This window comes from Python bivittatus, unplaced genomic scaffold (assembly GCF_059951505.1).
Source record: "Python bivittatus isolate LINGU-HERP-01145 unplaced genomic scaffold, Pbiv_v1 ctg000080_np1212, whole genome shotgun sequence".
Taxonomy (NCBI): domain Eukaryota; kingdom Metazoa; phylum Chordata; class Lepidosauria; order Squamata; family Pythonidae; genus Python; species Python bivittatus.
The window spans coordinates 42,354,653-42,426,741 of record NW_028277035.1 but is presented as its reverse complement, the minus strand read 5'-3'; the positions used below and the strand labels follow the sequence as shown (position 1 = coordinate 42,426,741).

Here is a 72,089-nt window from a genome sequence, read left to right as displayed (position 1 = left end):
TTGAACTTGGTCTCCTAGTCCTAGTCTAACATTTTAACCAGTGTACCACCTTAGTCACTATACTGCGCTAGCTTACCAGTCTTACTCATAAAAACAACAAAAGGGTTTTCCACCTTGCATCTTACTGTGGTATGAATGTCCCCTGACAATCTCTTTATTCTGCCATGACACTGTCTTCATCTTTTCCTCAGCCAATGACTGAAACAGCTCAGGTGACCCTTAGCTATACCACTTTAAATGCAATACCCACAAGTACACATATGATAGCATTTTCAGATACCTGAAAAGATGTCATGTAGAAGACGTTCAGGACCTCTTCTCTCATTCTAAATGCAAGATACAGAATAATAGATTTAAGTTACAAGAAGGCAGATTTCAAATGAATATTACAAAAAAAATTTAACAGTAAGAGCAGCTTGAAAATGGAAAGCATTACCCATTGAAGTGATGGGCCAGCTTTCATTGAACTTATTCAAAGTGAAGGGTCAACAGCCTTCTGTTCAGAATGTTTTATCTGGGATTATATGGCATAAACAGCTTCTTCTAGCTCTATCATTCCAATATCCTCAGGTGGTGAATGCCTGAATAAGATGTAAGAAAGCATTATTAATTTTATTTATGTATTGGACTTTTGTGCCTCCCAATAAAGAAGTTCTCTGAGTATTGTTGTTTTCAGCTTTCTTCATTACCTCATAGATATCATTTAGCCAGGATTGTCTGTCAAGAATGGCTTCTTTGTAAATTCATGTCATATGATAATATGGGAATGATAATTACTGCTCTGTAGTCTGGGTTTGATCATGTTAATTTAATCACGTTTTCCTTATTACTGGAATGAGGAGCATAAAACACCCAGAATGATTCTCAGCAGGAGCAGAATATCTGCCTAAGTAAATAAATAAATATTAGCTCTGAAAAGTATTATATTCACTCTTGTCTCATGATCAACTGGAGAATGACTGATATTAAACTGTGAGTTTACATCAATAGAAAAATAAGTCATTTTATATTATGGATTATGATTTCTAACATTACTCACTACTCATCACTACCAATTAACAAAGATTTATGGATTGCAATTTCATTCTTTTACACCTCTGCTCTTCATTCTAAAAGAATCACCTTCCGGTATCTCCTGGTCAGCTACAGGATATTTGGTTTTAGCAAATAAAATCAGGCAAACAGGATGTGGTAAAATACAATCAGATTGTGACTCTTGTCAAAAAGGGAGACTGTTGAATTTACTGACACCCATTCCTTTGACTTCATTCCATTCAAGATACCAAGCACCTCATCTGAGAAGAAATATGGGGTCAATACACACACGGGCAGATAATGTCTGGGAAAGAACAGAAGCTGAACTGATACCAAGAATGAATTATCAAAATGGTTTATGTTGCCTTTATAAGGTTTAGGAAAATGCCCTTCAATACAGAAGATTAAAACCACTGGAGAGTCCTGGGTCAGGAAAGGATGCTTTACCAGTTCCCTCTCTTCTTTCTCTGTCTGTCTATCTGTCTGTCTCTCTCTTCTATCACTATCACTATCATTTTGGTAATTCGGTTTATGTGTCTTTGAGTTTCCTTACTCAATACATTAAAATATTAATTAATAATTAAACAAAGAAATAAACAAACATAGATAAGAATCACAGGTACCTATTAATTCATCATGTGATGAAAATTAAGATTAGAACATAGTTTTTAGGGACTCAGCCATACATCCTACCCTAGCCAATTGATCACTGCTTTTTCCATCTTTAGCACATAGAAGGAAGAATCATATTTAAATATATTTGAACCCCACTGTTTATTCTGCAGATCTATAATAATAGGTGTACCTTTTGACAGAGGAAAAGCAAAATGTGGGGATGGAGGAGCAGGAGAAGCAGACAGCATGGAATGGCTCAAACTAGGATATCCATATTTAAATGATTGTTTATTTGCCTAAGAAGATACAACACCAGGGAAGAGAATGTTCTATCTTGCAACAAAGCAAAGAGAATTATTTAATTTCCACACCTCCAGACATAAATAGATATGGATCCTTTGTTTATTACTTTGTCTTTCAATTTCCATGGACATCATTGGTTAAATTACCATAGAACAATAATGGACTAATTAGCAATAAAGCTAATATTCTAGATTTATATAGACTGGCAGGAAGGGATGGCAAATAGCCGTTTCATTCTTTATTTAAGATCCCTGTTAAAGCAGCCATTTTCAACCAAGGGAAACACCAGATTGGTGGAGTCCCAGAATGCCCCAGCCAGCACAGCCTTACTGAGAATTCTGGGAATTGGTCCATACATCTGGAAGGCAGCCAGGTTGGGAAGCCTAATCTAATGATACCAGATTTTTTAATGCTTTCCCACTCAAAATATGTGGGTGTCAGGTGAGTCCTTTAAACTTCTACCAGGTGATACAGATCTGTTGGTTGGCTGGTTGTTCAGTACAAAGCTATGAACACAAGCAGACAAGGCCAGCAATATTAATAAAATATTGAAGGAACAAAGAGATGGCACTGACCTTTGGAGTCATCAGATCTATCACCCATTATTTAAAATAGCTATTCAGAATAATAATAATAATAATAATAATAATAATAATAATAATAATAATAATAATATAAAAAAACAACATTGCAATACCTGGAGACAGCAGACTAAAAGATAAAGAACTGGAGGAAATCACAAGATACAAAGATCTGCAAATAGAAATAGAATAATTGTGGCAAAAGAAAGCAAAGATAGTACCAATAGTAATAGGGGCCTTGGGTGCAATCCCAAAACATCTGGAGCACCACTTGAAGGCCATCGGCATTGACAAAATCACCATCAGTCAATTGCAAAAGGCAGCTTTACTTGGAACAGCTTACATCCTGCGATGATACCTTAAAACACCATCAAAGAACAACATCTGCCTATCCCAGGTCCTCGGGAAGGACTTGATAAGTGGATAAAAATGCCAGATCCAATCTAAACATCTGGCTGACTGTGTGACCAATAATAATAAATTTATTAAACTTGTATGCTATCCAACTCTGATCCTGGGCAGCTCACAATCATCAAAGAAATTACAATAAAATAAATAAAACATAAAAAATAAAGATAAAAGATGTCAAGCATGATGAAGAGGTCTCCGTCTCCCTCACTGGAGCCCCAGGTGAAGAGCCAGATCTTCACAGTTCTTCTAAACAATGGCAGAATGAGGGCCATCTGGATCTTGGGGGAACCTCGCTCCAGATGGCAGGCACTGCTACAAAGAAGTGCTTCTGGGGTCCTAAGAGAAGACATTGTTTAATTGAAGGAATTTAGAGTACATCAACCCTACAGGATCAAATTGGCCAGGCAGATGTTATGGCACACAGATCCCTCAAGTAACCAGGCCCTATGCCATGTAGGGCTTTATAGGTAACAACCAGCATCTTGAATTGCACCCAGAAAGAAACAGGTAACCAGTGCAGCTCACAAAGCAGAGGCATTCCCATTAACACTCACACTGCACATTCTGGACCAATTGAAGTTCTGGGTGGTCTTCAAGGGCAGCTCCATGTAGAGAAGAAGGATGCCTCAGAGAGATGCCAGATGAAGTCAATGGATCAGGATGAGTGATATGGGAGGAAGGTGGAAATTAGTTGCAGTTAAAGGGATGCCATAATTCTGTTAAGGACTACTAACATGGTGCCTGGTTACCGTCTTAAGGATAATTAAGTCATGCTTGATATAGCAACATTCATTGCTTGCAAACAACAATTAAACAGATTTGAATAGCCATTACCATCTGAAAACCAACTGGGTTAATGTTTTGATAGCTTATAAAAGCTTGGATATAGATGCATGTGGCCCAGATTGGTACAGTGATCAACTGATAATTTTGAAAAATAAGATTTTTTTAGGGCACTCAAATAACAGCGAAGTGTGGTGAGATTAAAGCAAGATTAAATTATTCAAAGGTACCATTGTGACAAACAATAATTGAAGTGATAATTATCAAATGTAGAAAAGCAGTAAACAGAAGTTAAGATCAAGGATTAAATTTCAGCTGGTGGATAGGAGCAGAGAATTATTTTATAGCTAATTTTGTTTTTTGTCAGTGCCATAAATATCAGTAATGATATTATTGATAATAACAACATGACTTTGTTGAGCTTCAGCAGACAAAGTTTTGCATTCTCAGAGCCTAGTCATATGACCATCCAAATAACTCCAAATGCACATGCATGTACACACACACACACACACATCTGCAACTCTGTGTGTGATGTTATCTCCATATATTTTCTATATAATGGAAATTTCATATTATGAAATCCCACACATATTGTAGGATGGAAAATTCACCTTATTCAAGCTTAGCACAAGTAGCATTTTTAAAGTATCAGTGCACAATAGTTACAAGGATGGCTTTGTTGCTGACTTTGTGCACATATCATTACATAAGACCAGTTCACACATGCATGCACATTACATGATCCCTCATCATTTGATTATTCATTACTCTTGGGGCAAGGTAAGAAACATGGATGTCACTACTCATGGTAATCTGGTATGCGAAGTCAATGCTTTTATTGAAGCCATCATAGGGTAGAGGTGATGCTAATGTGCCCTTTTTGATTGATCAGCAGCATGCTAAGTGTTGAAAGCCATTCAGCAACTAGGTGCCTACAAAGTATTTATACAACTGATTCCATGTTTCTAATGAAACTTAGTCAGGCTGACTGCTTCTGGTGCCAAGCACCACTTTTCTTTAACTGCTGATCAGTCATGGCAGATGCTTAATATACAGGAATACTCCCTAGCAAGTATTCTCATCCTTATCATTTGCAAATAGAAGTAGTGGTCTTCGTAAAATAATGAGCAATCATATCTTAAACATCATCAATACAAACATTTGCAACACCTAAAAGTCAAATAGGTTTTGGTGAAATCAGTCCATATATTAATATGTGAGTTGACTGGTTTGCATGATACTTCAAGGTCCAGTTTAGGTCTTCTGTGGAAGTGGTGTAGAAGCCTAGTTTCAATTGTTTGTACATAACAATTGATAGAGGCACATAAAATCCATGCACACTGGGTAGGATTTAACTGGATCATTGTTGTGTTGTTGTTCAGTCACTTCCCACTCTTTGTGACTCAATGGGCATCATTTTGCCAGAATTGTCTGTCTGTAACTGCTTGAGTTCTTGTAAGCTCCTGTTTGTGTCATCAGAGGCAGTATGTAGCCTCCTTGCCTTCTATCAACCTTTTGTTAATTTCTTTCCATTTTTGCCAGCATCAGAGTCTTCTCCAGTGACTCCAGTGTCTCCAAAACATTTAAGCTTTAGTTTCGTGATTAGCCTTTTCACAGAGCAGACTGGTTTTACCTTATTTAATATTTAATTATTTGTTCTTCTTGTGATATTGTCGACAAATTTTGCCAGCAACACAATTCAAAGGCATCTCTTTTTCTTCATTCAGCCTTTCAGATGGTCCAGCCTTCACTGCTATATGTTACAACTAGGAAAGCCATGCCTTGACAACCTAGTACATGCTTCTGTTGTCAGTGTGATAACTCTATATTTCGGTATTTGTCTGGATCATTGTTGCAAGTCAAATATCAAGCTTTTTTGTTCTGCTTACTAGGTTCTATTCTGGGTGCATAAGTAGTTCTACATCCTGTAATCTTTGAAATGCTTCATAAATTATTACATTTTCAGAACTGATTATTGGCAGTTCTTACAAGCAATATATTTTGCTTGTAAACAATGTTTGTTTATTCAGAATGTTAGGATATGATACGCACTGCCTTTCCCCAGGAAAGCAACTTATTTGAAGAGGATGACATTTGTATGCCAAGACAACTGAAATTAAGGGGCATTTTCTGAAATACTTAGAGCTTGTTTTGGGACAGGTGCCCATACATAGTTGCAACTAGATTTAAACTGATAGGAACATTCTTCTTAAGTTTAATTCATTGTTTAATATTTGTGATTAACATGGTTCGATTTTGAAAAGATTAAAAAACAGTAAACCTGATATTGATGGTAGTTGATTAATTAGTTGATCCAAGAAGAAGCCTTGGATATATCCTTTCTAAAAGATAAATTTCCCTCTAATGATAATTTATTGTGTGAAATAACTTCACACCGGAATTACCACATGTTTTACTAGATATTTTTCAGAGTTCTTCTAGATAGTATTTAAGAGTGCCTGGGGTTAGTGTCTGCCCTGAAATAAATCCCAGTGTTGTCTCAGATAACATGACTGGATCTTGGGACAGATAAAAGAAGCCACTTAATACTGCATCTGTTCAGGACATTCCAAAATTTACTTTTTACTTTATATAATACATGGCAAGAAGTTACTATTAGATCACACATTTTTAATAGCTTTTTGTAGAACTGGAAGCATCAATATCTGTTGCTCTATTGTACCTCTAAACTGAGCCAATTTTATTAACAATTCATTACAAGCAAAGACTCAGAAGGCAAATAAGCTGTCTGGTCCCTGAGCTGAGATTCAGGAGAGAAGAGGGTATCTAAAGTGATCAATGGAGCTTTAGCGGCATCATCTTCTGTTTCAGCTTTAGGCCTGACACAGTGTCTCAGGCAAACATGTCTGTAGCTGATAAGATAAGATACCACCTCAGCCCCTGCTTCTCATGATGCAGAAGCATGTTCCAGATTGTGAGTGTGTGAGAAGGAAGCTGTCCGGTGGACACAAGAGGGTTGCAACAGAGGTTCTTGAGTCAGTTTCCCTTGGTATCAGTAATCATAGGCAATGAGAAAAGGGGGCTTGCATATGGGGGACTGCTGTGAGAAATCAGATGGGCTGGGCCTAGTCAACCAATAAGGTTGAGGGTCTCAATCATAGTGACACAGGAAACCAAAACTTTTACCAGAGACATTTACCAGGACATAGAGGATCCCCATCTCTGGGGGAATACCAATCAGGTCTTGAAGAAACTGAAGCAGATATGAGAGAAGGCTCTACAGTGAACATGAGTGCTAAAGAAAGTGAATGAACATGTTGCTAAAGAAAGATTTGGAGGTACACCTAAGCCATTTGTGCTACATCTGGAAGTGGAGCCCCTGCCTCTCAATAGAGCTCTGCACAGGCGCAGACCTGAGAGTGTGAATCACATACCTCAATGAAAAACTGGGGTTTGATTTGCAGATTGATTCAATGGTGTAAAAATGAAATGAACTGGGATTTCTCTGTAGTCCTTACTTCTCATGTTTGTTTGTTTTAAATTAGAGATGCCCTACCTTGACAGTATTCAGATTAAAATTAGATTAACTTTTCTAGTGATCTCCTGCTACAGCAGACCTGCATTCTTCTAAGGAATGACCTGAAGTTATTTTAGGATATAGCTGTAGCATAGAAATGCTATAACTGATGCTAGAAATGGTGGAAATCCCCATGAAAGCCTGTGAGAAAATCCCTCTGTCACCTCTTCCTCCTCCCAACCTGTGAATCATGCTGTGGCCTTCAGCAAATGTTTACCTTTTCTCTTTTGGTTTCCTCATCATTGCTACAGTGATAATATTTACCTGCCTGAGCTGTTGAAAGGATTAATCAGCTCATGTTTATAAATCACCTTGAAGCTGAAAAGTAGTAGCTACTAAGTATTGCTGTTATGAATTATTAAAGATAGGTGGTGTTTAGAGTAAGTATATTAGGAATGCAATTCAGAGCCTTAGTAATATTTAGAAAAAGTCTTTCATTATAATGGATTGTTCCAGTGCAAAGGAATTGATGATAAGGTGGTCTGAAAGCAAGATCACTCTGTTCTACTCTGAGCACTGAAGAGAAGGATTAGAGCCCCATCTGGTCCAAATATAGGGGATCAATTCAGTTGTTGTGGCCTGAGGATGTGGACATGGATGGATGACTTTCTGTCACTTGGCTTCTGGATCCTTGCCCATTATTACTGACAGCAGGGGGAATCAGTTAATAGGATCGGCCCCAGGGATGGTAAATGTCTTTTTCCAAGACTGCTAAGGAAGACCAGTGGGTGGTTTTAAAAGAGGCACTGGGGCATCCCTATGCAATAAAGATTGAGATTTAGAGTCAAAGAGCAGTTCAAGACCACTTGGTTAAAATGTGTTGGACAGTTGTATGCTGTAAAGGTGAGTTCTCCAACAGATGAAGATTCAGGAGACACTTGGGCAAATAACTACCAGGAAACTCTTATGTTATCCATCCAAAGAACTGCTAGTTCACAGAAAGGTATTAGAAAAAAGACAAAGAAAGCTCCAATGTATCCACAATGGGATACATTGATTTTAGACGGGAAGCCAGTCAGTTGCCAACATTCTTGTAACCCTATCTTCCCAATAAATGTTGTTAAAGAGAACTTACATGAATCATGCTTGGAAACTAATTGTGTTTTGGTTTTAGGCAAATGCCAAACAGCCTGAGATATATATTAAAAAAAGAGAGAACAAACCCTTTTAACAAGTATTTCTTGCATGGCAACTTCACATCTTTAATATGTACATAATTATAATAAAGGGATGACTTATGTTTATATGTGTAAAGACAAAAAGCAGTGTATGCAAATCTCTCAGTCACTCTCTCTCAGCCCTAGGAAGGAGGCAAGGGCAAACCACTTCTGAAAAACCGTGCCAAGAAAACTCCAGGGACTTATCCAGGCAGTTGCCAGGAGTCAACGCCGACTTGAAGGCACAAAAAAATAAAGTGAAACAAAACAAAACGAAATGAAATGAAATGAAATGAACTAAGACAAGACAAGACAAGACAAGACAAGACAAGACAAGACAAGACAAGACAAGACAAGACAAGACAAGACAAGACAAGACAAGACAAGACAAGACAAAATTTAAGTAGTTTGTATTGTGAGGAATTATAAAAGTAGCATTGTTTAAAAGGACATTTCTAAGGCATCGGTAATGCAGTCTTGCACAAGCAGGGATTCTCTGTTAAGGAGGACTCTGTGTGCCTAACACAAGAATTTGATTTGGGCTGTAAGTGACACATTGCAAATGGGGGTGCTGGTAGTCAATAGTTGCAGGTGTCATGGGTGTGTGTGTCCACCCACCCGGGCTTGCACAACTGGCTACAATAGTAAGCAATCTATGAGCAGGTTCTCTACACAGCTGGATGCTTGCCACCAAAATCCTGGACATGTGGTTTGTAGAGACAGGATTATCTAGGGAGGATCCAGGTCATAAAAAGAGAAAATAGTTTTCAAGGCTTATGCAATTCAAGGCTATGCTTTAGAGAACTATACAATTCGTATCCATCAAAGATAGCTTGTAACTAATGAGCAAACATCTGAAGAGCAACAAAAGAAGGATGATCCAATAATTAGTGGGAATGAAAGAATCTGGAGACCACAAGCATTCAGCATGAATTAGACACACCCTGAAACTGTTTATGTCTCAATTCCATATTTTTAAAAGAAAGAGGAAATAGGGTTGCCCTACATCACAATGCTACTATTATTAGTTTATCATAGTAATTCAAAAAAGGTTTACATTTACAGAAGAAATTTAGCAATAGCTATGTTATTTCATCCAGCTGTAACTAAGCAGTATGAATATGCAAGTCAGTATAAATCTAGTCCATATCAGTTTTATGTATAAGCATTTAGTATTCTGCTTTATCAACAATTTCAGTGAATCAGTTCTTAAAAATAATATTTCAAAATCCCCAGAATCCTTTTCATATGGAGTTTGGATGTGCCTGCATCTATGTATGCCTTTTTAAAAATCAAATTATGCATTTTTCTTATATGACTTTCCCAAACATATTATACAGCAATCCTCGACTTGTGACCACAATTGGGACTGGAATTTCTATTACTAAGCAATGCGGTTGTAAAGTGAGACTCACATGACCGCATTGCTTAACGATGGCAATCCTGGCACTCCCCATTGTTAAGTGAATTTGTTAGCTGAGGACCCACCCCAATCCATGCTATTCTGGGCTTGGTTCCTTCCAGCCTTGAGCCTCAGTAAGGTAAGGGACTGACTCCAAGTCCCCACGCCTGCCTATCTCTGCCCTTTTGGCCACCCTGCATACTGTCTTGCAGGGCAGCAAGCAGCCCCAGAACTGCGCAGCTCTGGGGCTGCTTGCCATGCTGCGGTTCAGGGGCTTCTTGACCCTCTTTCCCCCTTCTCTCACTTGCATGTACTGCTTATGGCATGCACAGCGCTGTGTGGTCATTAGGATAGAATGGCATAAGTCTGTTTTGGAAATCTGCCTTCGTCAGCAAGGTTCATTGACTGAAGGTACCTTTCTTACCAGAGGTCAGTGCATCTAATGCTCTAATTAGTGCATCAGAAGAACTCTATCATCACTAGGCCTTGCAGGAAATCAGTAGTTAACTGAAATCTTACCAAGTCAAGCAAAGTTAGGAGGCTTGAACCTTCTCACTCTAACCATCAAGTGATTTGTAAGTACTGAGCTCTGTGTGTGTGACACAACCACACACACACACACACACATACACAGAGATCTGTGTGCTACATGTCTGCATATAGGAAGAGTATGTCTGTATCTATATGGTCCCTGACTGATCATTCAGCTACACCTAGCCCTCAGGCCTGAAACCATTAATTCAGCCCAGGACTGAATGACGGTTTTAAAATTTAACAATTTACTCTAGAAATAGGGCAGTACAGACTAAAGATAAATGAATTGTAAAGCTTCCCACAGAGGAAACAGAATGATGTGTTCACCTGTTTGCAGTGGTGGTGGTGGTTGTGGTGGGGGAAGAGTGTTGCTAACCACTACTCTAAATTGCCTCCTCCCACATGTACAATCTTGAACATGGGAGAAGTATAAATAAATGAGTGATTTTAATTTTTCATTCCCTCAAGGGGGAAAGGAGATACAGGTAGTTCTCAACTTATGACCACAATAAGGACCAAAACTTCTGTCGCTAAGCAATGCAGTTGTAAAGCGAGATGTTACGTGACCTGCTTAGTGATGGCAATCCTGGCAATCCCCATTGCCATCATTAGGCAAATTTGTTAGTCGAGGACCCACCCTAATCCAAGCCATTTCAGACTTGGTCCCTCCCAGCCTTGAACCTCAGTAAGATGAGGGATTGCATCCAACTCCCCACACCTGCCTATCTCTGCACTTTGGCCACCCTGCACCCTGCCTTGCGGGGCAGCAAGCAGCCCCAGAACCATGCGGCTCTGGGGCTACTTGCCAAGCTGTGGCTCAGGGGGTTCTTGGCTCTCCTTCCCCCTTTGCTTGCTTGCACTCAGTGCGCCCTTCACTCGCTTGCACACACCAGCACCCTCCTTCCCACTTTGCTCACTCACATGCACACACCATGCCCTCCTTCCCTTGTTTGCATGCACCGTGCCCTCCTTCCCTTCTTTGCTTCCCCCTTCGCTCCTAACTCAAAGACTACCTGTAAACGGCAAATTTACTGCCTTTAGCTGGTTCCTGTCAGATTTTCAAAATGTTGCAGCTGTTTATTTTACTATACAGAACAGGAAAAAAGGAAAAAGCTGCTAGGAGTATTGATCCCATGTCTGTGATGTGTCACAAGGTGTGTCAGAAGAGGCTTGTCAGAGCAGGGGTGGCTTTGAATGATGACAGGGCTTGGTGCTGCAAGGGTGTGTGTTTGACAGGACAAGAAGAGGCGGCAGTAGAAAGTCTATGACTAGTGCAGAACTCCAAAATGTGCAACAGCTAATGTTGTAGGAGAAGAGCCAAGTCTGTGGTGGAAAAAAAAAAATATTCAGAAAAGGTGCTACCTAACAATTAACATTTAGCAAGTGGAGATGGAACCTCTTTCCAGATGGTTCAAAGGGGTAGATAGAAGACATTGCTTTGTTCTATTTCAGAGCTATTGTGAAAATATTCCTCAAAGTAGCAGGCTAATCTGGTTCCCTGCTGATGTTCTTTTTGTCATGTAAAGAAGGCAAAATGATGGAAAAACAAACATCATTTGTTCAAGCAGGCCTAAAAAGTTATTAAGAGAGATTCTTCAGATTCCTAAAACTTACTGGGGCTATGCACAGTTCCAAACGATTTGGAAGAACTGCTTCAGAGCTCCCATGTGTGAGCACAGCACCTCTCTGCTATTCTGCTTCAATGAGTCCATGGCCAGGCCCAAAATGCTTCATCCACTTGGTTTCTGAAGCATGTGAAGCTCCATGAGAGGGCCAGCCCAAAGGAAGGAAGTAATGAGCTATACTACTTAGCCATGATTATCCCTGTTGGCGCTTTGCAAATTGACAGGGATTGTTTCAAATGACACCAAAGGAGTTGAGGACAGGCAGAAGGGAATCCTTCTTTCATTCCAAGATAATTCTCAGCAAGAAAAAGAAAAGGCTAAGTAAGCACATCAGAGAACAGCACCTTTTTTTTTTTTTTTAATTTTTATCTGCGCTCAGTCGTTACCAACTCTGCAGTGACTGCTTGGACGAGTCCTTGCAGTTTTCAAGGCAATTGTTTTCGGAAGTGGTTTGCCAGAGCCTCCTTCCTAGAGCAGAGCCCAGCTGGCGACCGCAGGAGGCGGGGTTTCCGTTGCTTCGCACCCTTTTCGGGCGTGCACGATTTTTCGCACTTACCGGCAACTGCTCCCGACTCCTTTTTGCAAGGCGCCGTCAGCATTTTTCCTCCCACCGGAGTGAGAGTGCCCATTTATCTACTCACGTGAGTTTTCAAACTGTTGGGTTTACAGGAACTGTGGAGGAAACAGGCGCTCACCCTGTTAACATGAAGGTTGGACTCGAACTGCTGAAGCGTCGACCATTTCTGGCCGGCAACTTTCAGCGTCATTAAGCTGCTGCGCCACTGCGTCCCCTCTACAGCACCTAGAAATCCCCAGCTGGAAAAACCACTAGGTGGCAGCAAAGAGACACAGAAAAGAGCCACCTTTTGCTGCCATCTAGAGGTTGTAAGATTCTTGCAGTTCATGACTATGAGTTCATGGGGCACCGTATTTTCAGTATGCTATTAACACATTCAGCAGAACATACCCTTAAAAGTATGGAGGGCTCAGCTAATATGGAATTTAGCTGCTGGCACCTCAGCTGATGCAACCTAATGGATTATGATATTAATTCTGAAGGAATTGTCCACTTAAGAGTGCTTTAAATGGTTCCAGACATAAATAATAGAATATATGCCTCTCCCTAACCTGTTAGCTCACTTCCTCCAAGTGATTTTGATAAGTGACATGACAATGAGAGAGGGGGAAACTTCTTTGTTGTGAGACCAGAATTGTGGAACACCTTCCTGATAGAAGTACAAATGTCAACGACATGACTGTACAATCTTTCCAGCTTCAGCTAAAATAGTTTTGCTCACTCAGGTATTTTAAATTGCATTGGTCATTTCTATTACATTTGCTGCCTCTCAACTGTTTTTGTAATTATATGCTAGTGTTGTATTGTACATTGTAGTTTGCGTGATCCTATTTCTGTAATCTGGCACCTGCCATATTACATCTCAATAAGAACTCCAAATCATGTTTTGCAATTCTGGGAGTAGAGTAGGTATATGTATTCCTATCCCCACTATTTAATACTCTCCCTGTTGTCTCTTTTTTTTGTAACCACAGTTTAATGTTGTTTATTTTCTTAATTAAAGCATAACCATGGTTAATGATAATCAGATTCTTTCCTGTTTCCCAGGTTTGCAAATCCATTTCAAAACCTCTTGGCAAATGTTAAGATAGAAATCCCATTTAGCATGTTACATTTTTATTTTTATATGTGTGTGTGTGTGTATGTATATATGTATGTATGTATGTGTGTGTGTGTGTGTATGTATGTATGTATGTATGTATGTATGTATGTATATATATATATATAAATATATATATATAAAAATAATCCTCACTCACCCTTATGTGTCTTCCTCAATCTCGGGTCTTCTACCAGAGGCCTGGGAGTTTGAAGGTTCTGCGCAGTATCTTAGTTGTTCCTAGCACTGCACTCTTCTGGACAGAGAGCTCTGATGTTGCTCCTGGGATCTGTTGGAGCCACTCTCCCAGCTTAGGAGTTACAGTCCTATGTGTTCCTACCACCACCGGCACCACTTTGGACTTTACTTTCCATATCCTCTCTAGTTCCCCCTTCAGGCCCTGGTTCATCTCTATCTTTTCATGTACCTTCTTCCTGATGTTGCTGTCACTTAGCACCACTACATCTATCACCGCCACTATCTTCCGGTCCTTGTCTACTACCATGATGTCTGGTTGACTGGCCAGTACCTGCCTGTCCATCTGGATCTGGAAGTCCCACAGGATCTTAGCCCTGTTATTTTCCATAACCTTCTGTGGAATCTGGACTTGGGAGGGTCTAGCCCATACACTGTGCAGACGTTCCTGTAAATGCCAGCTACTGGGTTGTGCTGTTCAGTATATGCTGTTCCTGCCTGCGTCTTACAGCCTGTCACCTTGGGTCCTATCTAGTGTGGTAGACCCTTGCTTCTATGGATCTGGTGCTTAGTGCCTGTTCTTGTGCTGCTATGATCAGTGCCTCAGTGCTGTCTTTTAGTCCAGCCCTTTCCAGCCACTGGTAGGATTTTCCAGTGTCAGCCATCTCAGCTATCGGGCAATGGTACATCCCATGCAGCGTCTTGTCTTGCCATGGCACTTCCTCTGCTTGAATTTGCTCCCACGTCTGCTGCTGCCTCAGGCATTCTCTCAGCAGCTCATCTTTGTGCCATCTTACTGATGTACTCCTGGATGCTCTGGGTTTCATCCAGGACAGTGGCTTTGATATTCACCAGACACCCACGCACTGCCCTCTTTCTGGCTGGTGTACAGTCTCTGGGTGTTGGACGTGGGGTGGAAACCTCCATATATTGTGAGGAGTTTCTGAATCTTCACATCAGCAGCCTCCATGTCCTCCTTTGGCCACTATACCAGCAGGGTATCTGATGACTGGCAGGATGTACTGTACATGTTGATGGTGTGGTTCTTGTTCTTCCCATTGGCTGGCTCTTCAGGACCTGTCTTATCCTTTGGTGGTACTTGGATGTTGCTGTTTTCCTTGCCTCCTCATCCTGGTTCCCATGGGACTGTGGGATACCAAGGTATTTGTAGCTGGTTTGTATGTCTGTTTTGCGGCCTGTTGGTAGTTCCACCCCATCAGTCTTAACTGATGTCATCCATGCATATGAGGTGGCTGACAGTAGTTCCACTTTTGAACTTGTATCAATACCCAGTCCTTGTGATTATCTGGCTGTGGAGGTTCAGGCCTATGCCGAACAGTAGTGGGGACAGTGCATCACCTTGATATATGCCACATTTGATGGCCACTTGTGTGAACTGTGTTGAGCTGACTTCCAATGTTGTCTTCCACAGTTCCACTAAGTTCTTGAGGAAGATCCTTAGTGTCTTGTTGACTTGTATAGTGCCAGGCATTTACAGATCCATGTGTGTGGCATTGAGTCATAGGTTTTCCTGTAGTCAATCCAGGCTGTGCTCAGATTGGTCTGTCTAGACCTTGAGTCTTGGGTGATTGCTTTATCTATGAGCAACTGGTGTTTCGAACCTCTGGTGTTGTTCTCAGTGCATTTCTGAACTGTGCTCATGTACTGGCCCATATGGTGCTGTAGCTTGGTGGCTATGATGCTTGATAGGTCTTTCCATGTTGTAGGGAGGCAGGTTCTTGGCTGGTAGTTGGCCGGTACTGTTCCCCTGTGGGCATCTTTCATGGTCCTTCCTTTCACTGTCCTTCCTTGTGTTAGCTAGTCTGGGTGAGAGCCTGCTGCTAGCAGCTGGTTCATCTATGCTGCTAGGCATTCATGCACTGCTGTTAGTTTCTTTAGCCAGTAGGTGTTGATTATGTCTGGCTCAGGTGCTGTCCAGCTCTTCATATTCTTGACCTGGTGTTGGATGACTGCTACTGGGATGGTGACTGATTCCTGTTCTGGGAGATTGTGGTCTGCTCTCAGGTCCTGTAGCCACTTTGTACTGGTGGCATGTGTCTTCTCTTTCTCCCATATGTTCTTCCAGTACTGCTCAGTTTCTGCTGTTGGTGGCTCTCCTGTTATTGTTTTGTTGCACTGCAGTTGGGAGTACCCCTGGATGGTTCTTCGGAGAACAGGGCATTTATCGTCTTGGCCTCTGCTTCTCTAGTGTATCTCCTTAGCCTGATGCCCAGTGCTCTGAGTCTTTGTTTAGCAGTCTCTAGGGCTTCAGATGGAGTCAGGCCCATGTATTTTTTAAGTAGTTGAGTCTTATCCTTAATCTCCACACACTTCTGTCGTTCCATCATCTGACTAACTTCTCTTTGAGTTGCCTTGATCTTAGCCTCCAACCTCATTTTCCGGGGGGGGGGGGGGTATGTACTGCTGTTCTTCTTGATCGTGTAGCCAAGTGTCGCCAGGATTATAGTGGCTATAGTGTATACCAGTTCATTGGTTTGCATTATAGTGGTAGTAGGGATTGTTGTGAGGGCTCCATTGGCATCTTCTAACATACTATCTGATAGTACGTCTCCATTGAGTCTTGGTAATTGGTCTTGAGGGCTAACCACAGCTAGTTTATCTATAATCTTATGTCTCATATCAGCTGCTGTGCTCTATCTCAGGTTGTGAGAGCAGCTTCCTCTTTGCTATGTTGAAGCATTGGGTAACTAGCTGTTTCTCAGTTAGCATGGATGTAGGTCTTCTGTCCATCCATAGTTTCCTCATATGTTTCATATATCCCCTCTCATTAGAACTACTATTGTAGTAGCATTCCATCAATTGCAGGTTCTCTTGTCTCGTCCATGTATGATTTGTTCCAGTAGCCCACTTATCATCAGATTGTCCTGGTCCCCCAACATCTGGCATGGACCTTGTTGATCCAGGCAATGTCCATGACTCTCTTAGTTCGTGTCACTTTCATATCTGTGATAGGCAGGTGAAGTGTTAGGGGGTCTTTGCCTAAGGACCCCTACTGGTAAGGTAGGTTATCTGTTGGGATTTGAACCCTGATCTCCCGCATCAGAGGGTGGCACTCTAACCATTACACTATCCAGCCACTCCAGTATGTATGTGTGTGTGTATGTATGTATACATATAATACTAATACTACTGATATAATACTAAACCCAAAACCATAGTTAAGAATATGGAGAAATTATTCCAGAATCAGACAGCCTCAGTAGTTATGTGTTTCTGAGATTGGATCAACATTAATAAACCATATTTATTAATACTATTATACATACCTTGTTTATTAATATGGTTGTACATTAACAAACCTGTTTATTTATTTATCAAATGTATTAGGCCTATCCAGTGAAAGTCTGGGCAACGAACAAAAACCCGAAAACCTCAACAGTGATAAAACACGAACTTCTTCCTTCCTCTGTGACTTCTCTACTGGACCAAGGTTCTAGGAAGATGCTGCTATAAAAGTTGGATTGAGAGTAATAATGTGCTATGACTTCCTTTTTACTCTAGGAGCACTGGGGAATTGCTTTTGTGCAATCAGCTAACAGTCTAAAACAAAAGTAGGAATAATTGGAGATGCCAGTATATCACAAGATTCCATATAGTGCCCTTTTGCTAAATTAAAATCATTATTTATTTCTTTATTTCAATTTATATGGCTGCCCATCTCAACCTTCTGGCTCTGGGTAGCAAACAGCAGTTAAAAACTTAAAATAACAATAACATCACAATAAATACATTTATTTTATTTATTTTGTTTAATTATTGGATTTCTATCCTGAACTTTCCCCTGAAAAAAGGGTAGCTTAAGACAACGAACAGAAAAAAAAAACCCCAGCCTAAATGCAAGTGCAAATTAGTAACTAATACATTTCTAGTGGCCCAGTCAATATGACGAACAATGAGGAATGCAGGGAGTTGTAGTTCAACAACATCTGCACTGCTACAGGTTTCCTTGCCCTGATTTAGACTAATGGAACATCAGGGATAATAATATTTGCTCACTGGTCCCAAGGCAGACAGAATCTTTTCCAGCTCTGCAGTCTGGTGGCTTTTCAGTTGGACTGAACCAAGATGTTCTATGACTCCTTCACCACTGAGCTATAATTCCTTCCCAGGACTCAAGTGTTTAAAAGAAAATCAACTGCAGCAGCTTTGAAAATGGGGAAACTATTCTGCTAGCTAGGAATATTTGCACTGAAAAAGATGATGATGGCTGATATAGTTTGTAATTATAGATATTAGACCAAGAGGTGAACGTATCATACATCTATGCCTGTATCAAAGAAAGCCAGAAGTTATCTCTTTTTTTTCTTTTCCTACTTTTTCTCTTGTATTTCTTTTCTGATCTTTTCTCTCTTTCTATTCTTTTCTTTCTTTTAATTTTCTTATATTTTATTCTTTACTGAAATTTAATAAAGTTTGTTTTAAAAAAAGGGAAGAAAACAAGCTGACATTTACAGAGATGACAGTGGCTTGGTCACACCTGAATGACTTCCCAGCTCATGGCTCTCAGTCAAACAGATTAAACCAAACTGATTAGTGAGGATGATTAATAAGCTGTGCTGATCTTAGCAAGCAGGGACCTGAGACAGGGGAGCAAGACAGGTGGACAAAACATGATGAAACCTTCTCTTCTTGGCTCCTACTCAGCAGCTTTTAGATCAGTTGCATCAACCTAAATAATGGGATGATGAAGCCTGCCAGACAATATCTCACATCTGGACCAAGGGAGATCTAATTTATATTTGTTACCAATTCCTCCTATGTATCATGCACTATGTACTCAGGTCTATGTGTATGTCCCAAGAAAAAAAATTAGGATGATTGAAATGTCTCTTGGTTCTATGAGTCATGCAACTGAGAACAAGGTATTTGCATTTAATAAAGCAAAAACTGGAGCACATGCAAATGTTCAACATCTAAAGTAATGAAAAGGCAATGCCCCTCTCCTATTGACATTATTTAGCATTATTGCAGGCAATTATGTGTCCAGGGCAGCAATGGAACTTTCACATGTGCAGTGTATATTCATACATTAGCTTCTACTTGAGCCAAGAACCTGGTTTAGATGGAAGCCAAACCAGCTTTCTGCTGTAGCTGTTCTCACTGAACGCATGGAGGTGGGCAACAGCCAATGTAATCTGAGCGACTTTGAGTGGATTGAAGAATTATTCAGAATGTTCCTGTGTTAGCTTTCTGGGTAAAGAACTCTTAGAAGGGTTAGGGACATCCAAACAGGAGCATTTACTGACTTGGTACACAGTATTTGGATTGGAATACATCCCAATCAAGTGAAGCACAATTTCGCTAATTTTGAAAACCCTGGCCTGCTTACAGCCCCAGTAGGATTTCTTTCCTTCACTGGTACTTTCCCAAAGGACCTTACTACAGTCAACTTCTGTTGTAAAGAATATTATGGTAACTTGTGTGTAATTACACCGCCTGCAAACTGGTTGCCAGCCACAAATAATGTGTATCATATTGAACATGATTATTTTAGTTAGTCTAACATGATGATTTCTGTCCTCTCATCACTGTAAAGGAAGTGGGCTTCCTCAGTGATTGGCCTCTGCCCTTATTATCAAATAAGACAGTTAATAATAATCATTTTAAAAAACCTGCCACTCCCATAATGTATTATTTCAATATCATCCTGGATGTATAGGTGAAATCCTCATTAAGTATAGACAATTGGAGGCTTGTTTAATTAAATCAGGCTTTTGGCTTTAATGTCAGCCTGTCTGACTGCTTTCCCTCATAGGAACTGCAAAGGATAGTTGAAACTTAACATACTCTGATTATTTGGAAAATCTGACCAGACTTTCCCTCAAGAAGAAGGCCATATAATTTATCTGCATGAGAGTTTGCAGTGATGTAAACAAGACAAAAACAAACATCTAGGAAATTGCAATCTAAATTTGGTTCTAGAATGGAAGACAAAGGTGGGACCAAAGTAAATTATGTCTTCAATTCAATGGCATATACATACAGTGAGCTCAGTTTCAGTAAAGCTTGAGGTACACTGTAGATTTCACAAATGAGGAGGGCTGGAAGGAGAGACGGAACAGATTGGGATGAAGGACTAAACTTTTTCGTTTTTTAAAATGGTAGGGTATGAAGGGAATTCTGAAGAGTTTAGCTGGAGGGGTGAAGAAGGTGAACTAAGAGGAAGTTGAATGGATTTATATCCTATACTAAGCCACAACGTGCTTTTCTCTGCTTACATGTTATAAGAAGCCAGCCGTAGTGTTTTATTCAATAACCAATGGCTAAATGCAATGTTGTTGGCTGTATAATACAGAGGAGATTGTTGGTTATACAATACAGAGGAGCAGAGAAGCAAGACACCAGGAAATGCATGAATATGCTCCTGCACAGATAAGACACAGTTGAATAGTAATGTCAGTTTGATGTTTACTGAGACAATGTTTGGGAAGCATTTTGAACTTTAGAATAACATACCTTGTACCATATTATTATTGTTATCTGTGTGACATTTTTATATATATTTACTTTGTATGTGGTTCAGAATGAAAATCTGTCATGCCTAAGTGAGGTTAATAGTCAGACCTATCATGCACTGCTCATGATATTTATTAGGAGCTCGTAGCACCCATTCATTTCCTAGATCTGCTCATGACTTCCTGTCTGCTTAAACTTTAGGGGAAGTTGGGAATACCATCAAGAAAAGGAAACTGGAATATTTGGGGCACATTATACATAATAAGAAAGATAACTACTTCAGTTCAACATGCAGAGAGAGATTCAAAGAAGCACTGTGCTGGCAGGTGCTTCAAATTCTGACTGAAAAGTTTATATACATGGTTGGCAAAATTATAACATCCTTGTGTTGGACAATAACAACAAAGGAACAAATAGCACTGATAGCTATCAACTTCTGGAGGAGACAGCCCTACAAGTAAAAGAATAAAATGTATTGCTTATCTTCTTCTAGATGCCAGAGTTTACTATTCCAGGCAGAGAGGGCAGATTTTCATAAAACTGAACTAAAATAACTTGAATTTTTATTCAGAGATCAAGACTCAAGAAGTGCTTTCACCTATAAGAGAAGAAAGAAAATGATACATTTAAATTACTATCATTTTATACTAAGTGAAGCGATTTGCAACAGTTGAGTATAAGTATGTCTGCTGGAGGGGGGAGTGTTTCCAAGAAGTCAGTACTTGTAAATAGTAGGCATATCTGGGCTGCAAAAATCTGGATGAGCTCTAAATGCAGCAGTGAGTTTGGAATGTTATGTCTTTCTGTGCTGCAGAAATCCATAGCCAAAACCAAGGTCATGTGACATTCATGTAAGAATCCAGCATCATAAACATTGAAGCAAATATCTGCAAGCATTTAAAACCCACAATGTTTTCCCATTTTGCCAGACTTTCAAGTGATAAATTCTATGGCTGTTTAAATGTAAAATCTGTGAACCACAATTTCTGTTGCCAGTGCTTAAATGTTTGGGTTTGGGCATGCTTTAAAAATGAACAACAAAGGATCTTGGTTAAAGATAAAACGTAAGATTAATGCATAAGCTTTTGTGGATCACAATTCATTTCATAAGACATAAAAGCTTACACAATAACATATTATTTAATTATTAAGATGCCATAACAGTCTTTGTCACTTTTTGCTCCAAAAAACTAACATGACTACCTTTCTGGAAACTATTTAAGTGCGAGATATTGCTTACTCCTGTATGTGATGCAAGCAGTTTACAGATCAGCCTTCAGATATTACTTAAAGCTACCTGTAAACTCTGGCCTTGGGGAGCTATGAATTATATATGACCTTTATTATGGTCATAGACCAGCATAAGGAGGGTGGGGTACAGTCATTAAAAGCACAGAGGATTTTTTTTTTTTTTTGTCTGCGCTCAGTCGTTACCGACTCTGCAGTGACTGCTTTGGACGAGTCCTTTGCAGTTTTCAAGGCAATTGTTTTCGGAAGTGGTTTGCCAGAGCCTTCTTCCTAGAGCAGAGCCCAGCTGGCGAGCGCAGGAGGCGGGGTTTCCGTTGCTTCGCGCCCTTTTCGGGCGCGCGCGGTTTCGCGCTTACCAGCAGCTGCTCCCGACTCCCATGCAAGGCGCCGCCAGCATTTTTCCTCCCACTGGAGTGAGAGTACCCATTTATCTACTCACGTAAGTTTTCGACCTGTTGGGTTGACAGGAGCTGGGGAGGAAACAGGAGCTCATACATCAGAGTAAAAAAAGATTAAAAAAAATTAAAAAAAATTTTTTTTATAATTATTTTTTATTTATAAAAATAAAAAAAGAGTAAAAAAAGTAAAAAAAAGAGTTTAAAAAATCAGAGTAAAAAAGAGATACATCAGAGTAAAAATAAAAATTGAAAAAAAGTATGAAAGCTAGAAGATATGAAAGATATATGAATTAAAAACAGAAAGTATATATAAAAAACAAGAACCTAAAAGAATCTAAAAGAAGGGGTAGGAGCATTAGATGGATGTAGGGGAGCATAAAAGATTGATATGTGGAAGACTATATCTATCAAGTCACAGAGCACTCTAATATGGCAGACTAGGTGTTCATTAAATCTAGTTTATAGCACAGGTCATAATCCAACAAATTTTGAGCGCTGCTGCACAGAACCTGACAATACTGTATGTTGTAGCAGGGTTGGTACCTGAAAGCAGCAGGGTGGTGTAAAATGGTTGTGCATACCCTGGGTATTTATGCAGTAATGGTGAGATGAGGCTAGTACGAATGTCTCTGGAGAAGCACATGCTCTGTTGTTTCTGTATGTCCAGAGAGCCAGGCCATTGTCTCTCTGGGCAAGGAATCTTCTGGTATTGGCCTTTGAGGACAGCTGAGGGGAGGGCATGACATCATGCCAGAGTAAAGGCCCTTTGGTGTTGTGAGGATATGCAGCCAAGTGACTATTCTCAAGGGAAGACAGCTCCATGTATTGCCTGTGTGACATCCTTACATTTTATCTCCACCTCGATCACATTTGGCTTTTTAGGTATGAATTATTAGAATCTGTGACTGTGTACTAGAGCAGGCTGAACAGAACATTCCAGAAATTTCATCAGGTTTTGGGGGAACTGAAGATCTAGATGAGCTATTCTTGTTTTAAAATCTTCTCTCTACATACTTGTCGGAATATTTTGGGTGGTTGGTAATTCATAACATAATCTTTGCTAGCAAATTACATTATTTCTCTAGATAAGAATCATGAACTAAGAGCCATTGAAAGCTATAGTTCAGATGCCTCTGAAGGGCCACAGATACCTAACACCTTTCTTTAAAGAAAATTAAGGTTTTGTTTTTTTTTAATCCCCTACAGAATTTGTGCATGGTAGAAAAAGAACAGTGTTTTCCTCTGAAGAATTTTTCTAATTTCAACTCCTTTTTTATAATTCTCTGGAAGAGGTATACAATTTTATTTAATTGAGGTTATTTCTAACACAAAACAGGATTATCAAGGTTGCTCTATAGGATATTTTGAAAGGGATACTGAAGCAAGTCCCATATAAGATTAAAAACAAATGTATTTTAAAATTGTTTTATTATTAATTGTTACAGGACATATGATCTTGTGTGTGAATCAGATGGTTAGAGCAGAAGTACAGCTACTCTAATTGGTAGCTATGTGATTCCAGAAAAATTCAAGTGAAGGAGGCTCTAACAGGATGCAACTTCTTAAGGCCTCCTTAACACAAATGTGTATTTCTGGGGACTGTACAACTACTGTGCAAACCCAGGAAAAGGTGTGTGGCTTTTTAAGGAGTCACCGATAGGTGCAATGAGTGTGCCCACACCCCTTTTGAAGGTCCTTTTCCACTTCAGGTCCAAATAGTCACATACTTCTAATTTGGAACATGAGCAAAAATGGTTTCAATCAGTCAGTCATCCAGTCAATCAGTAAGTCAATCTTTTATTTATATGTGCATCACCACACTTTGGAGTCAGAATAGAAAAGGTTGATTAGTGCACAAGATGGATTGTCCCAAAGATGCACATGGAGTCCTCTTCTCTCATGAGTTGGTCGGCTTGCAAGATGGCTTCTCTTGGGGAAGAGAGGAGACAGGAATTTCCTCAGTGTCTAGTTGCTTGGTGTTCTTTCTTGATCTTTACCAGAAACTTTATAAAACAAGAAAGCTTCTAGATGAGACTTCAATTCCTTATTAGCTATTTATCAGAAATCTATTTAAAGATTGTATCTCACCTTCTTGTTTTGGATCTATTAGTTAAATTGTAAGGCCCTCCGATATTGAAATGCAGCCTTCCAAAGCTATTATTTATTACTATTGTAGGTATGTCTTGCCTTTCTTCAATTATATTCCTATTGTGAATTTACAAAGAGATATTTACAAATATCCCACAGTAGCACAGTCTGCCTGAGATGAGAAATGAGATGACCTATTGGCAAATGCTTTGACAAAATCCAGGGTGTGCTTCCTAGCCTGTTGCATCCTGATGGAAGTTCTGTTGATGGATTTATTAGAATTCAAATCAACTGTCAGCGGACTGGTTTTCATAGTTAATGATGGCTGTTTTGAAGTTTATGTCATCAGGTGGGTGGAGAAACTGGCTTCCTATATGTATTTACACAATTAGGATTTCTTCTTTGAGAACTCTTGTGAGTAATGTACAAATAGAGTCAAAGCATCTTTAGCTTCTGCTGTCCTAACCATGAAGGCAATAAGTCTTTTTTTAATCCCGGCGCTTTTCATCCAATTTGAAGGTAAGTTATATTTGTTATGGCCAATACAGATCTCTGTGATAGATGTATTAAGTATCATGCTTTTGTGTGTGGACTGGGTTCAGTATCATCTGTACTACAAAGACACAAGAATATCAAACTATTGCAGAAGGGGCTGAAAAGAATCAGCTGGTTTGATTCTACTCACATTACATCATCAACTTTTTGGCATGACTATTTATGATATGGATAATTGGTCTTTTTATTGTTTATAAATATTATTTAATCTTTTTGCAAGAGAAAAGGGTGATTTATTTTAATTTATTATCTATTTATTTATTTCACACTCTATATTTTCACCAAAGGATGGCACCTGAATTTGAGCACAACTGTTGTGGTGAAAACAATTGTTGTTGTTGGGTAAGGGGGAAAAATAAATGACCCTGAGTTTTGCATCAGTGCATAGATGCAGTATGAAACACAATTTGTTTTTAACAGAATGCACAGTGGATAGGAAGAAAAATGAAATTGGGAGTGTTCTGCTGAATTTAGGTTACTCAGATTGTCATGTACTGTGTATTATGAAAAGACATACTACAACTAAGACAGTTGAAATGATTTTTTTTTTCCTGCATACATACGTAGATTTTCAGTGCCAGAAAAATTGAGTAATCCAGCATTAAACTAGTCTGGTCTAGTAGTCTTTTTCAATTACTGGATTTTTTTTTAATCCCAACATTTGTCATTGATGCATCCTTTGCAAGTGTTATTAGCTGATGACTTTGTCTTTGCAGTAATGGATGTGAATAGCAGGATGTGACAGTGTAACTCTGGAAAGTTCAGGTGGATAGATGGTTATCCTAGGACCTTAGGTTGGTTTTTTAGACACTGAATTTGCTCATGTTTGAAACTGAAGGGTTCTCTGTTTCTTGAGGCTTACTTACCTAGACTGTGGTTCAGATTCAGAAAATTTAGATTCTGAATCAGTGCTCCATTTCTCATGGTCTTTCCCAATATTGAATATAGATTAATTTCACTTGAGTCAATGGATGTCTATGACAGTCTATCTTCATCCTAGGAATATGTGGAACTGAAGGCTTCTCATCTCCTCTAATCAAAACCAGCCAGAAAGTAATGACATTTGCTCATGACTTCTGACTGACTAGTGACTATCCTCAGCTGAAAATATCTTCCCAATCAACCATTGGTCACTCCAATCACAGTCTTTTAGATGGATGGTAATATTTTGCAGACAGGTCTTCTTGGATGCTGATAGGGCAATGCAGGAAACTGACTGGAGAGCTAAAGGAGGGAGAAAGTGGAAACAGTTCTCAATCAAGCTGTTTGCAAATGGTAGTCAGCAGTTTAAGAATGCTAAGGAAATTATCTAAACCAACAGTTACCATAGTCAAATAAAAAATAATAATATAGTGTCAGATGTTTAGGACAATTCTGCCAAACTTAGATTAAAGGTTGTTATCCAGCTTGGGAGACCTTGGAGTCACTGTTACTAGAAAGGTACAGGTGATGCAATTGTTCTTCCCTCTTTATGCAGCCAGCTGACTGTTTTACCTTTCTTGAAAAATTTGAGATGGACTATCTCATAGACTAGTCTGAGGCAGGCAGGACTATTTCTGAAGATCTACTCCTGATGATATCTAAGGCTGTCTCTGTTTATCTCATATGTTGCAAAGCGTAACTAGAACTGGATTGGAGAATATCAGATTTAACTGCTTATCATCTTTCAGTATTAAGTAAAACTTAGTCATTTCTATGAAAGTCTGCAAAAAAATAAATTAAAAAAATCTAAAAAATCTGTTTTTGTTTCAGATGTAACCGGTCAAGTTAAATACCAGGTTAGTTCAGATTTATCTGTTCTTTTCTTTTCTTATCTTATCCCTCAAGCATTGCTCCCCTCTGTCCTTGCTCAGTGTTTCCTCAGGGTTATTCTCACAGCCATTACAAATGGCATCTTAAATCCAGAAGTGTTCAGCGATAGAACATATTTCTTGCATCCCAAGGCCTTAGTTCAACCCATCCCACCCAAGTAGGGCTAAGTAAAACCCAAAGGGCATGTCAGTTACTGCAGGTAATATTAACCAATGGTCGGAGTTAGCATCAAGCAACATCTATGACACAGTGTACCAGGGGGTATTAGTATAATTTGGTGTAGAATTACGAGAAAAACTATTCTAGCCTGCCCTGAGAGGGGTAATTCCTAGCATTTCCTAAGGCACTGTGCAATGCAATTAACTTCTAAATTAATATTTCTAGTAACAAAAACGTATAGGAATGGTGAAAAAACATAAGAGTTTTACAAATGAAAAATGCCATCATCTGGCCCTTCACTTTACATTCCATGAATGGGGAGGAGCATTTGCGCAATCCCATTCTTTTCGGGATATACTATTCTCTAGAAAGAAACCATTGTGCTCCCAGCTCAGACGGACCACTACACTGTAGGAAGTTTTCCATAGACGTTCCTGAAGCAGGAAAGCTTCATTCCATGCTCCTTTATCTCTGTAGGAGGGCATGTGCCATGAATTCCAACAGTTTCTAATGAACGGGAATTTATACTGCAACAGAGACATGGACCCTGTTTTTGGCCCTGATGGCAAGACCCATACCAATAAGTGTGTCATGTGCCGAGAACTCTTGTAAGTATTTGAAATAAGTGATTGCTTCAGAGATGCTGATGCGTGATGAAAGCAGCTATGCTGGATATTTCCTCTGCACCGTCTCCTCCTACAGAGGAACTACTGCAAAATTATATGCTTAATTTCACCTGTTTGGCAGAAAACCCTTGTCTAAGGCAAACAAAGCAACATATAAGCTTAGAACAGAGAGGTCAGTTCAAAGTCCTGCTCTTCTCCTAACTCACCATATACTAAAAATGTGTTCAAGGAGGCATCAGAGGAACCACAGCACCCACTAGAAACTATTCAGGTATATAGTTTTGAAGTATCTAATAGTTCTCATTCAGTGGCAAATGAATGACCAGAGCTTCATCAATATATATATTTCAGTAGTCTGAAATCAGCAGATTTAAATTAGTTCCAGTTATTAAATAGGATTTTTCAAGATTACAGTTTTAAAAAATACACAGAAAACAATATACAAAAACAAATTAAAACACATCCAACAAATAATCTAATTGGCTATTAAATTATATTCCCCAAACAGTCAAGAAATACCCTAAGAATTAACATGTCAAATTGCTATAAATAGTCTAAATATATCACAAATATATTTAATAACAATATATTAAATTACATATAAAATTGTCTATGCTTGTAAAATATGAAATATGCCAAAGAGATATTGCCCCATTTTGATTAGTAGAAAAATAGCCTTTTCAAAACTGATAAGTTACATATTTCTTAAATCCAGTCTTTAATATCCAGAGTAGTAGTGCTTTTGGAGTCTTTTAATATAATTCTCTTGGCTATTCTCCATGCCTGATACAACCAAAGTTCCTAAAAAACGGTCAGATACCACAATTTAAAATAATATTAATATCTTTAACATGAAAATATTTACCCATACATCTACTCACAGTATATATGCTGCTGTATTATTTCAAAAAGAAACCAAAGCCAGATGACCAAATCATGAGTTAATATACCCTCAGACTTCTTACATCACCAGCCAAGAAAGTCTATAGTCGATCCTTTCGGATACGCTCTTTGAGGGCATCCAATAAACTCAGAATAAAATCTTTTGATGAATTAGTTTCAACCTCAGTCTAAAGAGAAAAACTCAACATTTTTAAAGATACATCTATTGATGTTCCATTATTGGATATTACAACTCTTTATTCCATAAGTCATAGATGTCACTAATTTCAACTTTAAATATATTTTTAAATTTCTGATATAGTTTTGAAATCAATTTGATTTTAAAATCAGGCTTCATTATTAATGATAACATCTCAGGCTTCCTAATGTTAAATGGGACTTAACCACAACTAATTTTCTATGGACTATAGAAAATGATAATATAAATAATTATAGGATTGTAAACTATTGATGGCATTCTAATATGGTGGTCGGATTCCATCTGATTATATGAGAGAGAATTCAGTGAGGAAAGATACCTTAGATGTACAAAATCCAAAATCTTCATTATTACTTACTTTGACATCTTTTTTTCCCTTTCACCTATATTTATAGTACATTTTGAGTCTCCCTTTTTGTCACTATGAAATTCAAGGCACTGGGCATTCCATAAGAAGAAACTCTTTTGGAAAAAAATAAATAATGGGGCTTTAATGCTGCAGTTTATAAAGTTCATTTTATAAAATGAAGGTGTGGGCAACCTTATGATTTTTGACCACAGTTCTCATCCCTGCCAATAGTTGGTCATGCTAGTAGCTAGAGTCCTGTGCTACAGGGAGGTGCCAGTAACATTCTCTATTCTTATTTTTTCCCTCTCTTTATTGTCTTCTTTTACAGGAAAAAAAGAGGAATAGCTGGCAGCAATGGAAGTAGCTGGCTTAAAGATTCTTCTTCAGGAGTGGTAAGAAGGGACTTGATAAATGCCAGTTGTTACTAAAGCACAATTTATGCTAATCTTGCAAGTGCTATTCTGAAGCGAAAACTTACCATGAACTCTGAGGTTTTTGCTATTGAAATGAAAGCTTCAGACTCCTTGAAGACTTGAATTGTACTCCACCCTTATAGCGTACCCTGATATTTATGGTGAAAAGTGCAAAACAATTATAGATTGGCCATTCCCTTAACTAAAAGTGCATCCTTCTTATCTGGAACATAAATTATTTTATTTATTCAGCTACAAGCAAACCTGGACTTATTTCTTACCTTGTCATTTCTTACCTTGTCATCAGAAGTGCTGATGACTATTTATGGAGGGCAGAACTCACTCTGAGGGCAATTCCCCGCAGCAACCTGCTTCTCTCCCAGTTGTTTTTAAGCCAACTCCTGAAATTCCAGTCCAGATTCAGTGGGTTGGCTATGGGGCTGGGCTGGGCTGGGGCTCAGTCTGGACCATGGCCACCACAAGAGTGGATTGATGATTCCCCTTGCCCTTTCCTTCCATGCAGCAAAATTAAGCCTTTGTGACTGGTTCCTGTTCTACCTGAGCCTGCTTCTCCTATAGGGATTGTTCTTTCCTTTTACAACCCTGTGCCTTTCTTTGCTTTCCCTGATGTTTGCACCCATGGATGTCTTCAGCTCCTTTCCTAAATTATCTCCTTTGATACTAACGCAGACCCTTTCTTTTTTATTTATTTGTATTGATTTACTGTATATAGCCCCCTCTTTCACTAATGTGACTCAGGGCAGTTAACAGGAATTAGAACACAATATAAATACTATGTATGTATGTATGTATGTATGTGTATATACATATAGTACTGTGCAAAAGTTTTAGGCAGATGTGAAAAAATGCTGTAAAGTAAGAGTGCTTTCAAAAATACATATTGTAATTGTTTATGTTTATCAGTTTACAAAATGCAAAGTGAGCAAACAGAAGAGAAATCCAGATCAAATCAATATTTGGTGAGACTACCCTTTGGCTTGAAACCAGCATCACTTCTTACACTTGCACACTTTGTACATTTGCACAAAGTCAGGGATCTTGTAGGATTAGAGTCAGGTGTATGATTAACCAATTATATGAAGCAGGTGCTAATGATCATCAGTTTTATATGTAGGTTGAAACACAGTCGTTAACTGAAACAGAAACAGCTGTGTAAGAGGCTTAAAACTGGGTGAGGAACAGCCAAACTCTGCTACTAAGGTGAGGTTGTGGAAGACAGTTTTGTGTCACAGGTAATACACTGTGGCAAGGCTGAGCACAGCAACAAGACACAAGGTAGTTAGACTGCATCAGCAAGATCTCTCCCAGGCAAAAATTGCAAAGCAGACTGGAGTCTCAAGATGTGCTGTTCAAGCTCTTTTAAGAAGCACAAAGAAATGGGCAACGTTGAGGACGGTAGATGCAGTGGTCGGCCAAGGAAACTTAATGCAGCAGATGAAAGATATATCATGCTTACTTCCCTTTGACATTGGAAGATGTCCAGCAGTGCCAGCAGCACAGAACTGGCAGAAACCAGTGGGACCCAGGTACACCCATCTCCTGTCCAAAGAAGTCTGGCCAGAAGTGGTCTTCATGGAAGAACTGTGGCCAAAAAGCCATACCTCTGATGTGGAAACAAGGCTAAGTGACTCAACTATGCATGAAAACATAGGAACTGGGGTGCAGAAAAATGGCAGCAGGTGTTCTGGACTGATGAGTCAAAATGTGAAATATTTGGCTGTAGCAGGAGGCAGTTTGTTCGCCAAAGGGCTGGAGAGCGGTACAAGAATTAGTGTCTGCAGGCAACAGTGAAGCATCGTGGAGGTTCCTTGCAAGTTTGGGGCTGCATTTCTGCAAATGGAGTTGGAGATTTGGTCAGGATCAATGGTGTCCTCAATGCTGAGAAATACAGGCAGATACTTATCCATCATGCCATACCATCAGGGAGGCATGTGATTGGCCCCAAATTTATTCTGCAGTGGGACAACCACCCCAAACATACAGCCAATGTCATTAAGAACTATCTTCAGTGTAAAGAACAAGGAATCCTGAAAGTGATGGTTTGGCCCCCACAGAGCCCTGATCTCAACATCATCAAGTCTGTCTGGGATTACATGAAGAGACAGAAGGATTTGAGGCAGCCTACATCCACAGGAGAACTGTGGTTAGTTCTCCAAGATGTTTGGAACAACCTACCTGCCGAGTTCCTTTAAAAACTGTGTGCAAGTGTACCTAGAAGAATTGATGCTGTTTTGAAGGCAAAGGGTGGTCACACCAAATATTGATTTAATATATATATATTAAAAACATTCCCGACCCACTAACACCAGCTGAAGTGGCTCTTGAGCACATTCCCCATCCACCAATAGCATGGGCTTTCTCCTGGACCCCTGCCTGGGAAAAGAGCCAGGTTATCAAGGCTTTCTGAAAGGTGAGCAGAGTCGGGGGCAACCGAACCTTGGATAGTATGGTGTTCCAAAGGACAGGTGCAGCTACAGAAAAGGCACACTTCTTGGGTTCCACTAGATGACAATCCATACTAGATGGGACCCAGAGCATGCTCCTCTGGACTGATGTAATGGGACAAATAGAAACAATGGGAGACAGGTGATCCCTAATATAATCTGGCCCCATGCCATGTAGGGCTTTGTAGATAATAACCAGCACTGTGCCTTGAATTGTACCCAGAAAAGAACTGAAAGCCAGTGCAGCCTGCAGAGCAAAGGTGTCACATGGGCGTAGTGAGACATGCCCATAATTGCCTGCACGGCTGCATTCTGGACCAACTGAAGCTTCTGGGTGTTCTTCAAGGTCAACCCCATGTAGTGCACGTTGTAGTAATCCACTCAGGAGGTGATCAAAGCATGAGGATAGTGCTCTGACAATTGCAAGATTGTTTAAAAAACAGCAACTGCCAACCAGCAGAGGACAAAGCAGCCCAGCAGCCCAGAATGAAATGGCTGCACAGAGCAGTGACCAGCCACTGGAGGGAGGGACATGCCAGGCCCTGCAGCTAATCAGAACTGAGCCTACTACTAAAGCAGAACGAAGCACTGAAGACCATCCTCTCTGAAAGCCATAAGACAGCTTGGGTCAGGAAGCAGCAATTTTTAATCAAAGCTGGAAAACATGGGCTTGGGGTGCTTTTGCCACAGCCTGGGAGTGGGAGGAAGATGATGCCTGCACTCTGGATGTGGTAAGCGGCCCTTCCTGGTGATGGGCCATGCAGATAGTGCGGATCTGCCCTGAAAGCAATCTCTGTGCACATTGCCCTGCTCCAGTTCAAAAGTACACTTTCCTCCCAGCATCAGCTTAAACACTCCTATCCATTTCAGCCAGAGTGCTTTCATTTTGGTGCAATCGAACCTCAGTAGTTCTTTGGCTACTTGGCAGAGGAAGGACCACCTTTGCAACTGAGCCAGTGTTCAGCATTAACTTTAATACTTTTAGACTCCCTTTTAACCTGTTAGGATAGTACAATCATTAAAACATTTTGCCTTCTAACCCAAATGTTGCAGGTTTGAAACCCAGGAGGATGATCTTCCTCATCCAGTCAGCCGGATGTTTACACTGGATTTGGCATTTTTATCCACCTATTGAGTCCTTCTCAAGGACCCGGGATAGGCAGATGTTGTTGTTTGATGGTATTAAAGGCATTGTTGCAGGATGTAAGCTGTTCCTTTTGCAATTGACTGATGGTGATTTTGTCAATGCCAATGATGTTCAGGTGGTACTCCACATGTTTTGGGATTGCACCCAAGGCGCCTGTTACTATTGATACTGTCGTTGCTCTCTCTTGCCACAGTCGTTCTATTTCTCTTTGCAGGTTTTTGTATTTTGTGATTTTCTCCAGTTCTTTTCTATTCTGCGGTCTCCAGGTATTGCAATGTCCACTATCCAGACTTTTTTGTCTTGCTTATCAACAAACGTTAAGTCTGGGGTGATGTGTGGCAGGTGCTTGTCTGTCTGAATTCTAAAGCTTCTTCATTTTCTATTACTTTGTCTGTTTTGTGGTCCCACCAGTTCTTGCGTGCAGGCAAATGGTATTTCTTGCAGATATTCCAATGCACCATTGTTGTTACTTTGTCATGCCATTGCTTGTAGTCAGTCTGCGTGATCTTCTTGCAGCAGCTAACTAGGTGGTCTGCTGTTCCTTCACCTTCTTTGCAGAGGCAGCATTTGCTGTCTGTTGCTGTCTTCTCAGTTCTGGCTTTATATGCATTTGTTCTTAAGGCTTAATCTTGTGCAGCCAGAATTAGTTCCACTGTCTCTTTCTTCAACTTTCCTGCTCTTAGCCATTGCCAGGTCTTGTTGTTAACTGCTTTGCTTGCTAGTTTTTTTGGGTACTGACCATGTAATACTTTGGTTTGACATGTCTCTTTTCTATTTTTCATTTGGTCTTTCTGGAAGGCCAGTGTGGCCTCTTCAGTAAGCCTTCATGGTGTACTAGCTTCAGTGCATCTTCTTCACTGTCCTTCAGATATTCTTCCAATGCCCTTTTTTCTTCTTCAACTATCTGGTGTGCTTGCAACATTCCACACCCACCAATGGTCCTTAGTAAGTAGAGTCTGTCAACATCACTGCGTGGATGAAGGGCATGATTTATTGTTATTATTTTTCTGGTCTTCCTATCCAGGGCTTCTAGTTCTGCTTGAGTCCAGTCCACTATTCCAGCTGTGTATCTAATCATTGGAATTGCTGAGGTGTTATTTGCCTTGATGGCATTTTCTCCACCGAATTAGGACTTTAAGATCTTCTTCACTTTCATAATGTATTCACTCCTAACCTTCTTCTTGACTTCAATGTGCTTGATGTTGTCAGCTTGAAGGATGCCCAGGTATTTGTAGTGATCTTTTTCATCCAGATTCTTAATGTTATTTCCATAGGGCATCTTGATTTCTTCAGTTTTCACCATTTTCCCCCTGTTGATGGTAAGGGTGGCACACTTGTCCAGTCCAAACTCTACTGCAATATCTTGGATGTATATTTGGACAGTGTTGAGCAGCGATTCTATTTCATACAGCTGTTTTTCCATACAGCTTCAGATTGTCCATGTAAAGGAGGTGGGATAGCCTGGCAGATGTTTTTGATATTTGATAGTCATGGCCTGACTTGTTCAGCATTGTTGACAGAGCCATCAGTGCAATGACAAACAGTAGTGGTGACAGTTAATCTTCTTCAAAGATTCCTCTCTTGATATTAACCTCTCCCAATCTATCACCATTGACCAGCAACTGTGTCTTCCATTCTGCCATTGATCTTTGCACAAAGCTTCTGATGTTTCTACTGACTTGTGTTATTTGCAGAGACTTGATTATCCAATCATGTGGCAGGGAGTCAAAGGATTGTAAACAATCCATGCTACATTCAAGTTGGTCTTCCTTCTGTTGCAGCTTTCCAAAATCATCTTGTCAATTAGAAGCTGAGCTTTTGTTCCTTTGATATTTGGGTAGTTTCCTTTCTGCTCAGATGGAAAGAGTTTATTTTCAACTAGATGCTGTTGGACTGCATTAGCTACCACACCAGTTAGCGATTTGAAAGTTGCTTTCATTTCAGCTTCTTTTTTATTCTTATCCACCTCCTTTATCCAAGCTGCATTCTTGTTATATTTCTTTGGGTTGTCCCATAGCTGCACCCAGAACTGCACTGTTTCTTCTTTGTCAGGTGTTGACTGGTTCATTGCAGTCTCCCCTCTGATGGATTGGTAGAAATGTTTCTGATTTGACTGAAATTGGAGATTCTGCCTATAGTGTGCAATTTGAGCTTCATATCTACTGATCTTTTTGGCTATGGCTGTTATTTGTTGCTTTATTATTTCCAGTGCTTCTTAGATTTTCCTTGTTTCTAGGATTCTTGATCAGGTATTCTTTGGTCTTCTTGTTCTTCAGCTTCTTTTCTTTCATCTGTTCTAGCTTCCTTGCATCTGATCTTAGCATACTGATCTTAATTTCCAACCTGATCTTCCATTTTGGTGGTGCACTGTTTGGCTTTTTTGTTTGTTGATTTTCCACCCAAGGTATTCAGTCATAACTGCAGCCATGCTGTACATTAGTTGGTTTGTTTCTTGCAGTGAGCTTCTGCTTATATTTGATATTACAATATTGGCATCTTTTAATACTTGTGCTAGCTGTTTCTTTGTAACAAGCTTCAATACAGGCAACCTTATTCTGTTCTTTTTGTGCTGTTCTAGATGCTTGGTTATTCTTTGTTTCAATTCCTCTTGTTTTTTAGTTAGAGGGCTTTGTTTTGTTTGAGGAGAAGGCAGAGGAGAGGGTGCCTGGTTTGGGAATGAAAATGATTCAATAGCTATGCTGGCTTCCTCTACTGCCGACTCCCCCGGTTTGCCTCTACAGTCTGAGCTACTTTGGCAAGGCTTCGATTTCTTTGCCCTGGGTAGACGTTTGCAGTTCTTCCAATTTTACTTCTGTGAATTCTTTATTTCTTATTATAAATCAACGTTGATCTGTTAGCCTCTGTTCTGTTACTTCTGATTCTGGATGTTGTTCTTTCCAGAATTGGTGCATTCTTTTAAGATATCCTCTTCTCGTTTGGCTTGATTTGTAATAGCAGATCATTATTTCTTTGTTTTCAGTCTTTGTTTATTTGTGACAGGTACACAACTTTTCTTCCAGTAGTCCTGGAGCTGCTGGCCCTGGTTGCTCAGCCAAGAGTTCTGTGTCCTGTAGCCCACTTGTCACCAGATGTCCAGGAACTAGAACACCCAGTGTGGTCTTTGTTGAGCTGGTCAATGACTGATGTGGAATAGGTTTCTGTAAATTACGTCTCACCATATTGTTTATGGGAGAGACACTCTTCATCTGGCTCCTCAGATGAGACCTACTGATTTTCCAGTCCCCTGTGATAAAAGGCATTTGCCCTCAGTTTTCAAGTAACTTTAAAGCAACCTATGGGGTATTTGGGGCCTTGGGTAACAGCCTTTTACCCCTGATGGTTTTGTTAACCTTATAAATATAAATTTAATTTATTTCTCTCTTTCTCTCTGTGTGTATCTATCATCTCTCTCTCTCATAGTATTGTTTAGTTTAGTATAATATAGTATACACACACACACACACACACACACACATATATAGGATATATGTGGCTGAGGGTATGTGTCTAGGATGACCCGCCTACAGAAAGGAAATCAATTGGCTTTCAGAACAGAAAGGTGGAAAGGCCCAGTAGCAGGGGACTTGTCCAATGGGAGATCGCAATAGCCTGCAGTCCAGACTATGATGGTATGTGTGAATTACCCTGGGAGACAGGTGGAAATGCTGCAGACTAGACAATGGTTGGACAAGCGGCAGCTGAGTCAGCAGAAGGAATGGGGGGTTGCAAAAATCTCAGAAGGGACCCTTCCTAGTTTCTTGGAGTGTAAAGGCGAGGGAAGAGAGATGTACTTCCAGACTTGCTAGATTCTGTTAGTGTAACCTTACAATAAAGATAGAGCTAGTACTCCTGGATGTGTTTCTTATCTGGACTACCTCGTAAGGCTGACACAGAGTGAATACCCTGCAAGCTGGTTCCACAGGATCTCAGTCCAGACAGATTTTCTTAAATCAGCTTAACATCAAGCCATCCTGAGCATAGGACAGGAACAGCTGAAACCATAAGTGCTGATAAGCCTTATGTCTGGTCCTTCACTGACTGTAGATCTCCATGAATGAGATGGACAGCATTAGCATGGAGCATAGCATAAGCTAAAGATCACATGGAGGAATGGAAGACCCCTGTATTACTTCATGAAACATGGCCTTCATGGCATACCCTTTCAAAACAGTATATCCAAGGCTTATCTTTGCCAGAATATGCAAAAGCATGCCTTGAACAATGAGATCAAACACTACTAAAACATCCAACGGTTCAGACATGGGCACTTTCCTTCTCTTCAGTTCCAAGCATAAATAACCTACCAGAATTGTCTTGCTCTGTAATCCATGTCAGAAGCAAAGCTGAACAAGATCCAGATACTCTGGAATCCTTGGGCATTACCATACACTATTAACCTACAAGAAGAGATATGCTTCTCAACAGCCCCAGCCAGGATGGCCATGGGTGAGAAACTCATTTTCCAGAAGAGATACCTGTCCTAAGCTTCACCTTAAAGGAATTATTTTAGAATAATTATTATTCAGTATAATCCTTTTTTCGGGTCATTTGGGGCTGAAATGCATTGAGGCCATAATTATATACTTTAATCAGCACCCTTGAAGTTTGTTTTGCTTTTCCTTGTGATTTTTCTCAGACTGAAATTGGATGATATATACTTAGTACAGGTCAATAGAACTGAATTCAGAGGCCCTGAAGACTCTGAACACCTGTGGACAGGATTGTGCTGTGCGTACTTATCTGGGCAGAGGTGGAGCTGCAGATGCTGTCCCTGCCTATAAAATTCCAAGCAGTTTGTTGGCACTCCATTAGTACTTAATGGAGCAATGAATAAGCCTTGATTGCTCCAGCTAGGGCAAGGTGTGGAACCATGCACAAGCCAGCTCTAATTGTCCCTTGTTTGTCTTGGCCCTGCCTTTTCTTATTTAGGAAGCCAATTGTTTCATTAATGGGCTTTTATTTATCAGTTCCTTTGTTTCTACACAGAACAACTTGGATTCCTTCTAATTAATCTGATCTCATTCATTAGGATCACAAAGCTGGCTTTTGGGGCAGAGTTGTTCAGGTAAAATGCCATAAGGATGAGTCTAGCTCTCCAGCTGGTAGAAGTAGAGAAGCTAGGGAATGGCCCTGCTTCTCAATTAAAATGGCCTTTTAAAGGCAAAAAATAAAATTATCAAAACAGAGTCGACTATAAAGTGTTTACAATGTCTAATATATTTTTTACAAAATCAACAAGCACTTAGATTTGAGACAGAGAAAGAGAGATGGATTTTCTGGCAATGGGTTTTATTGACTTGCATGGGAAATGATAGCATGTATACTAATCTTAAATCGAGAAGCTGGGGCACTTTGTGAGAGAGTATAATTATGTGCTTTATTGTCCTGCATTGTTTTTAGGAAACCCTGTTACTATATTGCTCCTTAGTGGAATTAGCTTTCCTCCGCTCAGTTAGTATATAGTTGATGACTTGTAGTAAATAATATCTTCAACTCAGACTACAAAAAGAAGAGTTTTGTTTTCCTCCACTGTAGGATGAAACTTGCCGTGCATATTGGCCTTACTTCATTAATGGGGGGGCTTCCTGCACCAGAGAGCATAACCCAGTTCGTGATGCTTCAGGCAAACAGCATAACAATAGGTGCATGATGTGCCTACAGCAGTTGTGAGTAGACAATAACGTGATTGCTCTTCAACTAAATCTGATTACTGTCTGCTGAAAGGTTTAAAAATGTTTTATACTTTTTTGTACAGCAAAAATGGAGGTAAGATGAATTCTCTTGAACAGAGCCAACCACAATATGGAAACAATGAGGTGAGATTAAATTTTATCCAGGTTTCTCTATCACCATTACCATTCTGCATTTCTTGCTCGTGATGAACAAGACAAAGCACCCCAGACATATTCCAGCATGCTAAACATCATCAAGAAGTTGTTGCGTTCTGCAGACACTCAAAGATTTTGACTACACTGTACAATATATGAATACCCATTAGACTATCTGATTTCAGGGGAAAAATGTTATGAAGAGTGCAGGAAAGGAATAAGGAATAAGAAATAGTAAGCCAAAGAAATTAAAACCATGAGAAAAGGAAAGGAAAGGAAACATAGCTAAAACTGGTTTATACCCACAACCAACCACTATACTTCTCCATACTTTTCTGTTTTTGTAACCCATTCTTATTTCACACTGCACAGCAAACAGCTGGTCTGAACTTCTCCTACCTGGCACAAAGCCCCATTTCACTTCCCAAATTTTGCTCAGTGTCACCTCTTCTACCTTTAATCAGTATTCTGCCACACAACTTCCCCTGTGGTTTTTGCATTCACTTCCTGCTACCTTTCGCTTTGTACAGGGGGAAAATAATGGCATTCTTCCAGTCATTAGGCATAGATGCCATCTTCATGCAAACCCTTTACCACTCTTCAACATTCTCACAGTATTTGTGATTTTCTTTTCATCCATTTTTTCCTGGACACTAACATATAGTGCGTTCATTTTAATTCCATTCTTTGACATATCAATCTCATTCCCATATCAATCTCTAAAATATTTCAGTTTCAATTCATTTCATCAGTTTCATTCTTAATTCCATTCAATCTACTGGAGGTTCCTTCTTTAGGTTCGTTTTCACCTTTCATCAAAATGCCTCTGAATTTTCACTGCCTTTTAAAATGTAAAATTCCTTACTCTCTTTGGTTCCATTCTTTGCAATTATCTTTTTCTCTATATATACACTATACAATGTATCTTTCTCTTCTCATTTTAAGCCACAATTATTTTCTTATATTCATTTTTCTCACCCAGAGCCTTTTTTATAGTTGTCCTTAGGATAACTCCATGCCTTTGATGGCAGTCTGTAACATACCTAATTCTTTTTACTTTGTTTGAGACAGCTTCTGTGCCTAGCACTCCCTCCCCAGTTAGTTGGGGCACATTTTGGCCAATATGCCAAGGTGCAGACAAAGCCCAGTTTTACTCCAAACATGCTCTCATTATTCTATGAAAGATAAGATCTCTAATCTAGTGACTTCCTTGCAACCAAACAAACTGTTGCCTTGATCCAACTAACTAGGAGGTACGTATAGTATACTGACACACAGTATGCTTCTTGTACAAAAAAATATGCTTGTCATGTTTAAGGTATAAAAAACTCATTCATTAAATTACTCCTCTCCTTATCCTTGACAGCATGCGCCATGTGGCCTTACCAGGGATGATTAAGTTAAATAAGTTCAGTGCCAGTTTTAAAAGTAAATCTGCATCTTTGATAATTTATAACATGTCCTTGTAATTCAAATACCCCCCCCCCCACACACACACACAGGTGACTTTTATACTATATTTGCATTTCCATCTTCCATCTTAAAGCAACGGGTATGTAACAATCTGTCATGTTGTACCATTAAGATCATGCTGTGGGCTTTATTCATTTTTATGCATTTATTTTGCAACACTTATATTTTCATCAGCAGTTGACGTAGAGATGTGCATTCTCTGAATTATTCTCATGATATTGCCTGCCTAGTAATTGCTGCTATGATTAGTGAAGATTGACTGTATTTCACTCCTGCTGAAATAAAATTTATTAGCTAGATCAACTGCACACTTTGAATACTCTTGCAAAGGAATGATAATTGGACTCTTAGTATCACAGACAACACCGTATGGATGCTTTTAATGGGCTAGGGAAGGTTCTCAGTCAGACCCACATGACTCGGGACATGGTTGACCTTATGACATCCTAATATAATATATATCAATGATGCATTTGCTGGGGATGAAGAACATAACAGTTTCTAAGAACCAGTCCAAATCAATTTATATTCTTTCCCTCTAGAGGAGTGACAATTGCTATGAATATCGGTCACAGATGGGGCCCAATGGAGAACTCACCTGTACACGTGAGAATGACCCAGTACGTGATAATTCTGGCCAAACTTACAGCAACAAGTGCATCATGTGTGCAGAGCAATTGTAAGTGCTTTAACTAAAGAATGACTTTTGTACATGGAAGAAGAATACATCCAAAAATGATGTACTGTGAAGAATGGCAGATTGGTAATGCCATAGTTTAGCTGCAGTTAAGCTGTAAATGCTGACATTCTTCTCAGTTTTGCTTCATTGACAGCAACTGTTTATAAAATGTTGTCCAATTGAACGCCATTGTCTTCAATGTAATAAGGCATCTGATACACAAAGACCTCAAACTCTGTGGCTTACGGTAGAACTCACCTGGAAGAAACTAGTCACACAAAATGTCTTTTTTTCTAATATTATGTGGACTTCTTGTTATCCTCTAAATTACAGTTTTGGTCAAATTAATGATATAAGCTAGATATGTAGTATGCCATCTAAGTAGTTGGTAAAAATAGTTGAGTGTCTATCTAGTGATAGTAATGCAAGTAGCAATACATACTAGTACTACAACTATTACAGAGTATCTTTCTGAAGTATGATGTCATGAAAATCCTCAGTAATCTTTACAAAATCTCGAAAGAAATGGCAGTATAAGAAGCTGTCCCATAACAAGTCAACCCTTTGGCTTATAGCTCATTATTATCTACTCTTTTCTTTTGACTTTTTTTTTTTTTTTTGAGACCAAGGCTATACGTGGTCCCTTTAAGTGGTTTCCTAAGGAACCAATTCCCCGAAATTGGAATGGGGTCCAGACCAATGAAGTGAATGAGGTCAGGAAAGATTATTTAATTTATATTGAATTAAAATGTATTACTGAAACATGGTTAAATGATTACTTCTTAAGCATTTAGTCATCTCTGTTTCTGTCCCATTAAAATGTTCGAAGAGACCTTGACCTCAGCCTTAAAGCTACAGGTGTTGCATTCTGAGCTACACCAGCTGACAGCAGCTCTACAGGGTTTCAGACTAAAGTCTTTCCCAGCCTTGCCTTAAAAGGCCAAGGATTAAACCTGAGACTTCTGTGTAAAAGGCAGAGGCTTGAAGTGATGGCCTGGCTTACACAACATGCTGAGATTATGGCTGAATTCCAACAAGATGAATCACAAACTACCCAATCCTATTTTAGACTGGGCTAATATGTTGCACAAACCCAGCCAGTCGGTTCCATATTTGACCATGTCTGCGAAGTAAGTAGACACACACTATGTATTGAATTTTTCCATAGTAATAGATGGCTATCCACATTTCTTTCAAAGCAGGACAGATAGCACCTATACAAGGCTGGCCAAAATGATGTTGATGCTTGAGAAAGAAGGCACTGATAGCCGTTTCCATTACCAATAGAATGGAGGCTTTGACCTAACACAGGTTGCATGAACCGAGCAGCTGACTCTTGAAGAATATTTGCTTGGCAAACTTTTCACCCAGTCAGTGAGAGAGAGAAAGATGATTAGAAGCTGCCTTCCAGGCCCATATAGCCCCAGCCTGGACTGAGACAGTAGTCATTAATTAATTATCTGGCTTCTTGGATGTCCATTCATTGCTCATCACAACTGCTGCCTGAAGGGATCCACTTTGGCCCAATAATAGAACTCAGACAATGACATCCATAGAGTCTTTTCCAAAGCGATTCTATTGATCACTCTATGTGGTGTTCTGGGGGAGACTACAGAAAAAGTGTGCAATAATAGTAATTTTGCAAAGAACTCATTATTTTTAATGGACTCTTCAAGCTGGGTAACTTGGCAGAGCTTTCTTACTATGGTCTTCTCTGTGAAATTCACCTTACTTACCGAATTTGAATTCTACCCATTCCACAAGAGCAAAGGACATAGACATTACTTTTCTCTGCCTCTTTTTATCCAACATGACAAATGCCTGAGGTAGGTTAGGCTGAGGTATTGTGATTTGACTCAGGTCAGACAGTCACCTTCTTAGCTAAGAGAGGAACTCGACAATACATGTTTTTTTAACCTAGATTTGTTTCATTTAGCTCATTCTTAGTTCTGTCAAACTGCTTCAGCAAGCCAAGCCACAATCCTGAAAAATTAACCCATAATTAGGTTACATGTAAATAGCCCAATTGTTTTTTCATTAGCATTTGTTCACTTCATCATTTGGGCATAGGTGTGGCCTTGTCTTTCTCTTTATTTCAATTTTGGTATATTGCTTTGGTGTGTTTTTCTCCCACTCTTCCACTGAATGTTTGAGTTCTAACAAGCATTCAGACCAGGAAAAGCAAGCATCCAGTTCCTGTTCCTCATGTTCTTTTATGATCTGTGCCTTCTAGCAAAAGAGAAGCAAGACAAGGCAAGCTTATTGGTGGAAATGGAAAAGGACAACCAAGCCCCTATTCATATGGGAACAGAGCTACTCAAGGGGATTTTAACCAAGGAAACTTAAATGAGGTGAGGGGGGATCTGACTCAAACTTCTTCCTGACCATTATCTCCACAACTATGAAAAAAGATTCTTTTTTGCATTTTGTTTCCAATGATTTGTTTGTCTGTAGCACTTGTGGCAGAGTCAGCTCAAATATTACATCATAACAATCAAAGCCTTTTCAGGTTAAGAAGATACCATATTTCCAATGGAAAATCAGAAGCATCATCTCAAAAAATGTCTTTTTGTAGCAGTTGACAGGATTGGCAGGCTGGGATCAGGTGGCAGACAGTACTATGCAAGTTATGTTAGAAGGCTGACCAAAGTTTGTATACATTAACCCATAATTAGGTTACATGTAAATAGCCCAATTGTTTTTTCATTAGCATTTGTTCACTTCATCACTTCATTGTGTAAGTTGCTGGGTAGGTAGCAGAGCAAAGAAAATTCAGAATCCAGTATCCAGGAATACAACATTGTGGTGGAGGCTCACTTCATATGGGAAGAGAAAATAGAAGGTATGTATAGTTATATCTGGAAATGGACAAAGGTCATTTCCTATTCTTCTGTTTGCACACTGGAAATTCAAATTCCAAAAAATTCCAGAAAACCCATATTTTCTGTAGTGGCTCTTGTTTTGAGGAATTCCCTCATCTGAGTAGATTATCCAGAACAAAGTCTTTTCAGAGGGAAATGAAAAGTTATCCGGGGCAGGAGAGAGGTAGTCAGCACGGTTTGCATTTCAGAAAGTGGAAATTAGTTTGATGGCACTGCGGACCCAAACTGTCATGTACATAAGCTGTAATTTGAGAGCACACATACACATGCAACACTCATAAATAGCTTATGTACAAGACACTGCTAAGGGGGATGCAGTGGCACAGTGGCGTAATGATGCTGGAAGTTGCTGGTCAGAAATGGTCAACACTTCACCGGTTCGAGCCCAAGCTCCACGCGGTGGGGTGAGCTCCCGTCTTGTGCCCTCAGCTCCTGCCCACCTAGCAGCTTGAAAGTGTAAGCAAGTAGATGAATAGGTACTCTCACCCCGGTGGGAGGAAAAATGCTGGCGGCTCCTTGTGTGGGAAAATGGGAACCAGTTGCCGGTTGTTGGACGCAACGCAATGGAAGAGACTCAATTTCCTGCGACCACCAGCTGGGCTCCACCCTAGGAAGGAGGCAATGGCAAACCACTTCCGAAAAAAAAAACCCTTGCCAGGAAAACTGCAGGGACTCATCCAGGCAGTCTCCGTAGAATCGGTCATGACTAAAAACGGATTAAAAAAAAAAAAAGACAATGCTGGAGACTGGAGAAAGCTGGAGGATGGGGGTAGGGGGGGCATGAAATGTTATTGCTAGAACAGGGCATGAATGGGGTTCCATTTTTCTCCCCACCAAACTGATAGGCCAAGAAATTAGGTGGATGATGCCTCTAAATTTCTCTAGGGGAAGAAACAATTCTCCACCAATTACTCAAGGGCAGACCTCTCTGGAGTAGAATCACTGCTGAAAAAGCCCAGTGGGGGCATGGAGTGGGAAGATTTCTCTCACAGTGGCTTCTCTTGACATTTAATGGAAACATGGGGAACAAACAAAAGTGAAAGAACAACAGAATTCACACTAGAATTTCACCAACATTCTCTTTTCAAATACATTCTACAGCAAATTATTTTTCATCAAGTTGAATGATAACTGGTAGCAATAATACTGGAGATTTATCTTCCTAGTACTAGACAGAAGTACTGGAAACCCCCAGCAATACAAGAAGTAAATGTGCCAAAATCATAACCAAAGAATTTGGTAGAACATGAGATCCTATCAAAAGACATACAAATCCAGACATAATGACTATTGTTTATTCCCAGTTCTTAATGTGTTGGAATAGCATAATGAATGTCTACATCCAACTTCCCCAACAGGGCAGCTTCCCACAATGTTGGAATTGCAATTCCAGAATTCTCAGCCAATGCCCACACCGCTGGTGGGCACCAAGTGGGGAAAGCTGGTATATACCAGCTCTTTGGGAGGGAGAATTACATTCTCTCCATCTCTATGGAACCTAGGTCCAATAGCATCAAATCTAAAAATGAATTTGAATTTAGTTACTTTCTGGTAGTCTTCCCCTTAAATTTCTTTGTCAAAGTACAGTGATAATCCTGGGCAACCATGGGGGGGGGGGGGGGGGGCAAAGGAGAGCCAGTGACTTCACATGCATTTTGATGTCATCCTGCAATGATGCAAATGATGTAATTTTACTGAACACTTATTGCAATGATTAACACAGAAGGTTCTTACCTATTTTGATCTCAGAGATTTGCTCTAGCAATTTAGATTTCATTTCTTTTTTGGCTCTTTACCTATTACCTTTAAATTCAGCTTGTCAGATCTGAAGTATTTTGAATACAAGCTGGTTTTTCAACTACCTTTCATTGTCAACTTGAGATAGCTGCAATAAATATAGATTTTTAAAAGAGGCATTTGGTTAATAAATTCCATTCAGTCCATGGAAAACAGGGGCTTGTGAGGTAGAGATGATCAGCAGGCAGCCAGAGAAGATTTTTGTGAACTCTGTGCTGGATATTGCTAGTTACTCATCAAACACATCTCTATACAGTATTAAGTTTAACACTTGGAAGGTGTCCAATTTCTCTTTTCCCTGCGCTGGTACTAAGCAATAGATGCAGGGAACCCTATTTCCTTGAAGGATCATCAGAGCTCTGGTGTGAAATTGTAAAGAGATGAAATAAGGTTTTGGGTCATGGAGTCTCAAATAAGAGCTCTCAGCATCATGCATCAGTATGTTGTTCCTATTAGACTGAGCTCTGACACAAACTTTTTTCCCTCATGCTGAGAGCAACTTGATAATACTAGTGTATTGAACAGGATCTTCACTGCTGAGGGCAGCTGACAATGTTAAAACAAATGTATTTCTTTATGATAGCCATTTCTTTCTTTGGAGCTTTGATTGTAGTTATATTAACAAAGTGGATGCCTATCCTGGCTTTGATCAAGCCTGTATTGGTACATTCATGAGTTGATAAAATCTAACTTTACTGGTGACATCCAGAAGTATTCTTGCTAGTGAAACAATCCTACCAAGCTCAGGAAATTGAGTGAACGTGAACAGGACTGCGCTGTGGAGCTTCCACGACTTGGAGCTCAAACAAGAAAGCTGTGAGTCTTCCAAGTGATATCTAAAGGCAACTTTGTGTATCTCACCCATTCTTTCTAGAGGAAGGCCCAGATCTGGGTCAGGGACCAGCTGGGGAAATGTTATTACTATTATATGCATTATGTATCTTCAGTCTCCACACCCTTTCCTTGTGTATTTACTATCTGTATAAAAGAATTACCAACAGTATTGTCAATTTCAGCTTCTAACATTGCAGATTAGAAAATTAATGAATCAGAGTTCCACCAGACAACATTGTCAGCCAAATACTGTGCCTCTCTATTAAAAAGAAGGACAATGATTTTAACTTGGTCTTGTATCTCTTGTTTCTACTGGCCATTCTGGTGGTACAAAATAATTGCATATTTTATATATTGCACATTTTTCCCCATCGGATAACCCCCTGCCTCTGCAAAAGCCACGAGCAGGGTATGAGTGAACACAATTTCTTCCTCATCTTTCCCAACAACTGGCAATCAAAAGCATGCTGCTTTTGATACTTAAGGGAATAGATAGCTATCATGACTAGCAACCTTTGATAACATACTCCATGAACTGGACTCATTTCCCTGTTTAAATTGGCAGCCACTGCTACATGTTATGCTAGCTGTTTCTGCAGTTCATGCCATGTGTGCTAGATAACAAAGTACTTTTTTTGTCTGATCTGAATCTGCAATAATTTAACTTCATTAGATGACCATAGGTACCGTTAGAGCAGAAGAGGATTACTATCAGTTAGCCAACAGTTCCAGGAACATATGTGTTTGGTGTAAGGAGCGGTCAACAGGTGTGACTGTACACTCTCAATCACCATTTCCCCTTTGAATCCAGATGTCTATACAGCCCTAATGTTTGTTCAATTTCTCCATATTGTGCATAATTTTATGGAATTTTATTACATTGCCTTTGATTTTTTTTTTCCAAACTGGTAAGCCCCCAAACCTGATATACGTGCCTAACAGGACAGTTACTTCCAACCCTTTATCATTTTTGTTAGTTCTTTTCACCATTCCAACTCTATTAAGTCTTTTCTGTGGTGTAGTGAGTCTTCTTTCCAAATGTCCTGCACCCTTATTTTGAAATGCTTAAATCATAGGGCATTCAAGCTTCTTAGGGCACAATGATCTCCATTTCAGGACACAACGTTGCATTGTGTCAACGTATTATTCTCTTGTTTCTCATGACTTTCTCTCTTAAGAAGCCTTGATCCATTATTCCACAATAAGCCTTATATAGATCGTATTGCAGATTTAGACAGGAAACTTGTATTAACACGTTAAAGCAGAGGACATTTCCATTCAGTTTAGAATGTGGCCTCCTGCCCATAGGATTCAACAATTTTTGCAGATTCGTTTGTGATCCAGTAATGTTTATATCCAACCTCTCATTACATTAACTATATCAGGATGAGAAGTCCCCCGCCCCCTGTTTTTTGGCTCGTTCTTCATCTTGTCTGGCTTTCTTTGCTTTTGTTTTCCACCAAGCTCTTTCCTAATTACATAGATTGCTCTAGACATTTCTCAAGGATTTCATAACAACTGCAATCAGGTTTATTTGCACCACCCAGGAGTGTCTACCCTTGACACTTATTTAGAATATGCTTAGAAATACTGTTTATGGAGAACAGATTCTTGCATATATAAAACCAAGATATGCTGGCTATCCCATAGTACCAATTCTATTAGATGGTCACATTGACAGGTATAAAATTTATTTTTCATATTCTTGAATTGTGAGTCATGGTCAAAATTGAAATATTTTCATATATATTAATGATCTCCTTCCATGGTTGCTGATGACTATGATGGGAATGCCCGACCTGGGGACGACTGCATATGGTCTTTTATTCAGGGCCCTGGCTGTCCATGTGAGAGCCTTCAAGCAACTATGTAGCCTGTGACTGGACGGTTACATCCTGAGCCAAGAGCACAAGAGGTATAGCTCCAAAAGTTTCCAAGAACTACCAGTAGTCTAAGCAAGAGATGAACTTTACATAAAAGAGCAGCTGGAGGATTCAAATATTGCTGATTTAGAATTCTGGATTTTTGAATACTGCAATTTCACCATCGGTGAAATAACAAAACACTTCTAAAGTCATCTGTCTCAGAGGACAAAATATGATCTCATCTTCACTCTCATGGCCTCCATTTGTCAACAAGCAAATAATATACTTCTCTATTGACAGAGGAACTGCAATCAGCATGGTGGTTCAGCTCAACCAAATAAGGGATATAACTCCTGCACAGAAGAGAGAATTGCGCGTGGTGATTACAGAACACATACCAACTGTGGAGGGTGAGTAGGCTAAGTGGGCAAATATCTGTGTGAGAGCAGCAGAGGAGAAAACATAAATAACTGACAGTTTTCTATTACCCTGGCTTCTGATGATATGGACTTAAGGTCATGGAAGCGTCTGGCATAATTAAATATTTCAGGAGACAATCCAGGTGCTTGCTTGCTTGCTTATGGATGTATTTATTATGCTTTTATATTCATATTGTTGGACTCAAAATTATTGCAATGATTTATATAATAAAAAAACATGGAACAGTAAAAAAGCTAAAATCAGGCTAAAAACACAAATCTACTATCATGCAGTATACACAGGTGGTGATGACAATTCATTCCCCCAAGGCCCTCAGAAAATCTTTGTCTATTATTATTGTTGGCTGCACAGTCAACCAGATGTTTAGACTGGATTTGGCATTTTTATCCAATTATTATTTATTCTTATAATTATCATTATTATGTAATCTGCAGTTAAGACTGGTGAAAACTTAATAGTTCAAGTCCTGACCAAGGACCTAAGAATTATTAAGATAGGGTCTGAGAATATATTATTGTTGGTCACACAGTCAGCCAGATGTTTAGACTGGTTTTGGCATTTTTATCCACCTATTGAATCCTTCCCAAGGACCTGGGATAGGCAGATGTTATTGTTTGATGGTGTTAAAGGTATCGTTGCAGGATGCAAGCTGTTCCAAGTAAAGCTGCCTTTTGCAATTGACTGATGGTGATTTTGTCAGTGCTGATGGTGTTCAAATGGTGCTCCAGATGTTTTGGGATTGCACTCAAGGTGCCTATTACTATTGGTACTATCTTTGCTTTCTTTTGCCACAATTATTCTATTTCTATTTGCAGATCTTTGTATCTTGTGATTTTCTCCAGTTCTTTCTCTTCTATTCTGCTGTCTCCAGGTATTGCAATGTCCACTATCCAGACTTTTTTGTATTATTATTATTATTATTATTATTATTATTATTATTATTATTATTTCCCACCTTTATTTCATGCAACTCAAGGCAGTATACACAATGCTCCTTCTTCCTATATTCCCCACAACAACATAACTTCCAGAAGGCCAACAATGAGGCCACCAGCTTAATTTCCAGAAGGAGGTATTTCATAATATGGGGGTGACCCCCTGGCCCCCTTCATCTCACACATGTGGGGAACCATTAAAGTTGTGGGCCTGAACAGACTTTTACTGGAGAAGGCAGTCCTGTAAATTCCTCAATCCCAGGCCATATAGAGCTCTATGTGGACCAATACCAGCACTTTGCATCATACCCCAGTGCAGGGATGGTAAAGCAGGCCTTTGATTTGCTGACATACTGGCCTCTGCATCTGGGACCTGTTAGAGTCCCCGAGCGGGGCTTCTGCGGTAGTTCCGTGTAGAGCACGTTGCCGTGATCCAAACAGAGAGTCACTGTGGCAAAGGCCTCCCTGGCCATGGACTCTGCCTGCCTATCTAGCAGGAACTGTGAGTACAGATGTGGTAGGCTTGCTTTTCCAGAAAGAGAGCCACCCCTTCATGAGTTAACCTCAGTGATCCCTTCTGCACTAATAGGAACTGCGGCCTATCCGAGTCCAAACTACCTCCGAATCCCAGTTCAAGACTTTCATAGCATCTCCAACTCAGCTTGAGGTGGAAATGTATAGCTGAGGGTCCTTAGTGTACTGATGGTATCTTGCCCCACCTGACAGGTGGCCTCTTTCAGTAGTTTCCTATAGATATTCAACAGCAGAGGGAAGAGGATCCAGTGCTGAGGGACCACACAAGGCTGAACTCTCCTCACCCACAGGCATTGATTTGTTCTATACTCTCAGGCAGGGCAGAACCAATGAAGCACAGGGCCCCAATACCCAACCCTGCAGGTGAGCTAGGGTTCCTCAGTGTTTCCCTTTTCGGGTACCAAAGCTTGGTGGCATCAGCCCCACTTGCTAGACCAGACCATGAAATCAACTCCATAGGAAGGCTCAAACTACTTTTATTGAGACGGGCTATAATAACAGAATTTTGCAAGTCAGATTGTGTTATGCCTCCTCCTCCTTCTTACAGTTCAGTGAATTAGGGAGGCATCTGACTAAACCACTTCCAAATGTTATCTGGCCATTCTGGATTTTAAAACATGCTCCAGCCCCTTTTGCCTAGGCAATAGCTTCTGCGTATCTCTGTCAAGGTCAACTTCCTTACTCTCTACACCAATTCTTACAGACCATGTGGGAACTTTTTGTTTTGATTAAGGTCCAATTTTGCACCTATCTTGACCACATCAGCATTTGGCATCAGTGACACCATCATTGGATATAAGTTGGCTATTTTGCCCCATGTCATTCTTAAAGACTTAGACAAACGTATTTATTATTTCCTCTAGGACAGGAGACTCTTCATATTATAGTGCAAATTGTCAAAAAGGACCTTTTAGCAACAGAAAGAAAAGTGGCACTGTCGTTTACCACAAGGTAAAATCAATTCCTAATACAATAATGGAATAAATGTTTATCACTAGACAATGCCCTGTATTTGGACAGTATACTATTAGTAAGGTTAGCAAAAGTTGGTGTTTCATGTTTCCAGAGTTGCTATAGAAAAAGTAGCATTTGTGCCTAAGTACAAAATAGCTTTAAAAATAGACACACAATTCTGTTCCATACGTAGTAGAAGAGTTACGTTGATACTGTCATTGTTGAGGAGACATGGTGCCCTCTAGTGACTGGAATCAAATTAGTTCTATCAACTATTCAGTCATCAGATCTTGTGTCAAAGGCAAGCTCTTCACAGAATAACATCTGGATACAAAGAAAGCAGGCGTGTTGATGTGTAGGTGAGCTATTCTTGTTGTATACTTCCATATGCATCCAGTAACAGGGATCTCAGATATGCGATGAATAGGAAAGGTCAGGGAAATACTCAAGCTGATTGATTATTACAATGTGATCAACTGGTTTGGGGGGGGCAGTCTAGATTGATCGTGGAAAAACTAGTGGGTAGATTTATTAATCCATCTGGCTTTAATTGCTATATAATGCTTTTAGGTATTAATCTACATGTTCAGATCAACATGTGCAGTTTTGAGTTTATAGTTAATTCAAGACATTTTAATCAGACAAGTCTAAGAAGACTGGCAGTAATCACTTTGGTTCAGTGATGACTTTGTATGTATTTCATTATCTCTTCCCCACTGGCACTTTTGGGTTTGCAAACAGCTACATTACATTGTGCATATATTTTAAAGCTGAATTACAGGTATTCTTCAGAGACTTGAGGCTGGTACAAATGCAGTGTTGCGTATAAATGTAGGCAAAGCTGGCACATACTTGACAGACTGTGGAGATTAATGTAATGCTTCAAATTATGTTGCTGACTATCTGAGGAATCAGAAAGCCAAGACTTCAGCAGGATTTATTTTTTCTTGGAAGGACAGAGTTTTGTATCCACAAAATGGAATAGTTGTTTCAAAGATAAACACGAGGTTAATTCTGTTTACTGAATGAATTGATAGCATTTCTATACATTTTCTGCATTATTGATCAAAGATTTTTGGACTGAGAATCACTGTTCGGGGGAGGAAAGCTACAAAACTTGCTGATCAAAAATAGTAGCAAAGCATTAATACATGAACTGATAGGATCTGTAGGTGTGATATTTATGTACAGTAGTATAGTTTTGGTTTTATGGTTTTATGGCTTTGTAGTTTGATTGTTGTGAGGTGCCCAGAGTTGTGCTCTCAGATGGGTGGCCATACAAATCTTTTAACTAACAAACAGATTAATTAATTAAATAAATAAATGTTTCCTAGCTGCTTACTAACCAGAATTCTTTGAGTGGATTAAAAACAGTAAAAACAATAAAACTGTAAGTAGTAGTGTTTTATTGGAAATAAGTTCCACTGTGTTTGTTTGAAAGATTAATCACAGGTCGTTCAAAAGTGCACTTACATAAAATTATAGCAGTAAAAGCAAATTCTAACCCCAAAAATCGCCTTGGATAAGGAACCTGTGCCCTTTAGATGTTGCTGAACTATAACTCCCAGGATGTCTCACATTGGCCATGCTGGCTGGAACTGCTGGAAGATGAAATTAAGCAACATTTGGAAGGCCATAGATTGTTGCCCAACAACTGAAAACATTTTAGTTATCAAAAATTTGCATCGGGAGAAAGATCTTGATAGTCAGCTCATGTTAAGAGCTTTTTATCTTAGATGTTCTCAGAATGGCATATACAGACCACCTTCCTTTAAGCACTCAGAGCAGAGATACAGATGCTACATTATGTCATGCCTCTGTGAATTGAGTTTTATCTGACTTCCACCCCCTACCCCCACCCTCACCCTCATTTTTACACAATGTGTATTCTGTGTAGTGTTGTCAGCTACCACCAGGAGACATCACATGACTGGTTTCATTTTACTGGGGACTTGTTAGATGTACAGTAGGTAGACAGGGGGTTCTACCTATGGGCTTCAAACTCTCAACCAGGAATTGAACACTATAAGTGTGAGACTACATTGGATAGGACCACAGACGTGCTTTATAACAGACATATTAGATCATCCTATTTGTCTGTACTAATTCCATTTCCAACTGAGGCCAGTTGCAAGTACTAAATTGCTATGATCTGTCCTTACAGCTGGTTTTCATGGCTTGAGAAAAGCTAAAAACAGAGACCAATGCTTGAAATGACCCTACTTGTCCTTTTTGCTTTTTAGTTGAACTGCATTCTAATTCTAGCCAACCTTAAAAAAAACAAGACTTCCTGCCAGGCTTTGTGGTCTCCCGTTTGTGGCACTGATGCAAAAACATACAGCAATAAATGTTTCCTGTGTTTAGCGATTGTGTGAGTATAAATAGTAGTTCCTGGTTCACTGTAAATGCAATTTGACTCATGTAAGCCTTCATTGTAAAGTATTAATTGTGTTTACATCATAGCAAGCTATCTAATAACTGATTGGTGGTTTGCCATGACAAACATAGAAAGACCTCAGTTAAGGAGATGAAGATAATGGTGATGCACTTACCCATGCTATCTTGCTCATTATTCTCTTGGAAACTTCAGGCTTGTTTAATGACAGGTTGAGATAGGACTTGCCTCATAATGAGGGAATGAGGAAGGGTGTATGTGTGGTGTGTGTGGAGTTTATGTTTGAGGCAGAGAATTGCAAACAATCTAGAAGGTCTAGAAAGGCCGATATTTAAAAGCCCTGTCAAGATAGAATGACTGTAGAAATGTAAAGAGATCACCTCATTCTGTGTAAGGGTCAGGAACTGATTCTAAAATTTTGATGCAAATTACCAAGCATCCATACAATGATGAGTGAAGTTGACTTTGTGATGAGTGAAGTTGACTTTACAAACTGTTTCACATTAACCACTGGGTGATAAATGGTGATAGACAATCTGTGTGCCATGTTTTTCAGTGCTGGGTGAATTTATCTGTCTGTGTTCATCTGTGGGTTTTGAAGCCCAGAAGTGTGCTTCAAGTGTAGAAACTGTAAAGAAGTGGGAGTGCCCTTGTCTTAGCCTCAGGTTTTCAACAATATTCCCCATGAATAAATTCTCAAAATTGACAGACAACTTTATTTAGTTGAAAACCTTAAAGGTATATTAGTGTTGGGCACTAAACAAGGCTTGGGGTTAATTTTCCTAGTAATTTCCTTGCTCTTACTTAAAATTTTAGTTATTTTGCTTTGCACATCAGTTGGGGGAAGGATATCAGCTGAAAAGCATAACTTGAGAAACTTGTGAAATAAGATAACGTAAAGCGGATGGGGCCAGTTCTTGAGGTTCCTAGGGTCAGAAGGTTTTTGCCAATAACTAATAAATGTGTGTTTGATCTTGCCCTAACGTATCCATGCAAGTCAAAGGGCAGCAGTATGGGGCCTGCAGGCACCAGCATGCTCATCTTCCTTCCAAAATATGCTTATAGCTCAAGCAAGTTAACATGATTTTAAAAATAAAAATAGCTGAAATATGATACAATGTGCTTGTTTTCCCAGGAAATGTCAGTATTCTAGCATGGGGTCTTCACAAAGCACAAATGCCTTGTGACCTTCCAAGATTTGATGATCTTGCAGACCTGGAGCAGTGAGCCCAGCCTGTCATGCTAGATTATGCATGGCATCCAGGGCCTGAAATACTTATTGAGCCATACCTTAACTCAACAGGATATAACTGTCCCAATTCCCAATGCTCCAGCTGAGATTTGAGGTGTTTCTCCACTTTCAAAATGCCTTTTTTGCGCCTTCTGCGAATGTGTGTCTGTGTGTGCTTGGTTTGTTCTGTAACATAACTTAACCATAGGCTTTTTGACTGATCATCACAATGCTTAGCTGTGATGATCAAAATCCATGTAATAATACTTTTTTCTGGTGTTTATAAGGGATGCTGAAGATATCCTAACAATAAGGCATGAAGGTGAATGTACAGAAGTCGTTCATGAAACGGTAAGATGATGCCAGGACTAGGAATGTGATCCTAAGCATGTATGCTTGGAATCTAGAAGTAAATACTTACTGAGTCAGATAGGATTTATTTCCAAGAAAACATGCAACAGATTGCAGTAGAGGTGAATATGTGTACAGTAGCTCAGGGTTGAACTGTGGAGTCCTTGGGGTTCCCTGAGCTTGATTCCTTTCCTGCAAATGTTTCATTACCCAGCTAGGTAACATCTTCAGTGCTAAAATGGGATGGGGTTTGCTCTCTGTTTATGTGCTGTGGCCTGCCTTGCCAGTGCTGGTGTGGGTGGGGGTTTTGTTTTGCTCCTCTGATAGTTCTTCGATTAGCATATGTTTGCTGCTTGATTGTGTGCCTGGTGGTAATCTTTGCTTATTTGGGTGATGATTGCTGGTGAGGCGATCTTCTGGTCTTTTGTCTCTTATGTGTCTGTTAATTGCTGCCTTGTCTGAATACCAAGCTTCCAAGAATTCTCTTGCATTTTTGGATTTAGCTTGGTCTAAAATGCTGACAATTTCCCAGTTAAAACTATGGTTAAGTCTGTCAGACATAGAGATAAACAGCATCTACATACTATTCAAAAGAGACAAAAGAGCAGATCGCCTCACCAGCAATCATCACCCAGATAAGGAAAGGTTACCACCAGGCACACAATCAAGCAGTAAACATAGGCTAATCAAGGAACAACCAGAGGAGCAAAACAAAACCCCCACCCCCACCAGCGCTGGCAAGGCAGGCCACAGTATATAAATAGAGAGCAAACCCCATCCCATTCTAGCACTGAAGATGTTACCTAGCCAGGTAATGAAACGTTTGCAAGAAAACAACCAAGCTCAGAGAACCCCAAGGACTCCACAGATTGCAATGTTAAGTATGTATGTTTGTCATCAAGACGTTAGAAGTTTCAGGGGTGGGTGTTAGGAGAGGAACCATAACAGAGAAACTGATATAGAATTCATCTTTGAAGATTTATAGAATGAACTAGAGAACTCTGGTTGAAAAACTTGATTCCCCCTATGTTGTAGGCAGTACCGGAACTAGAAAGTATTTAGGAAATAAGTAGCCCTTGTTTTCAAATATGAACACTGACTGAAACGTTAATTTCAATTAAAGAATCTGCTGTAGTAGCAGCAATAGATATAGAGATAAATATTCAAGTGTCATTGCAACTTCAAATAATATCCATCTGTGGTTCTCATCATCGAGAATTCTTAAATAACAATAAATGGGGGGGGGCAGTGTTGGATTAGGCTCAAGGGCTATTGACAGTGATGTCCAGTTCCATGGTGGCGTACCTTTTTACAGGTAAACTGAAATGGAACTACTCAAATATTGAGATCTGCCAAAGATGAGTGGTATTTTTTTTCTTCCAAATTTGCAAAACATGTATAATGGGGGAAGACACAGGAAAGAATAAAGTATGGTTGGATTCTGCTAGTGCCCATTCTAGTAATTTTCTTTAGGTTGATTGCAGCAAGTATCCCCAAACCAGAGGACAAGTCCTTTGCAAAACAAGCCCTCCAGAAGTTTGTGGCACCGATGATGTGACATATCAGAATGAATGCCTGCTTTGTGATCAAATTCTGTGAGTAGAGGCTTACAAGACTTCTCTCCACAGCTTACCTTGTCTGTAGTCATCTTTGGAAATTTTATCCAGGAAAGAGTTAAAAGTGTTTGCCTTTGATTTTTGCAAAATGGAACAAATGGCCTCTGAAGAAAGAACTGATTTTTTTCTTTGCTTCCCAACTTCTAGTCCAGCACCTTTAACCACTGCACCAAATTACACCAAAACACACTGGGGGGTGGGGGGGGGGACAAGCAGGAAGCACATAAACAATTACTGAAAATTCTCAAACTATTTTCTCTGGCTTATACATGCACACAGTATCATTTCCTTTTGGGAGGTTAACAGGCACACTTGTATTACCTAACCTCCCTTTTTATTCTCACACAATTACTTCAACCTGCCATCCCTGGGGCGGTCCTTGGACACGGCGTGGGAGTTCATGGCTACCATGGCAGCCATGGGCCGGTCGCAAATGGTGCAGGACCCAATCCAAGACAGGGGCCCCATGCCAGATTTGGTTTTCTTGTCGCAGCAATGGCAAAGTGATCTGAGGGGAGATTTACAGCTTTCCCTGTTGTCATGGTCAGATCACATCCTGGTGACCCTGAGTTTCTCTTATGCCACCCCCCTCTGCAGGGAGACAGGACCCATGCGATTGGTCCGTCCCCGGCGCCTGATGGACCCGTCAGGGTTTCAGAGGGAGTTGGGGGATATTCCCATGTATCTGCTGCACGGTCCAGTGGAGGCCTTGGCTGCTGCCTGGAATAGGGAGGCGGCTGGGGCCTTGGACAGGATCGCGCCTATGCGACCTCTCTTGCCACATCGGCCCCGACACTCCCCGTGGTTTATGGAGGAGTTGAGGGTGCTGAAGAGGGTTAAGAGACCTCTAGAGCACCGCTGGAGAAAGACAAAGACAGAATCCGACCGAACACAGGTTAGAGCCGCTGTTAAGGCCTACATTGTGGCAATAAGGGTGGCGAAGCGCCAATACTTCTCCGCCCTTATTGCGTCCGCAGAATGCCACCCGGCATCCCTGTTTAGGATCACTAAGTCCCTCCTTGGTAAGGGGGATGTGGGGGTTCATTTGCAGGGCCGTGTGGAGGAATTTTCAGGGCATCTGCAGGACAAAGTTGCTCGGATTCATTCCAAGTTAGACTCCGAGCATGGGGCAGGGTCTGGGGAGATACCGGGGGACTGTTCTTACCAGTTATCTGGGAACAGTTTGATCCTGTTGCTCCTGAGGAAGTGGACAGGGTCCTGGGGACTGTGAGGACCACCACTTGCCATCTTGACCCATGCCCCTCCTGGCTGGTGAAAGCAGCTCGGGAGGTGACATGTGGTTGGATCCAGACGATGGTTACTACATCCTTGCAGGACGGAGTGTTTCCGGCTGCCTTTAAGGAGGCGTTGGTGCACCCCCTCCTCAGGAAACCCTCCCTGGATCCCACCGTACTGGACAATTTTCATCCAGTCTCCCACCTCCCCTTTCTGGGGAAGGTGGTTGAGAAAGTGGTGGCTTCACAGCTACAAAGGGTTCTGGAGGAAACGAATTATCTGGACCCCTTCCAGTCAGGTTTCAGGACCAGTTATGGTATGGAAACGGCATTGGTCGCACATATGGATGATCTCTGGCGGGAGCGGGATGGTGGAAGTGCGACCATCCTTGCTCTCCTTGATCTCTCAGCAGCTTTCGATACCATCGACCATGGTATCCTGTTGGGACGACTCAGGGAATTGGGGGTGGGCAGCACAGTCTTGTGCTGGTTCACCTCCTTTCTTCAGGGCCGGTCCCAATCGTTGTTGATAGGGCACGAGAGGTCCCATCCTCGGCCCCTCCTTTGTGGGGTGCTGCAGGGTTCGGTTCTCTCCCCAATCCTTTTCAACATCTACATGAAAAGGGGCAAGATCATCCGTCATCATGGGATGAGGTATCATCAGTATGCTGGTGATACGCAATTATACATCTCCATCCCTGGTGAAGTAAGTGATGCCGTGACTGCCCTTTCTCGGTGCCTGGAGGCTGTAAGGGTCTTACAGGGGACCCCTTACAGGGGTCTTGTATGGGGAGCAACAGGCTTCAGCTGAACCCTGGTAAGACAGAGTGACTGTGGGTTAATGGCTCCTCTGTATCTGGGACTTTGTCATCTTTGGTGCTCGATGGGGTGGCACTACCCCAGACAGACCCAGTGCGTAATTTGGGGGTCCTCCTAGACTCACGGCTCCTGCTTGAAGAGCAGGTGGCAGCTGTGGCAAGGAGGGCCTTTGCACAACTTTGGGTTGTGCATCAGTTACGCCCTTTCCTGGATTGGGATGCCCTTCAAACAGTCACTCATGCCCTTGTTATCTCCCAGATAGACTACTGCAATGCGCTCTACATGGGGCTACCCTTGAAGAGTATCTGGAAGCTACAGCTGGTTCAGAATGCAGCCGCATGGGCTATTTTTGGAGCCTCGAGAAGGGCCCATGTAACACCATTGCTCCGCGAGCTGCACTGGGTGCCAGTTTGCTTCCAGGTCCAATTCAAGGTGTTGGTTGTTACCTTTACAGCCCTACATGGCATGGGGCCAGGTTATCTAAGGGACCGCCTCTCCCCTATGACTTCAACCCGTCCCACCCATTTACACAGAGAGGGCATGCTTTGGACACCCTCAGTAAAAGAACTCAATCTAGTGCGGTCCAGAAGGCGGGCCTTCTCTGCAGTAGCCCCTGCTCTTTGGAACATTCTGCCCCTGGAGGTGCGATTGGCCCCCTCACTCCTAGCCTTTTGAAGGACCTTGAAGACCTGGCTCTGTCACTTGGCCTGGGACGGGGAGGGAATATCTCAAGCAGGGAGATGGCTAGCCCCATAGTGGCCGGCTGTCCCTGGCCCGATGTTCTATCTTCTTGGATTGTTCTTTTTTAGTATTGTTTTAATTTTATATATATTATGCATTTTATATATATTTATAGTTTTAATGTCTTTGTAAGCCGCCCAGAGTCCCCTATTTTGGGGTTGACGGGCAGTGGAGAAATCCAATAAATAAATAAATAAATAAAATAAATAAATAAATAAATAAATAAATAATATGGACAATAATATACTCAGATTTTCCAGATGAAAAAGAAGATGCCATATTTATAGGAGCATAAAGAATCATCAGCAAAAACACAACTGAAATCTTTGAGCTAAATTAGGAAAAGGAACATTTCTAAATCTTGATGGTGGGTTAGAAGTTCCTCTAAATATTAAATATCTCCTGGCAAATGTTTTGGATGTTGTTCAGTTGAATTAAGCTGGATTTACTTTTGTATAGAGATCCACAATATTCACAATATTGTTCAATTTTATAGTTACTAGGGATTTATCTGTGATCTCTCTATCTCTTCTTTGTTTTTCCAGGAAAACTAAATCAGAGATTGGCATAAAGAATATAGGACCATGTTCTAAGGTTTGTTCTGCTCATTCTATACTGACTGACTCCAGAACAGTTTATAGTAATTTAGAATGTAGTATGTTCCCATTTACTGCAGTCATAAAGCTAGAGATAACAAGAGTCAGTGATTAGGTTGGTGGCATGATATATAGCTAATGATTCTTGTTTAATTTTATATCATTTCTATATCCCTCATGTGCCAGGCATTTTCTTATTTTTATTGTTTTTAATACCCATCCTTCTGAAGTGACGCACACGTGTTGACCTTGGGATGTTTAGTAATATAACTCAATACTACAATTCTCTTCACAGATGTAGGAGCATTCAGGTTGACAGCAGGCATCGAAAGAAAAGTGTCAATGGTAAATCATCATCATCATCACCATGATGATGATGATGATGATGATGATGCCATTAACAGCTGGACAATTCCAGTCATTAGATATACAGCTGGAAGAATGGACTGGTCTCAAGGTGAACTAAAAGCCCTGGATAGGAAGACCAGAAAAATAATGACAATGAATCATGCCCTTCATTCGCACAGCAATGTTGACAGACTCTATTTACCAAGGAGGATTACTGGGCATGGAATGTTGCAAGTACACCAGACAGTTGAAGAAGAAAAATGGGCATTGGAAGAATATCTGAAGGACAGTGAAAAAGATGCACTGAAGCTAGTACACCATGAAGGCTTACTGAATCCCAAAGAAACCAAACTGGCCTTCAAGAAAGACCAAATGAAGAATAGAAAAGAGACATGACAAGGCAAAGTATTACATGACCAGTACACAAAAAACTAGCAGGCAAAGCAGATAACAACAAGACTTGGCAATGGCTAAGAGCAGGAAAGTTGAAAAAAGGGTCAGAGGGGCTAATTCTGGCTGCGCAAGTCCAAGCCTTAAGAACAAATGCATATAAAGCCAGAACTGAGAAGACAGCAACAGACAGCAAATGCTGCCTCTGCAAAGAAGGTGAAGGAACAGCAGACCACCTAGTTAGCTGCTGCAAGAAGATCACGCAGACTGACTACAAACAATGGCATGACAAAGTAGCAACAAAAGTGCATTGGAATATCTGCAAGAAATACCATTGGCCTGTAAGCAAGAACTGGTGGGACCACAAAACAGACAAAGTAATAGAAAATGAAGAAGCTAAAGTGCTCCAGAACTTTAGAATTCAAACAGACAAGCACCTGCCACACAACACCCCAGACTTAACAACTGTTGATAAGAAAGACAAAAAAAAGTCTGGATAGTGGACATTGCAATACCTGGAGACACCAGAATAGAAAAGAACTGGAGAAAATCACAAAATACAAAAACCTGCAAAGAGAAATAGAACGACTGTGGCAAAAGAAAGCAAAGATAGGACCAATAGTAACAGGCGCCTTGGGTGCATCCCAAAACATCTGGAGCACCACTTGAACATCATCAGCATTGACAAAATCGCCATCAGTCAATTGCAAAAGGCATCTTTACTTGGAACAGCTTCCATCCTGCAACAATACCTTTAACACTATCAAACGACAACATCTGCCTATCCCAGGTCCTTGGGAAGGACTCGATAGGTGCATAAAAATGCCAAATCCAGTCTAAACATCTGGCTGATTATGCAACCAACCATAACAACAACCACCACCACCTCCTGGAAAGATGTGAGCCCCTGCAAAATCCCAGTGCTGTATAAAAATATGGGCAATTATTACCCTTGATTGCTGCAGAAAACATGCAGCTGAAGCTCTCTCTAAGAATTACAATTTGTAGGTGGGAGAGAGAGAGATGCATTCCAGCCCTGTGTTTTGTTTTGTTTTTAAATCCATATCTCCCATTTTTGTCTGAGCAGTGATGGTGTACCTGAGTCTGGCTGAATATGATTGTGGTGTTCTCTGTGACAGGGCATCCTGGTTGCCCTGCAGGATTCATGCAGTGCAATGTTGAATAGGAATGTTGGTTTGAAAGATGCCTGGCTGGCCCATCTATACTCTACGTTTATAGTTTAATCATGTCTGAAGGGCTTCAGCCTAAGGATGGAACTCAAAGGTAGCTCAGCACATACACTTTATCAAACTCATAGTTGCCAAAATGGTGGCACTGTTAGAGAGCCTTACATGGAAGGATTACTAGTCAGGAGGTGGAGTTTAACTCTGATATCACATAGTGACCTCTGCTGTGAATTCAGTCAGTCCTTTTATGTAAGATTCCCCATCTATATCTCTAGTAATGGGATGGGATTACGAATAATATTAACTTATCCAACAGGAGTGATGGAGCATTTTAAACACTGGAAAATTGTATATACCTTTTAACTGCTCTTAACATTTATGTTTATTTTCATTAGAAACACACTTGGGGAAAAATTCTCCATCAGTTATACTGTGTATACTTTGCAATCCAATTAAAAATTAAATTAAAAAGTACCCAGGGTATGCATTCACTTAATTATACCTTGCAAAGATCATATCTTCACTGTATAACATATAGTTTTGTCATAATACAGGACAAGGAATTTAATACTAAGTCAAGTATACAATCTCCTCTCTCTTTACTTGAGATTAAGTGCCAGTGAACCAATGTCCAGAACCAAATCTATTAATGCAGAACCAGAGTAGTTTTAGGCAAATATGAAAACTTTTGAGGCTGTTTAGAGAATTCCTTTAGATGCTCCGTGCATCTCCCAGAGAAGGCAGGAACAGTCATAGTAAACCATTATTCTCATGTCTCTTGTTTCTCCTCAAAAAAGAGGAGAGTGAAAGTTGTCTCTAAGAAAATTAAAACAGTCTACATATTTTTTGAAAAATGTATTTTAAATGTCATAAAGCCTTAGAAGGCCTTAACACATATTGTTTTGCATATTAAACAGAAATCTTTGCAAGTCGGTCTGTTCTATTAAAAAAACGAATAGTAGTAAGCTAAGTTAAATGACATTATTTGGAAGAAAATTCTCATAAGCACATATCTATTATGAATCCAAGTAATAATCATAACCTTTTTATAAAGAACAACTTAGAAATGTGTTATTTTGTGGAAAACATGCTAATGCTAAATTCCTTCTGTTTTTTTCCAGAGCAAACTGTGAAGAACTGATATTTGAAGAAACAGTCACATCTCAAGTGGTACCCAACCTGTCTTCATCCTATATTTAAGAAGTATGACAAGCTTATAATAAATGGACAATATCCATTACATTGAGTGGAACTGGGAAGACATTGTCCAATGTTCTGGTTCAAGTTTTCAGATCTACTCGTTCAGTCATTACCTTACTGGTTTCATTCTTATGACTACCACAGACTCACTTGAGTATTTTCTCACATAAATAAATCTCACTGTTCTAACTGTACTTATTCAATAAAATAAACTAAATAGCTAAGAGATACCATTTTTATTTTTGGCCATGTTGTCCAGGCAAAATGTCATTACTTCTTGTCCTGTAATTCCTCAGTAGGCATTATTAATTGGTTATTATAGCTTTTAATAAATAGATCTTGTAAACTTAATTTAGTTCAAATATTAGTCTTGAGAATGAGGGTCTGTTTAACATTTTGACTGATGTGCCTATACACACACACACACACACACACACACACAGATTGGACTGAGCATTACAGCTCTCCAGACTGGAGTGGCCAAGGGCTTGACCCATCCCTTATGACTACCAAACAGAACTGCCTGCTCAGGAAGGAGTGGAACCATTGTACAACAGTGCCCTAAGCCCACCCTGAAGCAGTCCAGGAAGATACTGTGGTTAATGGTATCAAACACCACTTGGAGATCTGATAGGACCAGAAGGGCCAAATTCCTTCAATCAAGGTTAAAGTAATGTACCTGGGCAAACAATGGCATTTGTATCTCACACCTAGGCCTGACAACCTCTGGAAGGGATCAGGATAATCAACTTCATCCAGGATGCTCTCTGATATCTCATAACCTTCTCTGAAATCTTCTCTAAATGGGTGAAGTTGGAAACTAGACAGTCATATTAAGGGATAGTTACTTCAGAAGGGACTGCACTAATGCTTCCTTTGAGGCACAAATGCCTTCCTCAGCAAATCATTAATTACCTCTCAAATGGACCTTTAGAACCTCTCCCACAGCAGGCCTTTCTGTTGTAATCCACAGATTATAGAATTCATATTACAAAAAACTCTGCCCTTCCTTACTGTCCACAAACTAAAAAAATCCCAAATGGCTTCACGAGGCATTGTCCTAGTCACCTCCCCCGGATCTGCCCACATGCATTCCCAGTAAGAACTAATGTGAGACTGCAAAAATATCACAGTGGATTGCCCATTCTTCTGCAGAAGAAAGCAGGTCACTTTAAAGAGTCCTCCTAGATGATATTCCACTGTTTCAATAAGAATGGAGTAATATTGAGATTTGCCACCCTTATAGCCATAGTGTATAGGCCTGAACCTGGACTCATGTTTGTGTTTAATCATATTCATTTCTCATCTTACACAGCTGGTGCTTTAGGTATTATTTCTACTCTTTCATTTTCTGGAGCTGTTCAGAAAACAAAGGAGTCCCCTTGCTGTAGGGGTGGGGTTGGTGCCCAGAGAGAGGCTGCTTGGATATAATCACATCCAATGTCCTTGTTGTCTCTGAATTCCAGAGCTTAATCAGGCTTATGATAGGGGTTGCCTGCCATATTACTAGGAACCCCCCTGAGAACTGCTGAAAACCAAGTGGGTCCATAAAGTTTTCATTTATTAAAGAAACAAAATTATAATGAAATACTAAAAATATATAGTTACAAACAAAAATAAACTAAGAAAAAATAAAAATATAAGGTAAGAGGAGAGAAAAAGGGAATGAAAATTTGAAAGTATATATATGCATATATAAATTTAAGGATAAATTCAAATATTCAATATTCAATAGAGTGATAGCTTTATTTAATGCATCTTCATTTAGTAAACTTTGTGTGGACATGTTCCTGAAATGATGGACAAGTCCACTGAATCCAAAGCAGTACAGATGAGGCACTTATATGTTAATTTTATCTTAATTGTATGACATTTGCAGCAGATGTAATAATTGTTTACTTGGATGTAAACATCACTGAAATCAATGGGACATATTCCTGAAGAGGCATTTATGGCAATATACAATGTAAATTCAGAACCAAAATTATTTTCAAATGATATATCCTATTATTCCTACTACATCTATCCTGTGCATCTATGAATATATGGAACTGATTTTCTTTACATATGAGACTCTTCATAAGCGAATGATAAAATTGGTAGTATAAAGGAAGAAAGGAAGGAAGGAAATGTGCATGCATTTTGTGCATGAAGAGAATGAAGTATCCTTAATTCTGGGAGGGCCTGGGTGAAAATAGGATCCATGCAGATCCTCATAAATTTACATGATTTTAAACGAGATTCTAAAATTACCAATTACTTACGTCTCCAGAACAAGACATTGCAGTCATGGTTCTAATACATTTTGGGACTGCCATGGCATATACAATTGGATTTGATACACAGATTCTCAAGGATCTGATTACTTTTTACATGGGATACCACTGAAGCTACTATCAAGCCAGATACATCTGCGCAGAATGAGCCAAAATAATCATGGAACCAGTGCTTGTTTGGTACTGCTGTGGCAGAAAAATATGAACCCAAAGCACAGATCTTCTTGGATTCAGACAAATTTTATATGGGATCCAGCTGAAACGCCTACAAAAACAAATTACATTAACCTGCACAGATTGAGACACAAAAATCACACAGACTATTTTTCAGGTGGAGCCCATGTAATTCTGAGTATGTGCCAGTACATAGCATATACATCCTAGCTGATGGGATGCTGATTTGTAAAGGAGTATCTAGAATAGAGACCCTAGCTGGCACAGAATTACATGAGTGTGCTTGGGATAAAGCTGGGCTTTAATTGTGCTTGTGAGTCAAATATGCCCAACCTGAATGGTACGATCCTTATCCACATGCTGCATGCAACATTATAGAGTTAAGTGTGGTTATCTAGTCCACCTCTTCTTACTTACTTAAAAACATTGCGTGAAAGCCTCCATTGACCAAACCATGATGGATGATGCAACCATTGATAAGGCATTGCTATAGAGGAAATTAAGACTGCAGGAAAGTGAGACAAGTGATAGGAAAAGCCCAAGTTTCTACATCTTTTTGCCCTTTCTAATTATCACACTACCCAGCCCCCACATGATTGTTTAGAGGACCCAGTTGCATCCCCTTTGCCCTTCAGGGGTCCTCCATCCTGAGTCCTGTTGCTTGGTATCTGTTTTTCTTTCACTGAATGCTCTGAGCTGTTTCTTCCTCAAGGGCCTGAAAAAGGTTTCTGAATTATTGCTGTGCAAAATAATTTCTACATCTCTTGCTTCTGATTGTTTTTCTCAACCACTTCATGTATAGTGGTACCTCTGGTCGCGAACCGAATTGGTCGTGAACCGAATCAAATTTCCCCATAAGGTTCAATGTAAATACGGTTAATCCGTTCTGACCCCTCCGAATTTGGTCGCCAACCGATTTTTGATTGCATCCCGAATCAAATTTCCCCATAAGGTTCAATGTAATTACGGTTAATCCGTTCTGAACCATATTTTTTTTTTTAAAAAAAAACGCAAAAATATGACACAAAGTACAGCACAAAGAGAGAGAAAGCTAACCTTGCTCAGGTGACTTCTGGTGTGGAGGACAAGAAGGCGGGTGGGGAGGCGGATATTGCTTGGAGGGAGAGTCCCCCTCCCTACAGGAAGCTGCGACCACGTGTCACAGGAGGGAAAATGGCTGTGGATCCTGTTTGTAACCCGATCCGGCGTTCGCGAACGGAGGCAAAATTTTGCGAACGGAGCTGTTTGTGAACCGAATTGTTCGTGAACAGACGCGTTCGTGAACTCCTGTACTCCTTTGTTTGACTTTCTTCCTTATGGAGTGTTGCTTCCACTGTCACTTTCTGTTGTAACATCTCCTTTCCTTGAACGATCCCCATCCTCTCTTGTCAGTCAAAAAGTTGCCATTCACCACTCCAATCCTTTCATTTTTTTTTCTTCATATGCTGCAAATATGTACCAGGTTGTCTTCAGGTAGGAAAATAAGCATGCTACAAGGACCAAAAGTCAAAATTGCAGATTCCTATCCATTCATCTTCACTTGGCCTCTTAGAGTACCACCAGTTAAAAGGCTTATATTTCTTATTTTTCTCCTCATCAGTTTCTCAGCTTACTTAAATACAGATCTTGATACAGAGGGAAAATTTGTTAGGGACTGTCCCTTAAATTCTTCCACAGGACTTCCCTAGATAACTCCTTGGAAACCGGTTGCCTTACCTTTCTCTTATAGTCTCTGCTTGCTCAGCAGGAAGCAGTCATTTAGTCACTAGCAATGAGTGGCAACAGTTCTCAAGACACATCCTTTGTAATATTTGTAGGAGAAGAGCTGTATTAGTCTGTGGTGGCAAAAATAGGAGCCTTATAGCACTTTTCAGACTAACAAATTGTATTAAACGGCATAAACTTTTGTGAACTGCAACTTACTTTATCAGATGCATAGAGTGGCTAGACTTATGTTCTGGGAGGATTGTATTAGTTTGTGTGCTATAGTGATGGCCTTGAATAAGTTCTTACATTCTTTCAAAGGATGGAAAGCTAAATGGCATCTGACTCTTGAACGTGTACTTTATCAAAAATGATCCCTTGCAATATGATGCAAGGTTCAAAAGAAGAACAGTGTCAGGTGGAGGAAGAGGCAGTATGATATCTCCAGCACTGTTTGAGATGTTGTGGTTTTACTTGCTAGCACTCTTCAAGGAGATCCGGCACAAATTTCTCCAACACAGAAATTGTTTTACGTTTGTATCTCTACCTTGAGTTTCATATCAGCCCACAGATGAAAACTTGATGATAAACTGTCCATCTCCCAAATCACTTTTAGATACTATTAGACAACCTGTGACCTGTTGGGTTGTTATTTCAAAGATATTTCCTTACCTAAACAGAGAAACAGAATGGCCAAGGTCAATAAACCAGTGGGAGTGTGACCGACTTACGACTTGCTGCCGGCTTCCCCATTGACTTTACTTGTGGGAAGCTGACAGGGAGCTTGGGAGACTTCCCTCCCTCCCTCCCTCCCTCCCTAGGGTGGCATACATATACCAAGTAATAAACAAACAAATTCCAAGACTGTGAACACGGTTAAAATATTCCCCTGTTAAGTAACTGGGATGGATGGGAAGCCCTTCCATTCTTTTGCAAAACATTTCAAACTGGAAACCAGATGTGAAGCTGTAATATTGTGCAAATGAATGGTCATATTATTAAACTATCATTTCAGGACAGAGGGAACCAGCAGTGGAGAACAAGAGATGTTTGGACTGGGGTGAGTGAATTTATACTGATTGCTACCCAGCCGCAATGTGCATTTTCCTTGCTGCACTAATCCAATTGTTCGTATTGATGCAAGGGATGCTGATTGGAAAAAGGGCCTGGGAAAGCTAAAGAAAGTTTCAACCTGTCATCTTGAGAGATAGTTTTGTGGGCTTGGCCCCAGCTGAAGCCAGTCTGTATTTAAATGGAGTACTGTAGCTGGTTTAAATGGAAAGAAAAAGTCTCCAAGTCTGCAAAATTGTTTGTTCATTGGGAGATGGGGGGGGGGGGAGGACACAGAATCCTTTTCTATCTTCTCCTTTCATCCCGCTCTACTCCGCTGCAGAGCTTCAACTGTTCAGTGGGACAGTATGGAGGAAGGGGTCCAGATACCTGGGGGAATTAGGATAAATAGGAGTCTAGCATTTTTATTTATTTATTTATTATTAAATTTGTATGCCGCCCATCTCCCCCAATGGATGACTCTGGGTGGCTCAGAATTAAAAATCGATACCCCATAAATAATTAAATTACTCAATCCATAAAAATCCACTATAAAACAAACCCTATACATAAATACTAAAGACATTCATGATGATGGGGGGGGGGGTAAAATAAATTACCCCACAAGCCACTTCCACTGATGTGAGCCCCTATCCAGCCCCCAGGCCTTCTGGCATAGCCAGAATTTCACACCTTTCCTAAAGGCGATGAGAGTGGGGACACACTGCACCTCGGGAGGTAGAATGTTCCATAGAGTGGGGCCACAGCAGAAAAGGCCCTCTGCCTAGATCCCACCAGTCAAAATTCCTTGACTGGTGGGGTCTGCAACATGCTGGACCGAGTGGGGTGGGCTGAAATAACAGGGATGAGACGGCTCCTCAGATAACCTGGTCCTGTGCCATGAAGGGCTTTAAAGGTGATAACCAACACCTTGAATTGGATCCAGAAGCAAACTGGCAACCAATGCAGCTCACGTAACAGTGGTGTTATGCCTAGGGGCATTCGGAACTGTCCGCGCCACCGCATTCTGCACCAGCTGTAGCTTCTGGATACTCTTCAAGGGTAGCCCCATGTAGACTGTATTACAGTGATCCAACCAGGAGGTGACCAGGGCATGAGTGACCGTGCGGAGGGCCTCCTGATCGAGGAAGGGGCGTAACTGCCACACAACATGAAGTTGTGCAAAGGCCCTCCTAGTCATGACTGCCACCTGCTCTTCGAACAGGAGTTGTGAGTCCAGGAGGACCCCCAGATTATGCACTGGCTCTGTCTGGGATAGTGTGACCCCATCAAGAACCAAAGATGATAAAGCATGTTCTTTGACAACAAGCAGTACAAAAGGAAGAACAGGTTCCACAGCAAGGGGGTCTACCCACTATGCAAACATATACCACAAGTTCAGAATGGGCAACTATGAGTCAGAGAAGGATATCTTTCATCCATCTCCAAATAGAGGAAAAGTTTGGAATATATGTGAATAATTTATGCTCTAAGCTACTCCATATTACTTGTGCATTACTCGTCTCTTCTAAAAACTGTGCTTGCTTATGGACTACTGCAATATCAGTTTCAATATGTAATGGTATGTGGAAATGACCTTGGGAGACATGAGGAAGAGCCACAGCCTAGACAACGATCTGGTAAATGAAATTTGAGTCTGAAGGAGGGATGGGGGTGAAAAAGCATCTCCAAAGGGATCCTCCCTAGTTTTTGGGATAGTAAAAGTGAGAGATGGGAGGGATACTTTCAGACTTACAAGATTGATGTCAGCCTAGCGAGGTAGAGACAAGAAGCACACCCAGGAGTACTAGCTCTATCTTCATTGTCAGGTTTCCCAACCACCTTCCTCAAGGCTTGGGAACACATCTTCTGTTAAAGCTATCAGATATCTTAAATCAAGATTATTAAGGGTGAAATTATATAATAAAAGGAAATAATTCTTACTTACCCATATATCTAGACTAAAACATTCAAAATGTAAATATTTAAAGCAAAACAATTCTGCTGAGTAAAAGTCTTGTGGAGAGCATTTTTTCGATCACAGAATAAAAGAAAAGATGTTATTTTAATGTTATTTTTTTTACTCCCAAAGCATAAACCTTCAAACTGTATTCATCAGTTGATAAAAATATATAAGTTTACATTAGGATAAAACTGATTTTTAGTGATTCAGTAATTGAATTTGGATAATTTCAATTTTATTTTTATTTTAATGTTGATTTTCATATCTTTCCTGTTAACATTCATTGCATGATTTTACCATAAGCTACCAAAAACTGTTATACAAGTAAAATGTAATAAACATTAAATCATAAATCACAAACAATTACAAGCAAGATAACCAAAAATCAGTCTGTTTATATTACGTATGCTTAAAATTATTGATAATGGGTACTTAGTCCACATGGAGCCCCTGGGTGAGCTCCAATCTGAAACATTACCATAGGATTTAATAGATTCATGATACAAAGTGCATTGATCCCAAACCATGTTTCCTGCTTAGCAATAATTATTTAGAACACACAATGGTTTGTCTAACATGTGCAGATTCTATGACAGCTAATAATTGTGCTGCAGAAGTAAATAGTTTGCTTTGAATTAGCCCAGAATCAACCATTTTCCCCTCCCAGGGATTTCGGGTGACTTTTGGGTGAACATTTCATCCTAAATGGTAGGTATCATGAACTAATCCAATGTCTTCAGGACAATTCCTAAGCTGTCCAGTTGACAAATCATATTTCAAAAATGTTGTATGGATTTTTAAGTTGTTTTAATTATTATAAAGTTTCATTATCTTACATTGCTGAGGAAGAGCAAAGAAGAATAATGAAGATGGTAAAGAGGTTGGAGGCTAAATCCTACAAAGAGCAGTTAAAGGAACTTGATACGTTTATCTGAAAGAAGAGAAGACTAAGGGGAGACATGATAGCCGCCTTCCTAATTCTTCAATTCTAATTTGACTTCACACTCCTCTTCATGTCTTCTAAGTGTTTTAAAAGAAAACAAAGCAGATCATGAAGATCTGAATAGCATCCTTCCATGATCTTTTTCATTCAGATCTTGTTTGGTTTCATTTTTTGTTCTTAGAAATTTGGAAAAATTCAGAAATCCAATTGTGTTTTTTTTATGTGAGGCTGTGGTTTAACTGAACACTTAGTTTGTCAACAGTGTACCTTGTGGTGTAAGAAGAGATGGGGCAAGAATTTCGCTGTATCTTCAAGCACACTGCCTCATTACTGCAATTAGATTTTTCTTAAATGAGGCTTCCAAGAGCATTGTGAACCCACTGAAAGAACACAGAGTTAAAAACATAACTGTTGAGCTGCAGAGAGCGCACCGAATGATGAACAGCATTTCAGTTCCATGTCCCCAGCTGGCCAAGGAGTAGAGTGGGAAAAAAAGGCTCTGAGTGTCAGCATCTAGAGTACTGAAGGAGAACAGCTGAGTCAGCAGCAGCAAAGAAGCCAGCATAGACCTCATTCTAGCATCCTTTTTTCCCCCTTATTTTTTACAGATAGACTGAATAGTTTGCAGGAAATCAAACCTGGCAGGCATGCACATGTATAGAAATCTAATTTATTATTTACTTTTAAAACATACTGTTCTTTTCTATGACAAACTACTCTCCCTCTTCCCTTATGAAAGTTAATTCTGGAATTTACATGGCGCACAAATAGGAAGTGGCCTCCAATGACTGGAATGGTAGCTGGCAAAAGAACTAGCTAGGGGAAGCATGGAGACCCCCGTGTACAGGATATAGATGGATGGTTGTCATGTGGAGGAGGAAGTAGACTTGTTCTCTCTTGCCCTCAGAGATGGGACCAGAACCAATGAGTTGAAAATGCAGGGAAGTAGAT

The 72,089-nt window shown here is 40.1% G+C and overlaps 1 protein-coding gene across 1 annotated transcript; it reads left to right on the top strand.

Annotated features, from left to right (window-relative positions):
- Positions 1–24,536: 24,536 nt before the first annotated feature.
- Positions 24,537–63,256, top strand: SPINK5 (serine peptidase inhibitor Kazal type 5). The gene is made up of 15 exons (XM_025173240.2): positions 24,537–24,588; positions 26,377–26,402; positions 27,073–27,203; positions 29,001–29,064; positions 38,233–38,363; positions 38,453–38,513; positions 40,541–40,677; positions 42,911–43,028; positions 48,356–48,465; positions 50,829–50,916; positions 53,163–53,290; positions 54,833–54,896; positions 56,370–56,491; positions 59,853–59,901; positions 62,950–63,256. The coding sequence occupies exons 1-15, from the start codon at positions 24,537–24,539 to the stop codon at positions 62,959–62,961; spliced, it is 1,293 nt and encodes a 430-aa protein (XP_025029008.2). The 3' UTR covers positions 62,962–63,256.
- The last annotated feature ends 8,833 nt before the right edge of the window (positions 63,257–72,089 follow it).

Excerpts from the sequence above, each read along its gene's own strand:
- SPINK5 (XM_025173240.2), top strand. The coding sequence starts at position 24,537 with ATGAAGGCAATAAGTCTTTTTTTAATCCCGGCGCTTTTCATCCAATTT. Across the intron at positions 43,029-48,355 it reads ACCAAGGAAACTTAAATGAG|AGGAACTGCAATCAGCATGG; the intron begins GTGAGGGGGGAT and ends CTCTATTGACAG. Across the intron at positions 53,291-54,832 it reads TTCCTGTGTTTAGCGATTGT|GGATGCTGAAGATATCCTAA; the intron begins GTGAGTATAAAT and ends GGTGTTTATAAG.